This window comes from Conger conger, chromosome 8, assembly GCF_963514075.1.
Source record: "Conger conger chromosome 8, fConCon1.1, whole genome shotgun sequence".
NCBI lineage: Eukaryota > Metazoa > Chordata > Actinopteri > Anguilliformes > Congridae > Conger > Conger conger.
This window is the reverse complement of record NC_083767.1, coordinates 20104622-20176710: the sequence shown is the minus strand read 5'-3', so window position 1 is coordinate 20176710 and position 72089 is coordinate 20104622.

Genomic DNA, 72089 nt, shown 5'->3' with positions numbered 1-72089 from the left:
TATGTTTTTTTCCTCTTTCCTATTAGTTTCTGCGTCTTGTCCCCCATGTACATTAAGTACCCCTTCAACTGCCTCACCTACAAGACAGTCAAGTGCTTTCCGTTCTCATACTGCTCACCAAATGCAACTTGTGCAACATGTGTATGCGTCCTGTGTATGTGTCTTTGGAGAGGGTGTTGGTTTTTGTTACTGTTTAAATTGTACACTTCCAGTTTTATTGGTTTGTTCCACAGTTAAACTTTTCTCAATTACAATGTATATTTGAACAAAAAGTGTAAAGCGTCCATTATGTGGAGTCAGCTTTTGAGTATTGTGAAAGTTAAATCAAGAACAAGATTGTCAACAACAACTATGTGACTTATTTATTCATTTATTTTTGAAATCCCCTATGTTAGCTACAAACTGGCTTGTTTGTTTGCAACAAAAAGGGAGATCGCACATGGGGAATAAGTCACACAGAAGATTTACAAGCAAGAAAATACAGAAATGAGCATATAGGGATCACTCTCCCCAGCAGCAAGCCAATGGGTGACCGAGGCCCAGGCAGGCCTTTATTCCAGCAGCCCCCAAAATTACCAGGTGCACAGGCAACACCCCCGCCTGCCCCACTCAGCAACCAACCACCTGCAGGAGAGAGAGAGGAACAAGACACCCCAACACAGGCTGGGCCGTGACACCTAAAATAAGCCTAATTTATACCATATATTTGCATATTACTTACCTTTATGAGGCAAACGCATTACACTGTGTACAGATGCTTATTTGAACAATGTAAAGTGTACTGTATTCTGTGTAACTCTTAATCCTCTCTGTTACAATGACAAAAATTGGAATCTTTGCATCACACTTGTTTAGTCAGTTCCTTCACAGGGAGAAAATGTATATGCCCCTTTAAAAAAACAAGAGCAAGTTCAACATATTTTCTTTACACATCTCTGTTAACAATAGCATCATAATATTGATCATAATACGAATCATGATCATGAGTCATAACCGATTGCATAAATATCATGAATAATACATCATATGAATAAATGACAAGCATATGAAAAATAGCTAAATTACTAAATATTTATTTTTAATAAATATATATGGGTGTTTGTATTATGACCTTCGAATATTAGTTAATCTTAGAAAGGCTTCAAAAAGTTAAAGCTCAGTTCCAGTCATGCCGACCAAGAATCTTGAAGCCACCATTATGTGCCAATTTATTTAGCTTCAAAGAGAAAACGGAAGGCTGTCTAAATCAACACGTTTTCAAGAGAGATTTGGGAAAACTAGGACAGGAACAGCATCGCTGATGTCCCCTGGCAATGCTTTCCCGCAATCGTGGGACATACCAACCGAAAGACCCTCTCACCCTAGGGAAGTGATTTTCAAAAGCTTTGAGGATTCTGTTGAGGAAATCTCTACTTAAAATTCTGGAATTTAAATAAATAAAACTAGGCAAGTTTATTCTGTATTTACATAAACCCATCAGCTGAGGCTAGGAACATCAGTAATTTCTTTTTAAAAGTTTTGGGCTAGAGGCTTTCTGAAAATGAGTTTATGGTCAATCTGTGTTACTGTGCTTAGGATAACCTGAAGAAATTAAATAAAATATTTGTGTCTTGGCACAGAATTGCAATTGTTTAATAGAACTAAAGGCAAGCTGATGTTATTTTCAGAGGGAGAGAGAGAATGAGAAAGGGTGAGAGAAATGTATGTTTCTTAATTATTGTTCAATGTTATGTTCATTGTTACACCTAATTTATACATGACATCTACAAGCTAATGTACACTTCATGAACTTGTGAATGCTGTCTACACATGTGCAGTGTTATAACTGGTAAGTTGATTTGGTCATTTTCTAGTATATAAAATACACTAATCACATTTATTATATTTCAAAATGTCCCCTTTTATAAAATAATGACCAGAGGAGAAGGGCCATACTGGTCGAAGCTGACAGGAAGGTGACAGCAACGCAAAAATAACCATGCATTACAGCAGTGGTATACAGAACAGCAGAAAACCTGTAAGTGGATAGGCTACTGCAGCAGAAGACTTAAGTCAAAAAAATGTAATAATACCTATAATAATAATAATAATAATAATAATAATAATAATAATAATAATAATAATAATAGTAGTAATATTGACCTTATTCCCAATTAACTAATAATACTAACAAATACCTAATAAAGTGCTCACTGAGTGTCTAATGGGCCCCAGGGCTCAGAGACTTCAGATACTGGACCAGAAGCGTACATAGTCATTAACAATTAAATGGCTGTTTATTTATATTACAGAATGTTGCCCAGTTAGTATAAATATAACTCAAGTCACAATAGTTCTCTATCTATCCATATCTAAAATTAAAACGGCAGAGATACAAATGAGGCTGAATGGGAGAATGATCTAGATTTGGTTACCTGTCCTCTTTATTTGTCATAGCTGCAGATTAAATGGAATACATGTAACCCAATACATGTGGATGACACTGTTGACTCTTACACTACCCCGTGTATGCGGGAGTGGGACACATTATGCGCTGTGTTGAGGCAGCTGCAATGAGCTCATTTTACCGCACATGAAAGTCGGACACCAGGAAGTCGGAGGCGAGGAAATCCCCGCGATGCTCCGTCAGACACAGAAGGGTAAAAAATAACGGCGGGGCAAATGAACTCCTTCATCCGTTGGAACGCCAGGGATTCCCGGAGCAGGGCCGAAGACTTGGGGGTGAGGGAGCTCATTCCCTGGAATGGCCGTTGCTAAAGAGTGGTCTGTTCCTCATTACAGCCACTCAAAAAGCACAGCGCACAGGGGGTTAGAGAGCAGGAGAGGTCTCGGGCGTACATGACATTACCGTAGACCTGGCCCTTCCTGAGATCACTCTGGGGGGACGAGACATGGCTACATCCATAATGGAAGTGCCTGATGCTAATTATAGGATGGGGGCACATTTCAAGAGGATGCTGCTGCTAAGTGCTGCATTAGCTTTTGAATATAACCTAGTCCGGCACACAGGGACATTAGAAATCACATTTCCACGCACGCATTTAGCACTATGCTCTCTGTCATTTTACTTCCCTAATGCACAGTAAGGTCAGAGGGTCAATTTCTTTCCAAGGGACACTTATGAAGCTCTGCTTTGCTTCATTTGCATTACGGTGATTAGAATTTTTTATGGCCAGGATCTGTGTATATAAAGCAGATGATATGAATTTGATCGTGAAGCCCATAACATTTTAATTGACAAATAAATGCTTTTTCTTTAATTTGGGGGTAAATTATATACAGTAGTTCATAATATGTTTTCCCTGCAGGGTTCTGAAACTGTAGTACCCTCAAGTATGTGTGCATGCGCGTCGGTATACATGTGTGTGAATATGAGTATCCTCAAGGGTGCATGTGTGTATTTTCACATATTTGAATTACACACTCACTGAGCACTTTATTAGGAACATGGACAGTTGTATAACAATTAATTTATTTTTTCTACCCATTACAGGACATGTGATGGTCAATTACCATCTGTATCTTCTGAATTGACACTTCTTTGCAGATGGTTGACAAAGGATTTTGCTTTCTTGCACATTTTTATACTCTAGTGATACAGGTAGTGATGGAATGACACAATATAGTTCGACTGAGATTAACTCAATTTAAGTAAAATTGTATTGCCAGTTTCACTTTGTTTGATTTTATTTACAATATTTATATTTTATAATATTTACAATTGTTAGGGGTGGCAATGATTTGCACCTGTGGTTTTCATAATTTTTTATTACTAAATAAAAAACAATGAAACAAGAGCAAATGTATTGAAATAAAATTATATCATTTTGCCATATATTTTAAAATAAAATTTGATCATTGTCCATGTTGTTTATTACATGCATCCTTTTTTCTCCATTTTACTCCAACAATTCTGGAGCCCACTGTAAAAACCCTCAAGCTAAAGGTGCTTCATTGCTTCATTTCAAATCCAATGTGCTGGAGTACAGAGCCAAAAGAACAGAAATTGTACCACTGTCGAAATACCTATTATACTTTATATCACAAAGAAGGATTACCGAGTTTACTGAATAAATTCACCAAGTAAAGCCTGGGAAAGCTGTTTTTCAATCAGACCATGTTCCATTTTTTGAAGGATTCCGGGGTATACTTGAATTTATCCATCAGTAGTCCCGCGTTATGATACACCCTCTTGGCCATGACACCTAATGTAAGTGCCATTCACACACATTAAACAGTGAGCTCACATTAACTAAGGTCTGTTAAATACCAGTTACCAAGTACAAAGATACAGTGCCTATGGAAAGTATTCACTCCGCTAGGTATTTGTAACTAGCTGAATTGGCTTTCCCTGCAATATAAATGAATAAGATAAGCCTAGATTACACTATAAGAAAATAAAATGGCCAAGAAATAACCTCTAGCTGGCTACGTTTTTATTGTTATACACCAGAATATATTTCACCTTCCACTGTTTTGTAAGGCCATTATATGGTACCTCCAGTGGAGTTATGGTCAGCAATGCTGAATGTTGTTGCCATGTGATCAGGCTGTGTAGTTCGAGGCGTACACTTAACTTAATATTTTCATTTGTAGTTAAAATATGTGAAAGCCATAATGGCCGGAATGACACAAATCTTACTGGGGCTGACTGCATGGTTGTATGACCACGCCCCCATATACGTCATCACGGAGTGACATCATTATGTCATTTAACTTACATCATTTACATTCACGTTTCTGGACTTCTTTTCTTCTTTTTATTCAACAGCGGGAGAAAAGCTCATGATAAGCTCTTCAAATTCACAAATTATCATTGCTATAAAAAAAAAAATTGTCCACATTTCATCATACAAGTCTTCAAAATTATAATGGTTTGCGAGAAAGGAGCTAGTAGAGAATTATTATAATTATATTATTATTATTATTATTATTATTATTATTATTATTATTGTTCGCTCTCCCAACCAAACTTTCAACCAATCAACATTGTGAAATTACACTAAACAGTCAGCAGGTGGAGCTCTTTAACACCAATAAAAAAAGAGTCTGCGCACAATACAATATGATCAACACAGAAATAGGACATGATAGCGACATGTTATGATTCAACAAATTCAGGCTATTTCAAGTGACATACAGTATTGTGCAAAAGTTTTAGGCAGGTGTGAAAAAATGCTGTAAAGTAACAATGCTTTCAAAAATAGGAACGTTAATAGTTCATTTTTATCAATTAGCAAAATGCCGTTTTCTACTGTGCGGAGAAGTCTGGTCAGAAGTGGTCTTCATGTAAGAATTACGGCCAAAAAGCCATACCTCCGATGTGGAAACAAGGCCAAGCGACTCAACTATGCACAAAAACACAGGAACTGGAAGAAAAATGGCGGTAGGTTCTCTGGACTGATGTTAAAATCTGAAATATTTGGCTGTAGCAGAAGGCAGTTTGTTCGCCGAAGGGCTGGAGGTTGGTACAAGAATGAGTGTCTTCAGGCAACAGTGAAGCATGGTGAAGGGTCCTTGCAAGTTTGGGGCTGCATTTCTGCAAATAGAGTTGGGGATTTGATCAGAATGAATGGTCTCCTCAATGCTGAGAAGTGCAGGCAGATACTTATCCATCATGCGATACCATCAGGGAGGCATCTGATTGGCCCCAAATTTATTCTGCAGCAGGACAACGACCCCAAACATACAGCCAATGTCATTGAGAACTATCTTCAGCGTAAAGAAGAACAAGGAGTCCTGGAAGTGATGGTATGGCCCCCACAGAGCCCTGATCTCAACATCATCGAGTCTGAGATTACATGAAGAGACAGAAGCATTTGAGGCTGCCTAAATCCACAGAAGAACTATGGCTAATTCTCCAAGATGTTTGGAACAACCTACCTACCGAGTTCCTTCAAAAACTGTACTAGTATACCTAGAAGAATTGATGCTGTTTTGAAGACAAGGGGTGGTCACACCAAATATTGATTTGATTTAGATTTTTCTTCTTTTCATTAACTTCTGTTCATGCATTTTGTTCATTGATAAAAAATAAACTATTAACATTTTGATAGCATTCTTATTTTCCAGCATTTTTTCCACACCTGCCTAAAACTTTTGCACAGTACTGTATGCTGTTTGAAACTTTGCCTCACTGTAATGACCACAACCTCCAATTTTAAATTACGAGAAAAAAAGTAGGACCATTTTATATTAATTACAAATTAGGTAGCTAAGTTTTATAGTGCTGTTAATGACCTTGTGTTTTTGTGGCTTTGAATTTCTCCACCTGTTGATAATAAACACCTTCACTCTGAAGAAAATAGCATTGTGTATTCTTACCCCACAAAACCTTGGATGGTAAGTTTGTGAAGGTTGACGCTATTCTTGACATGCCATGCATTGCTAGCTATGAAACGGCTAACTTGTCTATTGATAGCTAGCTAGCAAGTAATGTTAGCAGCAAAACTGATCGACTTAGCTAACTACCTAAATCTTGAAAGAAATGTTAATTTGTGTTTTTGTAAAAATGAGGAGTAGTGTTATTAACGTATTCCATTATAAATAAAAAATACTGTCTCTGGCCATTAAGTTATTTTTGTGTTTAGTGATTGTGTTGAACTTGCAGTTATCTTAGTATTAGTAGTAATATGCTTTATTGCAGGACTGTTAGATTTCCAAATTTTGTGATTTCCTGATCGATGACTAGTTAGCTAGCTAAACCACTACCCTTAAAAAATGGCCTGTCGTAATCCTGTGGTAGGTTTCTTCATTTTCAAAAAATCTGGGGCGTTCCGCGTACACCAGTTTCCACTCGTTATAGGCCACAAAGTTACCGCGAGGTAACTAGGTGTGTCCGTAGGCCTGGTAGTGCCCTATGCAGCATTCAGCCTCTGTCCGAGTCTCGGAGCAGATGAGCTGAAGCGAATGGCCAAAAAGGGTGCGTTGAAAATAAGTGGGAAGAAAAGAAGAAGAGGGTCCCAAGAACATGTCTTGCTCTTATACGGGAAAGTTTATTGCTCCCGCCATTACGGGATTGGCTGAACCGAGCTAGACGTCATGCGGGGTGGACGTCGCGGAATTGTCCTGTGGGATTGTGGGAGTTGTGGATCCTACATCCCCCCTGTGGTCTCAGGATGCGGCTGAAGCCAGTGTTCCTTGAGAGCACAAAAGTCAGTTCACAGTCCACAGGTCAAGTACATTTGTTCGGTAACACAGTTCACAATTGACTGACAAATATCCAGGTATCAACAATTAACTAAACTGGTCTAAAACACATGATACAAACAATGTGAAACACTAAGGTCGAAGAGTGAAAACATTGTCACAAAACATAAGAATCCTTGGTGAAAGGGTTAGTCGTTTTGTTAGTTATTGGATGGCGTCCAGAAGGTGGAGCACCAACAGAATGACCCAGCCACAAAAATGTCGTAGGGGTCTAGGATGGAGAGGCTGTAGCCTTTGGTAGTCTTGTTCAGACCGACCAATTATACTAGTCCCTTCAGTCAGGTTGCTGACGAGGGTTGTCATCTGAAATATGTGAGGGGACATTTTCAAATTAGGACAGCTTCCAGTATCCAAGCTTAACCTTATGGCTGTGTCATCAGGAAGGAAATGGAGAGGTGGTCTTATTTCTAAATGATGAGGTAAGCTCACAGGTGGTCTTGTCTAACTTGTGAAAGAGGTGGAGTAAGGCACACTTGGGGTGTGGCAATATACTTGTAAAGATTACATTGTAGTTCCTACATGCAATACTTTACCATGGTTCGGTAGCTGTAGAAAGAAGCAATGAACGTTTACAAGTTATAACGGGTGTCGGATTTAACTTTACAGTACCTACTTACGATCTGCGTTTGCTGCTGCTACATGCCACGTTATCACTGCCTGCACATTTGCTACAAATCTAAGTGACTGCTATAAACTACCAGTTTATTTTGCCACCCACCTTTGGTAGGAAAGGTGCACAAAATAAAATTGTCAAAGCTTCAGCTGGGAGTCTGCCTGTGAGGAGACCATGGCTATCAATCAGTCTTACGCAACTTTTGACGGAGGTTGAACAAGACCAGATAGCTTTTTGGAGAGGTTACTCAAGGCATACTACTGAACAAAGGTTAGGCTTTAATTGTCCTCAGAAGAACTGAAGAAGCTCTCAGTGACTTTGGTCACTTTTGCTCTGTTTGTTTGTTTCTTTGTTCAAAAAAATAAATAAAAATAAAATAAAATAAATAAAAAATTGGCCCTCGTCCTTATCTTTGTTGTACAGGTAGCAGTTGAAATTGTACTTCCCTCTAGGGTCTTTCAGCGAACTTATCCCTGGTTATGGGTATGCACTTTGTTGTACGTCGCTCTGGATAAGAGCGTCTGTCAAATGCCAATAATGTAATGTCATGTAATGTCTTCAAACAAGGGGTTTTCCCTATCAGAGTCATGCTGGTGACTTATAGGCTTGGGCCTACCGGGTTGGTCTTCTCTCCAATTCCAGCTGGAATCAGAGTGTCCTCAGATGTGTAATCAGATCGGTTGCCCTGGGCAGATCCGAGAGACAGTAGTCAACTTCTCTCAAGTAACTCTGAATGTTAAATTCAGAGTCCTTGGGGTCAAATGTGTGGACATACTTCGCCATGGCCTCTAGCTCCTCAAAGCGAATACCATGTGAAGTTGCACTAGTCTGCCTGTTTGGGGAAGGAGAGACTGAAATCACATCGGAATGGGAACACGTTTCATGCGGAGCTCGACGTACTCGGTTTGGTTTAGGGGGCGGAGGTAATTATTATCACAATGGTTGGCAGAAGAGGAATTGTCACTGTCAGTGTACTGTACAGAGCTGTGACAAACATTGTTACAAGACCATTGCCTATCATTGAAGCTCACTGATATGTTGACTGACCCTCTGCCTGTTTATAGTCCTTAAATTTTGGTTTAAAAAACTGTTAGCTTATCCATGTTTAGCTACTGTAAGGTACAGTTGCATCGTTTTAGGTGGACTATCATATCTTAGTTATCTAGCCCGCTAGTTACGTAGCCAAGTAACTTGCTTGCTCATAATATAGTTGGTTAGCTAAAGTGAAAACTTCAAAAAGAAGAAATATAAATAGTGTTGTGTAGCACACCAAAGTAAAAATTTCATAAAGTTACCTGTTCGGCGAACATTTTCTTATGAGAACATTGCAAAAAGACAGCAGGCTCTGTTGCGTGATCTAACAAGGACTACTATTTGAATTTGCTGCCAACTGCTACACTGTAACGCTATTGTGTCAAGCATTTAATGGATTTGTCAAAGTGAGACTAAAGAAGACCTACATTGTGCCCCAGTGGTATGAAATGGCAAGTATTCACATTCATATTCTACCCCAGCCTGTCTGTGCAAATCTCCTCATGAAGGTTGCTGTGTAAAATTTACCTAGCTTAAGGAAATGGAACAGGGCCTGCACTGCAGTTTCCAACACAGAACAACAGGGGTCATACTGAGCCAAATCTAGATGGAAAAATCATATTATCATTACAGTCATAATAATAATAGTAATTTGAAGAATAATGTATCCATCACTGTGATAAAATGTGTTTTTTCTATTAGAGTTATGTACCCTACTAAGTATGTTCATGTGATTTTATATGCTTCAGTGTAACAATGTGTCCTATGCAGCATAGACTATAGCATTGCATCTGTGTAACCAACTGTTTGCCAAACTGCAAGGGATGATACTGAATTTGACCAATTCCAAGTGATGTAGAAACATTTTAAATATCCAATGTCTATTAGTGTCACACAGTGGCACTTGTTATAATTTATTTCCCAGAGCTGGATTACATACACAATTTTGATTTGGATGTTTTTTGTGGGAACATAATTAACTATTTTTAGTGGTGGGCATAGAGCAGCATGGGTGACACTGAACAACCAAATGAGACATTGCAGTATGAAGAGAAAAATGAAAAGGAGGAATGCTTGTCAGGTTTTAGCTTTCTGAGTGCATGACTTCATCGGATCCCATGAGGCCTCTCGTGTAGAAGTTTTGTTTCAACCTGGATTTTATATCTCAAAATGTTTATTTTTTAAATTGCCACACTCACTACTGAGTACTCGTATACACTGATTGTTTATATTAGGAATCTGGAGAGAACATGTGTAGGTGTAATCAAGCCATCTGTTTGGTTTTCAGAATCGGGATCGGCCAATCAGACAAACCCTTCCCACGTTATCACTGCCTGCACATTTCCTTCTCCCACACAGTTTGACCCAACCGCACTGACTTCAATGAACTTCACTGTCTATCTTTAATGTTAACTCAAGCTTAAAGGAACTGTGCCATCTCATTTGTAGCCTTGCACAAAAGACCATTCCTGGGTGTTTTGGCTTTCTAACTAGAGGGTGAAATTAATTTCATACAATGGGATGAGTTGGCGTATAATCACGGGCAATAAAAAAAGAGAAAAAAAGCGGAATAACTTTGGTACAGTAATAATCAGCAGGAACTAACTCACTTGAGACCAGTGTCAGGAGATGTAGTTGATTACCTCACAGGAATTTATCAGCTCAGATTAATTTGTCACTTGAAATTCCATTTGGAAGGATGGATGCTACTGTATGTATTTGCCATGAGCCTCTTGAATTGTGACAGAGCTTTTCAACTGCCATTCAATGTAATATAATAAAGTGATGAAGGTGGCTCAGAATAATAGATAAAATGTTCTTGTTTTCCCAAAAGGATCATGATGTATAGCATTATATTATTCTAATGTCATTTTTTTCATTTATTATTTTAACATGACTGCTATTATTTCTTATTTTCCTATACAGTGTTTTAAGATATACACCCACAACGATCTGTGCTTCACAGATGGCTGTGGGTGATTGCGGGTGGTGGTGGGTTGGGTTATTATTTTGTAATGAAAGAATCTGTTGTATCAATATGGTTCTTTTGTTTCGACGCACCATGTGAAATATTTCAACAAACTTGGATATGCCACATGCTCCATTTGACAAGTGGCAGCTGTTTCTATGCATTTGTCAACAAATTCCTGGCACACTACTCATGAGGATATTCATATCTCAACATTTATGTACTAGCTTTGATATTGGAGGAGGTAAAATGCAAACTAATGCTATTCTATTTCTATCCAAATACTTCATTATTCAGTGATTTCATGACTCTGTTTCAAACATGGAATCAACTAGTAACAGTGTGAGCTCACCATATTGAAGCAGTGCGCTGGAATCCCCAAATTGAATCCTGCCAGTGTAGAATCTGTTGTTTACTCTGTTGCATGCTGGGACACTGTAGGTCCAAGTATTTGCACACCACAAACAAATTGCACTCTTGTGATGTCTGATTTCTCTCACTCATAAGAATTGGGAGGGACTGTATTTCAGGCAGACATACAAACAAGACAGTAGAAAAAAAGAAGAAAAGAAAAAGAAATGAGTAACTCATTATTGCCGACAGTGTTTTTGCACATGGCCATGTACCGTTCTGATCTTTTTTCATTTGTGTTTTGTGAGGACACTAATGAGTCAACACATTTTTGCCTAAAGGTGTGTCAACATGATATTGTTTCACAGTTGTCATGATGGGTATGTAGCATGCCTGCCTAAATTCTGATGCCTAATGCCAAAAAGAAAAAGGAGAGAGAGAATAATGCCCAGTGCATAAAAACTGATAAGTGAGAATAAAAACAGAGAATAAGAACTGATAATATATTGTGTTAATAGTGACTCCTAACCCAACATAAAGTAACCAAAAGCTATCCATTCTTCAGAGTTTGACAGTTCAATACTGCATTAATATGTATAAATTACAGTCGGACTGAATTTCCACCCTCTAGTCTAAAACTACTGGCTGTAATCTGCACAACCACCATGTGATTCCCCATTAACATTTATCTTACTTGAATAACTGACACTGAGCTGGTAGAGGCTGGTTTCCCTCTATTTATCAGGTTCCTCTCAATATTTCCACCCATTGGGGTGCATTTTACTTGCTGACTTTTTGGAGGATCGGGCCTTTTCCATATCTTTTCCTATTGTCTTAATTTCTTATTTTTCTCTCAAGTGTGATAAAAATTAGTATCTAAGTATTATACAAATAAATTGGAACTGAATTCCAATAATAATATTCCAGCTTCTGCATAACCAGCACATCTCTTGCATGGCAGCAGGAGTTTAATTTGTTCTATCTATTTTCTACAATAGGCCTCACACAGTAATTTTTCAGCAATCTCCCTTCATATAAATAAATGTATCGTCCTGAAGTAAGGCGTGCTTCCATGCAGGACATGGTAATTTAATAAAGCATCTATAACTTAAAGGCATGATGTCTGGGTGAGGCTGTGGACTATCCAATTTATATAAGCACACTCCCTCTAGTGTTATACCTTGCCACTGTTTTTCTTTATTTTTTAATAGTTCTCTCCCAAAGGAAGGACTTTTAAAGCATTTGATGACACAGTTCAACCCTAAAGAGTGCTTTAAAGGGAAAGCTGGCTGCACCTTTGTTTTGCCTCAAAATGGCCGCTTCGCAAAGTACATTTTTCTTCTTTGGAAAATCAGTTGCTTCGGAAAACGACTGTCTCACAGCTGGGTAGCTTCAAAATGCCAATAGCGGCGGTCTTTACCATTGGCGTGGCCCTGGCAGGGGCCGTAATTGCCGAGAGGGAAGAACGGCATTCAACTCATCACCATCGATTTCTACCTGCTGCATTAAACGCCATCCATCAATGAGTAACAGCTCAAACGAGGTGACTCATTGAATTGCAAAAGCGTTTAAGGAAGTGTGTGGACGACGGGAGAGAATGACAGATGCCAGCAGCGAGAGGTTTACTTCCAAATCCCTTTCTGTTTAAGAGCATAATCTGTTTTTTATGGGAGTCAGGATGTGCTGCTGACAAGATTCAACATTTTATATCAACATTATGCTGCCACCCTTTAAAAATGATTGTCTACCCATTTTGACTACAAATTACAGTATTACTGCAGAAAATGTTTCTTTTTAATGACAATTGAAAAAAAAAGCATTGCATATTGAAGGCTGACTAAAACAAAATTATTTCTTACAATACAGGAACCCTCATGGTGATTCTTAAAGTTGTTTTTTTTTTTTTCTAATTCGGAATAGGTTTGCCTCATCACTGTAAAGCAGGGATCATCAAATCACATTCCTTAGGGGTTGGGAACTGCTGGTTTTCCATGTTTGCTTTACCTGGGAGTCAGGTGTGCAGACAGTCAGTAGCACTAACTGTTCAGTTAATTACCCTTGGTGAAATGAAAACCAGGGCTGGATTTGGATTTCAGTGCTAGATTTGATTATCCATCCTGTAAAGTGACTGCCCGCTTTAAATTCAAAGCTCTCACACTGACATACCTTCTACTAATAGAGCTGTTAATGGTTCATATCCAGACCTCTGTTTTACACCCTATCACCACCTGGCTATCTCATCTCTTCGAACACCCAGCATTTGCTCCTCATTGCCCTGACTCTTCACTGCCCTCCTTCCCCATTCAGTTAGGAAGGCAACATCACTGGCTGCTTTCTCAAACTCTCACCCTAACATTTAAAAAAGATTGGTCGCTTGCCTATCAAGTGTTCATCCGTCAATAATTTTGTCTAAAAGTGTCTCAATAAAAAGTTTTCAAAAATGGTTTTGAAACCACTGGGAGCTGGTCTGAACTGGTCATGGTTTAGCAGGTTGACTGGTTGACCAGTTCATGCCAGCTCCCAGCTTGATATGGTTGGACCAGCTCGAGCTGCTATGTTTGGAAACAGCTGGTAGCTGGTTGACCAGCTCATACTCAGGTAGACCAGCTTATGATCAGCTTGACCAGCTAAATTTTCAAGCTGGCATAGCCACAATTTACACAAGGGCTACTAACTGATTGAATTGTGTTGTATAAAATCTAGCACACATGTAACCCATTTGTCTTCCATCACCATGGAGAAAAGCAAAGAACTCACAAATGAAAACAGACAAATGGATGTTGTCATATTTAACTCAGGCAATGGGTCCAAACCAAAGAATAAATATAATGCTTGAAGTTCAAGCTCTTGAGTTCACCAAGCCAATTTAACTCTTTTGCTATGCACACCAGCAGTAGGTTTGGTGTTAAAAGACTGATGTAAAATGAGATGTATTGTTTCAATATTATAATTTGTAAATACAGTGACGTGAAAAGGAAAGTAAACTCTCTTTCTAATCTATGGCTTTACATCATTGAACTAACTGTCATTTAGTCCTCAAGTCTTGGCAATCTTATTACATTATTGGCATTTGGCAGACGCTCTTATCCAGAGCGACGTACAACAAAGTGCATACCCATAACCAGGGATAAGTGCGCTGAAAGACCCTAGAGGGAAGTACAATTTCAACTGCTACCTGTACAACAAAGATAAGGACGAGGGCCAATTATTTCTTTCTTTTTTTTTTTTTTTGAGCAAAAGTGACCAAAGTTACTTATCCAAACACTGCTTACCTAGCCAACTAAAAATACCGATACACAAAGCAAGTCACAGAGACAACAATTAAGGTTCACAGGGAGGTAGGGAGGGATGGGGAAAGGTGCTGCTTGAAGAGGTGTGTCTTCAGCTTGCGCTTGAAGGTGGGGAGAGATTCTACAGTTATGACCTCAACGGGGAGTTCGTTCCACCACCGTGGAGCCAGAACAGACAGTAGTTGTGAGCGTGAGGTGGAGGTTCGGAGAGGGGGAGGTGCCAAGCGGCCTGTGGAGGCTGAACGAAGAGGTCTGGCAGGGGTGTAGGATCTGATGATTTTTTGTAGATAAGCTGGGGAAGACCCTTTAACTGCTTGGAAGGCTAGCACCAATGTTTTGAATTTGATGCGAGCCATGACAGGCAGCCAGTGGAGGGAAGTAAGCAGGGGGGTGACGTGTGAGTATTTGGGAAGGTTGAAGACCAGACGAGCTGCTGCATTCTGGATGAGTTGGAGGGGTCTGATGGCGGACGCTGGGAGGCCAGCCAAGAGGGAATTGCAGTAGTCCAGGCGGGACAGAACCATCGCTTGGACCAGGAGCTGGGTCGAGTAGGGGGTGAGAAAGGGGCGGATTCTCCGTATGTTGTATAGGAAGAACCTGCAAGACCGGGTCACCACCGCAATGTTCTCGGAAAGGGACAGTCTGCTGTCCATCACCACGCCGAGGTTCCTTGCACTGGGTGACGGCGTGAGTGTGGTATTGCCGAGGGAAATGGAGAGATCCAGATGGATCTAACAAATCCACATAACAGTTTCACATTATTATTACTATTATTATTATTATTATTATTAATCAATAAATTTACAGTCTGATGTCTTATATGATGCAACACAAAACTGTGTTTATTCTTGGAGTGAGTGACTGGAACATATCTGTGTGTGTAGCATTAAATGAAGGAGCTTGTGAGCTGTTGAACCGGAAAATGAGAACCTTGCAAGCCAGAGTGTTTGTTAGATTAGACTTCACTCACACTAGACTGACCAGCACCTCTCTGGCATTTTGTCATGACTGGCAAGCATTTGTGGCCTTACTGAACCCACTTAAATAGAAATGCCTGCATGCTAATAGGTATAAACACTGTTCTCTGTGTCATGTATCATTCTGTCTTTTGCATGGTTACCGATCAAATTATTTTCATCAGGACTGAAATATTAAGAATGGGGTTTGAGTGATGCAGATTGTTTTTTGTAAACAGGCCTTACATCAAATCGGCTTTTTTTATTTTTGAGACAGAAATGTTTCTTGCATATGAATTATATTTTCAAAAAGCAACTGAAAAAAGATAAATATGTATATATATATATATATATATATATAGGTATACAGAACACTGCCATTATCATACCTTTTATAAGTATTGTGTGTTATATTGAATGTCAATACTATGCAAAACATCATGATAAATACATTTAAATAATGTTTAACCACAATTAATTAAGTAAAACTAGCAAACATAACACTGGAGGTAATCATATCATTGTGAGAGGAACAGTGGCATCATATCACCACCCTATAAAAGCCCATATTATATTTAGTTCAATCTTTTTGAAACAACACCACCTGGCTTTTTTCATAAACTATACAGCTCATCCAAACCCATATCACAAACTGGGCAATTTTGGAATCCTCCTTATAGAATAGATTTAGACATAGAACATCTGTGAGTGGCTCCCTCTTAATTTCAACAGCCGTTTCCAGCTAAGGGTATATAAACTTCTTCTACAGAGCATGCAGTGTCAAGCTACATTTGGGTGCCATGATGCATTGGCCATGCCAGCTGGCTCAAAAAAAATAGAAGCCAGGCTGGCACAGGCTAAAGACTCCTACGGGCCACCTTCTGTTATACCGTCTGTGTCTTCATGCTGGGGTTTAATTAACTGATGTAATACTGTACATTTGTTGTCCCCCTTGTAAAACCTACCAAACCAGCATGCCAACACTTACATAGTATTATGAAGATATGACTCCCTGACTGGCATCCTGGGTGATGGCCAATTAGAGCAACAAAATATGGCACAAGTGTTCCGTCACTTCTTCCCTTGATTAACTTTTAGTATATGAATTTTGTTAAAACAATTGAGATTGCGAAGCTAGAGATAGGAAAACACATTATTTCCAAATTATTACAATGCTCCCACCTCCAGCCTGGGAACCTCAGTTTTCTTTAAGAGCTGTAATTTGTGGTTCATTGGATATGGGTTTTAATTGCATATGCCCTTAAACTAGCTAAGTGCATTTGTTTGAATCTAGGGATATGTGTATAAAAAAAAGCTCTACACATTGCATACTGGCCTGGGCCATTCATGTACTACTGTATCCAAACCTGGTTTTGGCCATTCATGTATTACTATACTTTTATATTGAGAGCTATCAAAAAATCCAGTCTGTCTTGAGAATGTCAGCTGCTACGAGGGAATAATACTCTTGCCTCCATCCTCAGCACTTGTCTGTACAACAAAACAAAAATCGGGACTACGTGGTGCTGTGCTGGACTTTGTAATGAATGGTATGCATACTATGCAGCCACATTCATATTAACAACTGAATGTACAACACATACATGGTGGGCTACATCAATAATATTTTTTTTGTCTAACATTTTGCACCAAAGCACCCCTTTACTGAACACTGTTTTACATTGTCAAAGCACATACGATAGAGGAAAGGGCTTCATAACAATCATTGGCAAGTCTTTGGAAAAATCGATACCTTTTAAGTCTAGCATGCATGAAATGTAGTTATTTCTTGGCTCTTGTGTTTACTTTTCAGGTTATGCAACTGATCTGCATTATCAGGTTACTACAGATGTTATGTATGTGGGATGATGGAAGGAACAATACTTGTGCTCATAAATATATGTTGAAAATGGTTGTGTTCTCAAGCCAACATTTATAGCCAGAAGGCAAGGCTGAAAAAAATTGTTCAATGGTTCCCTTTAGAAAGCAAAGCAATTACTTTTAATATGTCTTTGATCAGTTCAAGCAACGGTCAACAAGGAGCTCACAAATCTTGACTGCGGAGAACATCTACTTTATTTTCACCCACATAAAATAATACAGCTTACTCTGAATTTCACTTTTTAACTACTTCACTGATTCTTATGTAATAAACCTGTTTCAGATCAACAAAGAAAGAAATGGGGTATGAAATATTACAAGTTTGTTGGCCTTGTTGGATTATGCTTGCAATGATATACTCTACTGATTAAAGAACAGCAGCATTGTTTCCATTCTGAAACAGTTTCCGCTTCTATTATCAGTTTCATGAACCCTTTCCACTTTGCCCCCCTATAGGGCAATTTCCACCTATTTCATACTAGTCCTATAAACGTCAGTCAATATCACTGCATCAGCAACTGTTTACTGCACACACATGGTTGAAGACTAAAATTAAGAGGCTTGTACCATTCAGAAATGTGAATTTATGTCAGAGCATGTACATACTGTGTACAAAAAAAGATACATTACTGTACAAAATAATTACAAAATGCCTTGTGTTTTTATAGTGTAGCACTGGATATCTCAAGGTCTGAGTCAAGGATCAACGCAGAACTACTTTATACACTTCTCACACAGTCAGTTTTACTTCAGGGATATCATTTAGGAAGCACAAGTGATTGCAAATCAATGTCACCTGCTTTGGTGAAAATGAAAGTTACTACAGGTGCAATGGACATGCAAAAACCAGACAACCCCCAAATGGTTTTGCAATAATCCTGACTGATTATTTTCTTGTTTTGTGTTCTGCTAGTGTCCTTGTCACTACTGGTAGCATGAGGTGGTACCTGCAGCCCAATCAGGTTGCACAGGTAGTCCAGCTCCTCCAGGCACATTCATACGTGCGTTCGCAAGAAGGTTTGCTGTGTCTCCCAGCACAGTCTCAAGAGCATGGAAGAGATGCCAGGAGAACGGGCATTACACAAGGAGAGCTGGACAGGGCCATAGAAGGGCATGAACCCAGCAGCAGGACTGGTATCTGCTCCTTTGTGCGAGAAGGAACAGGAGCACTGCCAGAGCCCTACAAAATGACCTCCGGCAGGCTACTGGTGTGCATGTTTCTGACCAAACTGTCAGAAACAGACTCCATGAGGGTGGCATGAGGGCCCAAGGTCCTCTAGTGGGACCTGTGCTCACAGCCCAGCACTGTGCAGCTCGATTGGCATTCGGGAGAGACCACCAGAATTGGCAGGTCTGCCATTGGCACCCTGTTCTCTTCACAGATGAGAGCAGGTTCACACTGATCACATGTGACAGGCGTGAAAGAGTCTGGAGACGCCGTTATGCTGCCTGTAACATCATACAGCATGTTTCAGGTTTGGCGGTGGGTCAGTGATGGTCTGGGGAGGCAAATCCTTGGAGGGTCGCACAGACCTCCATGTCATAGCCAACAGTACCCTGACTGGTGTTAGGTACCGGGATGAAATCCTCAGACCGATTGTCAGACCTTACACGGGTGCAGTGGGCCCTGGGTTCCTCCTGGTGCAGGACAATGCCCGGCCTCATGTTGCCAGAGTGTGTAGGCAGTTCCTGGATGAGGAAGGCATTCATGCCATTGACTGGCCCTCGCGTTCCCCTGACCTAAATCCAATTGAGCACCTATGGGTTATGTATTGGTGCATCCGACGCCGCCAAGTACCGTCACAGACTGTTCACAGGAGCTCACTGATGCCCTCCAGGTCTGGGAGGAGATCCCCCAGGACACCATCCACCGACTCATCAGGAGCATGCCCAGATGTTGTCGGGAATGCGAACAGGCACGCGGGGGCCATGCACACTACTGAGTCACATTATGAGTTGCCCTGATAAAATTCACATAAGTTGGATCAGCCTGTGATTTATATATTTTACTTAGATTTTTGGTGTGATTTTGAATCCAGCCCTCAATGGGTTGATGATTTTGGTTTCCTTTCACCGTTGTTACATCATTTTATTCTCAACAAATTATACAATGTACATCAGTAAAGATTTGTAACTTGAATAAATCATTCATCAAGATAAGATGTGTCCCTTAAATGTTCCCTTAATTTTTTTTGAGCAGTGTATTTGTGCACAAACTTGATGTCAAATTGTGTGCAAAATTTGGTAAAGATATCGATAGGCATCCAAATTCTCCAAGTTCTCCAAGAACTGCACCCAGATGTCCCCAAATCTATCCAAATACAAAACATCTGGATATATTTTTGTCCAGACAAATGAATGATCAGAAAAACTTATTTTTCTATTAAAACATGTTTAATTCTCACCCTAGTATATGAGAGAATGTTTTTATAAAGCATGCCCCAAGTGTCAAAAATGTTGCTTTCTAACCAACGCATCGCATTTAAAATTGAACTTAATTTAAAAATTAGCTTAACCAGGCCCCTTTATCCCCGTTAAGCAGTACAATTACAGGTTTATCTGTTGCAAGTCCAAATCCTGTAATTGTCTGTTACCAGCTCGTATGGTAACAGGATAGATGTGGGGTTGCATTTTAGGAGGCAAACGGACATACAACTATTTATAAAAGTACAATATCAGAATGTACACAGACCAAAAGCTGCTGTACCACCAAACTTCACCCACGCACTCGCTAAAAAAAGATTTCTGAAAAAAATTTGCCTGCAACGCAAACGCTCATTAAACACTCGTTTACACAACGCAAATGCTCATTAAACACTCGTTTACACACGTCTGCTTATTCATTCTGCTATGCCAATGCAGCAATGTTACTTTATCCCATGCAAGTAATATGTTAGTATCAAAGGTGACACTAGAAATAGCGCCGGAATGAATTAATGTAAGAACAATGTGTTTATAGCTGTTAGGGTTCTACGTGTACCTTTTACAGTACGTCATCTATTGTAATATGCTCCTATTGGTCGTTCATTAGAGGTCCATTGTCTGTGGTTGTAGCAGATGCCACATTGCATGATTTTGGCCTGAAATATCTTACCATCCCAGTCTTCTGTCGGAGGCTAAGATTAATTAAATCGGCCGTCTGTGAATATGTCACACTATGAGATCCAAGATGGCCAATTTTAGCTCACGACAAAAGATTCTTCTACAATTTACATTACATTACATTACATTATTGGCATTTGGCAGACACTCTTATCCAGAGTGACGTACAGTTGATTAGATTAAGCAGGAGACAATCCTCCCCTGGAGCAATGCAGGGTTAAGGGCCTTGCTCAAGGGCCCAACAGCTGTGCGGATCTTATTGTGGCTACACTGGGATTAGAACCACCAATCTTGCATGTCACAGTCATTTACCTTAACCACTTCGCTACAGGCCGGCCCTAGAAATTTCATCTGGCAAAAATCGGGGCAGAAATTGCAGTTTATACCCAGCTTTAGGTATAGTCCCAGCAAATAGGTTGGAGTCAGAAAACAGCCCTAACTTCATAACCAGGTGGGATATTTGTTTCCATAAATATGTCTGGATCGAATAATTCTACTAACCCAGAAATATGTTGCCCAGTCATGCAATCAAAATGTGCAAAGAAAAAAAAACAATGTGTTTATTCATGCAACTTCTGAATTGTATATATTGTTCTTATATTGGAACATGATTTTGACATAGAGAAATGCTATCAAGGATTGTTATCAAGGATGTTAGAATATGCCTTTTATTGTCTGATTCTGTGGCAAGGTGAAGGTTGTAAGCTGTGAGTGTGTCGAGGGGGATGCTGGAGTCTTTTTTCCCTGCTTCGCTAATAAATGCTGATAAGCATTTCAACTGCTCACTAGCGGAGAGTCTTTTTTAACAATCTGACATTGCCATTTTACGGTTTTATTACATTGCAGTTTTTATTATTTCAAAAATATGAACGCAACTATAATGTGGGATGTTGATGACTCAACCACAAGGGGGGAAAGTTGATAGGGTTAAAAATGTAATGGCCAGCATATAAATATGTCTAAAGGATTAAAGGATGTGCTGACTGAACTATACAAGATGCATCACAAGAGCTCATTTTGAATACAGTATTTGTAACTGGTTGTCCTGATTTGTCATGACAGCTCCTTACACAGAACAAGCTTTGTATTTTGAGAGAATTAGATGCAAAGTCATTGCAATCCTTTGCCATCTAGACCCATCATCCTCTGTCCCCATGTCCACATCCGCACACATATGAAAAACATACTGTATGATGGAATTCACACTGGGGAGTGAGCATAACATGATGTGGTTTTTGTGCGTGATGTGATGAGGATCTTGTGATCCCTCTGCCAACCCCTCAATTAGCCTGCTCCCCAAAGAGTGACAGAAGTGCTGGAACCGATGTGGTACTAGGCAACAACCCAGCATAGCTGGTTTTGGATGCAGAGGTCACAGGTTTGATTCCTAATTCCATGTCACCCCCTGAGAGCTCAATTTCCCTTCTGCAACTTAAATATAAATGTAACTTGGGTAAATTGTATAGACTGTAATTATACACATACTAATTTACCCTCTGCAAAGGGTCTCTCTCTTTAAGCAATTAATATAACCTTAAATATGTTTCTATTTTTCAGTTTAAATGTGGTTATCAGTGACCTGAAGGGGAAAAATCCTTGTTCAGAATGTAAATTTCTCACCAGTATTTTGAGAATTATCACCTAGATTTGCTAATTAGCACAATTCGTCAGCCACTAGGTAGAGCCAATTAGTGAAATCAGCTGGCTAAGTTCATGGGTGGAAGAAACACATGGCAGGACTTGCTTTCTGACACTTTCCATCTGTCAGTGAAATTATCTGCACATGTCAGGATGTGTTGATATGTAAAACTGAACATTCAAATTGCATGCTGGTTAGATTCATATATAATACACTAACTGCAAGTCAATGGGCTCATTCCAATCGCTTATTTTTCCCATCTTTTTCCTTGCTCATGACCTGGAAATCAATCCAGGTTTTAAAGACATTCCAGCAAAAGGAGCAAGGAAAAGAAAAAAGAAGAACAATAAGCGATTGGAATGAGCCAATTGTCACTCCTCTATTTATTTCTGTGCATTGTGTTGTGCTGAAATTGTAGCTCAGCCCTTCATACCCAAATCTTTTCACAGCGCATTTCCATGGTCCAACACTCAGTTAGCAAGTGGCTGCTGATGCTCCTGCATTAATTTTGCATCCATGCCAGAACATTATTACTATTTAATTCAAATCATGTCCCTGTATGTGCAGTCATTTAAGTGGGATGCACTCGCCCAACATTACTTAGTACAGAAGTCGTAACCCTATCGTAATTAAACATTAAAATAATTCATCTTAAGCATTTAGTCATAATTTATTCATGCACCTTAAATCAGTGCAGCCAGACATTACTACGAGTGTTCTTACTTATTTTATTTATAATGAATAAATTATTAGAGGCTCACGAACAGAGTTATTGAGGACATGCTTAAGCATGGGACTGGAATTTAGGTTATTTTTACACCAGGGGCACAACAAGGTCTGAAAAAAAGACGAAGCAAAAATGCATTTATTTATGAGAAAAAAAATCTACAGAAAACTTTCTATTTAGACATTTAACATATCCTCCAAAAAACAGTATTAGATCGTATTTATCTGCCAAACTACAAAATTAAACATGCCATCATGAACCGGAGTATGTACTGGCGTAGTGTTCTTTAAGGTACAAAATTCATTTTTCCATGCCATTAGCTATGATATATGCTAAGCATATGTTCTGGATTTGTTTCTGTTCCAGAGAACACCACTCACTGCATCTTTAAGTGCATATGAACGGTATATTATCTGAATTCCTGAGCTAAGTTTATACAGGTAATTATTACAGGTAAAGGTATAAAGGTTTATTCACCAAAAATTAGTGGAAGGTAAAAACTTAATCAGGGTCTGTACGACATCCCTTCACCTCCCAGTACAAGGGTACAGCATGTTGACTGAACCAATGCTGAAGACCCAACTACATCAATGGAGCCCATACCAGTCACCCTAGTCCCAACTCACTCATTTAATGAATAATGGAGCACTTAAGTGATAGATATACAGTATGTGTGGAATATAAAACATGGAAGACGAAAAAAAACACATTGGTACTCTTTAATTTATATGGACTTCAAACAGCATTGCAATGGCACACGTATTGATAATCTCATGTAATGCAACTTCGCTACCCTGAAGGCACCATAAGATAGATCATCAAAGTGCATGTGCTAACTGCACAGGCCTGGCAACACACAGATCAACAATTGTCAGTTGAGGCTGCTTTGCTGACCTTAATGTTGACTCTATACTTATAGTTCAGATTGTCTCTTGACAGTAAATGATCTATTAAAGGCCCAATCAATACTTGCACTGTGTACCAACTACACAATATGTTGAATTGTGTACACTGTACAGTGTAGCAAAATTCAGTCTGTATGTGGTAGGAAAAAAAAACAAGTAAACAAATAATGTATCAAAAAGTTGGGTTTTTTTTGTGTCTTTTGGGGCAAAAATGTGTTTATTTGTGGTTATGGTGGTTTTATTAAGAATTCAGAACCACCAGGGGAAATGATTGAGGAAGTTTTGGTTGTGGGTATGACTGTAATAAATCATAAACTGCTTTTTCTTTTTTTTAAATGTACACTTTAGTCTTGACATGAAATCAAACATTAACATCTGACTGATCAATCCTGCCCAGGGGCTACACAAATTTGGCACTCGGTAGCTTCCATTCTTCATAGCACAGTAACTGTAATTTCAAGTCCTGGTTTGTTTTCGCATGCAAAAATAGTTGTTTACATTTTAAAAAGTCAGTCACATGTGAAAATGTGAAAATTACTCTGTGACCAATTTTTTGTTTTGTTCACCAGTTCACAAGTGGTATTTTCCTTGCGAACAGACCATTTTCTATTTCCCCAGGTGAATCTAACATTGTCACATTGTCACATGAACTGAAATATTCACGTTAAATTCAATGCTAGATTCACCTGTGAAAATGTAATTTTCACATGTGAAGAGGCAGATTTACAAGAAATCATTTATTTACTGTAATAATTTTCCCCAAACTACACAAGCCTCTTCATAATCCTTTCCAGTTGGACAGGCTTGATATGAACTTTTATTTGCTCACAGAGATGTCAATATCAAACAACCTTTCGTCTTTCCCATTCATGATTGGAGAAAACTATCACAGCTCTTGAGACATTGAGCATTCTTGATTTCAACTCATAATGTACAATGCTCATAATGTATAATGTACTGGTTCTGACTGCATGGTTGTGACCACACTCATATACGTTATCACAGAGTGATGTCATGATGTCAGTTACATCATTTACTCTCCCGTTTTGGGACTGCTTTGCATTGAACAGCCCGAGAAAAACTCATGATAAGCTCTTCTTCTTCTTACAGTGCTCACTGTAATACCTAATAAAATGCTCACAGTGTTGGTCCATGGTGGAGTGGAACAGGTTGCTAACCAATGGAAACCCTGACTTTGCGCTTTTCATACAGTTAAAAAAAACTAAGTTGAATTCAACTTTGATTTATGGCTTAAAAGGAGCATAGACCATTGTTTCACAGTCTGATGGTAAGTCTACATTTTATTTTTAATACTATTTTAATATTTTGAAAAACCGTTCCTAGGTATGTATGTGAGTTTTCTTTTTTCTTTTTAAGACCACCAATGTGATAAGGGACAAATTTTTCTCTTACAAAGCAAGTGTAAGGATTTGTTGGGAGAAGAATTGAGCATATACAATAAATAAATAAATACATACATAAAGCAAGCCGCAGGATGTGCAGCAGATTCATTATAGTTTGGGGTGACACCCGTCGAGCTGTGGCAGTCAATTAAGTCTTTCTTTAGCATCCAAGGGAAAATAGCTTCTCCAGTGCACCTACCCGTGTTCCTTTTGTTCCCTCTGTTTGAGTGCCTTCGGCAATGTTCAGTACTAAGCTAGTCTCTCCTAAGAAATGTGCGTCATATAGCAATGTTGCGAGTCATCATACTGTCACATAGAATTGAATGAAGCCTGTCGCACTGATGGGAAAGCGTATGTTATTTTTAGGAGCAGTGAAACCTATTTCCTCCATTTTTAATGTATATGTTTTTATGTTTTGTATAGGCTTTTATCAATATTGCTTCACAATGTGTGCAATATCATGTACATTTTATTAATAGAGGCGTTTTGTGTGACATACTGTGAATCTAAGCAGCAATGTGAAAGGCATGCTAGATTCATACCTACCCACATACAAGATTCCAGAAGATTTCAGTTTCCTAAGATACACTCTGTATTAATAACTGTGGACATTACTCATAATCACACGTATGCACACTTAATTTGCACACAACCAATTATTTTTTTCAAAGTAAACTGACACCCAGTCTCATGCAGTGGTATCAAAAAAGATTAAATACAAAAGAACAATTACTTCAATTTGAATATACAGTACATTTGAATCATCAGCATATAACATACTATGATGAGGAAGGGATTCTGCGCACAAATATTGCCACCTTATCAGAAATTGGGGAGGCACAGAGAACATGGTTTCTTCATTGCACATATAATTTAGAAAGGCACAAACTCTGTTTGTCGCAGTATGTTTTCATTTTATTGAATTGCTGTTCATTTCTTTGTGGTTGTTTTGACATGCCTGGAAAGGAGGTTGTATGATAAGCGTTAATATTGTTGGCCGCATTTCAATGGTTTATTTAACCCATTAAGTATCACCCCCTTTTCTTGGCACAAGCTTGAAAATTACATATCCAAAATCAAATAGTTGCTATTTGTGAATCTTTTTGATTACAGGAATAATCCTGGTCTCTTCTGAAAGGTAACCCTTGGGGGGTTGTTTTCCAAGAGTCCCAATTACCAAATATTGCTCAAACAAAGTTACAGAAGCTCATACACAGTTAAAGTGTGAGCTTTTTTTCTCACTGAAAAGATTTTCTGTTTTTCACTGGATAAAGATTATTATGTCTGTGGCTAGTGCACTTAGAAACACAATGGAACACAACAACACTGGACAAATACCCTTACAAATGTGATTACAATATCACTGAAAAATAGCATTCTGTATTGTTTTTTCTGAGCTGTGTCTAGCCAGTTTTCCAAAAAGGACATTTTCAGACTCCAAAAGGACACATGGAAACTAAATGATATTATGGGTCTTATTAGGTGTAAAATACTGCATTTAGCTTGGCAAACTATACAACACTTTTTATCCTGAAAATAAGTGTTTGCAGTTCCCTGCCAATCACCCTCCCCTACCTCTCCTTCTCAACCTCTCTCTCCTTGTGCTCTCCTCAGACAGCAACAGGCTCTCCTCAGACAGCAAATCGTTTCAGAATGAATTTACATGCTCGGCAATATAAAATGGGCTTGCGTCACTGAAAATGCACTCTATTATTGAGTGAAAGGTGTTTTCACTGTGTTCCTCAGAAATATTCACTCAGATGAGAGATTTAGACGTAGGCATCACAAAATATTTTTTTAGTTGTAAAATGTCAATCTTTTAAGCAATAAAATTTGAAGAACTGGTTTTGCCAAACCGCAACAGTCTCAGCGTGCATATTGAGTGCTATGTTGCTATGTTATGTTGTTTTGAACAAGTTAACAAACTTTGTAAACGTAATGTTAACCCTTTAGGCGGCAATGGTTTTTTCCTAAAATGCTTGATTTTGACATCTAAATTTCAAAAGGCTAGAGCTTAAAAGTTATAAGAGATAGAGACTTACTGTAAATGAGAGAAATATTAAGGATGACCCAAAGTTTATGGAGGGAGTTGTTTACCCATCTAATTTGCATATGATTAGCAAAAAATTTGAGTACATTTACCCATCTAATTTGCAAATTATTTGCAAAAAAAAATAAAAAAAATAAATAAATTTGGGCCCTGGTCCTTATCTTTGTTGTAGCAATTAAAATTGTACTTCCCTCTAGGGTCTTTCAGCACACTTAGCCCTGGTTATGGGTATGCACTTTGTTGTATGTCGCTCTGGATAAGAGCATCTGCCAAATGCCAATAATGTAATGTAATGTAATGATGAATTTTGGATTATAGAATTTTCATGAAATTTTATGTTTTAATGATTAAATGCAGTAGTTTTTACTCTTTTTTTTTTCAAAATAAAATTGTGGTATATTGTACAATAATAAATGGTCAGGGAAACAGTAAATGGTAAAACAACAGTGTCAATCATTACTAATAAATTGCAGAAAAACAAATGCATGTAAGTAGTAGGCTGGTCTTTTGCCTGTGGAGGTCTAATGTATGCCTATCCATCCAGGTGACACTGTTTGTAGTTTTTCATGGTGTGGTACCTCTCATTGCAAGGTACAGCGCAAAGACCCACCCCACACTGCCTACACCTGTAATTTGTCTGACGGCGGCCTTTAATAAATAATAATAATAATGCATTTTATTTGTAGTGCACTTTACATTTGGAGACCAAATCTCAAAGTGCTACAGGGTAAAAACAGGGAATAAAACACCCAATGGCATGTATAAAATGTAAAAACTAAGAAAAAGCTTTGGTAAAGAGGTAGGTTTTTAGCCCTCTTTTAAAAGCATCAGTGGTCTGTGGTGCTCTCAGGTAGTCAGGGAGGGCATTCCACAGGCGGGGAGCAGCCGAGCAGAAGGCTCGGTCGCCCATGGTGCAGAGCTTGGTCTTGTGAGGACGGAGGCGGTTGGTGTTGGCAGAGCGAAGGTTTCGAGTGGAGGGTTCTGGGGTGAGGAGTTCTTTGAGATAGGGGGGGGCATTTCCATAGATGCACTGATGGGTCAGAAGGGATATTTTGTATTCAGTCCGGGAGGTGATGGGGAGCCAGTGAAGTGAGTGGAGGATCGGTGTGATGTGGTCGTACTTACGCACTCTCATCAGGATCCTAGCAGTGCTGTTCTGGATGTATTGGAGCCTCAGGAGGCTCTTGCTAAGGATCCCGATGAGAAGTGCGTTACAGTAATCCAGCCTGGAGGAGACAAAGGCGTGGACAAGTTTTTCTGCATCTGGGAGGGTGAGTGTGGGACGGAGTTTAGCAATGTTCCTGAGGTGGAAAAAGGAGGTTTTGCACAGGTGTTTAATGTGGGCCTCAAAGTTTAGGTGAGGGTCAATTTTCACACCCAGGTTGGTGACTATGGATGAGAGGGGAAGGACTTGACCGGAGAAAGAGATGCTGGTAATGGAGGATGAATGAACCTGATGGGGGGTGCCAATTAGGATGGCTTCGGTTTTGGAGCTGTTGAGTTGTAGGAAGTTTGATTTCATCCACGCCTTTATCTCCTCCAGGCAGGTAGTGAGTGTGGATGATGGAGATGGTGACGGCGGAGCTGCAGAGGGGGGTGAGTCAGTCTTAAGGTACAGTTGTGTGTCATCAGCATAGCAATGGAAGGAAATTCCATACTGGCTGATGACACGGCCGAGGGGGAGCAAGTAGAGGGTGAAGAGGACGGGGCCGAGGACGGATCCTTGGGGGACACCACAGGTGACAGGATGGGTCCGGGATTTTTTCCCTCCCAAAGAGACGTACTCGGTTCTGTCGGAGAGGTATGATTCGAACCAATTCAGAGCAAAGTCAGGGAGGCCGATGGAGTGTAGACGGTTAAGGAGGATGTGATGGTCAATGGTGTCAAATGCTGCGGTTAGGTCAAGCAGGATGAGGAGTGAAGGGGAGCCAGCATCGGCCTTTAGGGCGGGTCCGATCAGAACAAACTGCACAATCTGGGAAATTATCAACCTTGTTGAGAAAGTGATGTTCAGTGAGTCTCTGTGGCATTTCTCCCAATAAGGGCTTTCTCCCTTTATTGCTCTCTTTCCTGGAGTACCCTTCCAGTAAAGCAGTGATGACATCCTGCACAAAGACCTTCAAGGGCTTGCGAGGAGCAGCAGTGCAGCTGCAGTAAATTATATGAGCATTCACCATGCTTATACTTAGAATGGCATTGAAAATTCTATTATACCATTTCCTTGACCGGTGGGGAAAGAGGTAGGTCTTCATTCTCTGTGTCAACACCCCCCATGGATGAATTGTAGTCATCAACACACACAGGCCTATTTATCTCTCTATACCCACCATCAGTGTGTTTGGTCCTGATACGTTTCCGGACACATGTGTTTCCATGGAGTGTAGAGAGCATTGTGACACGCTTTGTATCATGCCACGCACAAGCCAACTTTTTTCCATTCCTCATGAAGACTGGATCATCTCCCTTGCTCAAAGGTAACTCATCTCGGGTAAGGCCCTTTGGCATCCCTTTCCTTTTGCTGCTGACAGTCCCACACAAACCAGTATCATTGTTTGCCAGCTCATCTGCTATGGCTGGTGAGGTGTAATAACTGTCCATGTACACCTCGTGCCCTTTCCCTGTGTACTGGGCCATCAACTCACGGACAATAAGGTGTGTGGCACCAAATTCAATATTCTCACTACTTTGTCCGGTGTACATGGACCACTGTAGCACATAGCCTGACTTGGCTTCACTCAGAACAAATACTTTGTAGCCATATTTGTCTGGTTTGTTGGGATTGTACTGTTTTAGGGTTGACCTTCCTTTGAATGCAATGGTCATTTCATCCAGTGACAGCTGCTTACATGGACCATACACTGCTGAAAACTATTTTGAACAGCCTATCATAGCCTGGCTGGCCCCTCCCAACATACGTCTCATTATTGGCAAAATGAAGGAAAGACAATATCATTTCAAATATATTCCTGGACATCACCCTGCCAAATCCAAATGTTGCTGTTGGCCAATATTCTGCCCAACTCTGATTTTTCAACCAAACCCATGCTCAAATGCAGAGATAGGAAAGCTTTCATTTCACTAACTGTTACATCATACATAAAAGGGGTTAAACATAATTTAACATGTAGGGAACATGTACAACAATATTAATTGTGTGATTATATTTCCAAATTATTTGATAATAAATGCAGGAAGCACTGTAATTAAACATTTTTTGTTTTTTAATATACTGATTTAGAATTGGATCAGTCCAGGGTTTGGTTAACCCTATTTAAGAGCCTAAGTTAAGTTACCCTCATTTCAGGACAGGCTGAGCATTGTCTGTGCTGAAGCCTGTGTTTGAAGGAGACAATTGGGAGATTATTGCCCTGTGTCTTATTTTGTTTATTGTAAATCGTTTTTGTTTGTTGTACAGCACCATTAAATGTCTTGTCTTTTCCACCCTAATTTGTGTCGTTGCCACCTGTTTCCACTCGCTGTCCTGTAACACATGCACATATGTATCTGAACATCATTCAAAACACCATGCTTCAAACATGTGGCATGAGGATGACTTGTGCAATTAACTGTTCCATAATATGTAAAATAATAATAGACTATGGGCCAGTTTAACACACATAGATTAAGCCTATTGCTAGACTAAATTCATTTTTGAATGGACATTTTCTGGTTTAACTTGAGTCTGCAAAAGCTGCCCTAAATGATGGAATTGTATATTTTCCATCTTAATTCACAAATTGTAAAATTGACAAATTCTATCAGCAGATAATGCATGCATTACTGTTTTTGGACACAAAGGCATTTCAAAATCTGTTGTCAACCATTTAAACAACCAATGCAGTTTCAGCTTTTCTCTGAACAATACAGTCCTACAAGAAAATTAGTGAAATAATGACACAACAAAATTATTTTTGTTTTGTCTGTGTTATGTTCCTGTGTTCTGTTAGTTTATCAGTTTATTTTTGTTATTCTTGTTATTTATTAATTTTCATATTTATATCTGGTGTTCTGTTTATAGTCATTAGTCTTTGCACTCGTCTTCCCCTGTGATGTCTGAGTCCGAATGTTTACTAGCCCAGTCACTCCCCTGTCTGTGTGCCCCACTATTTGGGTGTTTACGGTAGTTCCGGGGTTAAACCTTCCTTCAAATCTTGCATTCCTTACTTCCTGCTTTCTCTCCATTTCATGTTTGTACATAGCACTAATATACTAATCACAACTAACATAGAATTTGTACAGTACTAATTATACTAACACACTAATATGTTTGTCAAACTAACAAAGTAACATTCACTAGTTTTGGGTATTTGTAATTTAAATCACTTAACTAACTTACTAACGCATCTCCAGTTTCAATTCTGTTCTGTAACTCCGCCTCCCTATTCTATCACTGATTACTTGCTTAGTTTCAGCGAAGTATTCGTCTCTCCTCATCTCTGCATCTCCTGATTCTCTGCAATTGTCTAATCTGTAGTCCGGAGCCATTTGTATTACACATGTGTCTTTGTGAATCCAGTCCGCATTTTCGTTTCCCCCTCGTTATTGTCCTATTACCCTTTCATGTGTCTCACCTGATGTTTTTTTGTTAGACCGCCCTCACTCCCATGCCCCGCCTAGTTTGTCTCATTCCCCTGTGTATTTATACCTGTCCTTTTCAGTTGCACTCTGCTAATTCGTCTTGTCCTGTTTTTGTTCCCGAGCCCTTTATTCCTTCCCCTAGTTCTAGCCCCTTTATTCCCGAGCCCTTGTTCCAGAGTCCTTGCCCTTGTTTTTTGGATTTCCTGGTTTTGACCCCTGCCTGCTTCCCTGGACTCTTCTTTGCTTGTTGTGGATATCTGTACCTCTGCTTTGTTGGACTGACCCCCTGGTTTTTGACCCTGGCCTGTTTTTTTGACTACTCTCTGTCTGCCCCTCCATCTGCTAGTAAACCTGTCATTTTCCACGCCCATGTGTCTGCTTCTGGTTCCTCTGTCCTCCCCGCCGTGACAGTCTGAGGCGGTTGGTGTTGAAAACATCCCAGATTATTAAAACAAGACAAGGGGCAGGGTGATGATGTATATCTGTTAGGACAGACAGTGATTGACAGCAAACAATCTCTCAGTCCATCACACTTTCTTTCTGTTCAACAGTTTTGTTTTTGTTCTTCTCTATGAAAGAAAAAAAGCTATATGGTAAATATTTAGAAAAAAAGTGGCAGGAAGAGCAATGTCTCTCATGAGAGACCTACTTAAGAATAAATGTGAACTCTGAGGGAAAATGTTTTACATAAAACATGATTAAAACATAAAATAAATATCGCCTGACAGACTCTTCAAAAGGAAAGAATAAAGAAAGAGGAGGCGGATAGAGCGGGAGATATGCATGTATCCATTAATTCTCCCAAGGTTGTGAGATAAGCTGTTCAGATCTTAATTTGATTTCATTTCAGGCCCAAATCGTCACAACATTTATCTCAAAAACACATTTTATTTTGCTCTCTTTAGCACATTAAATTGAAATGTAAAAAAATTACCATATTTCATATCTATTTCACCAGATAATTATATGACAATTTACATATTCACGCTCACCATCAATCTTCGGAGGTTTGATGAGAGGCTGACATTTCATGTGAAATAAATTATTAATTTACATAATCCAGTAAAGATCATCACAATTTACATTCCACTGAAGAATCTCACATCCTACAAAGCTTCTACATTCACACTCAGCCAAACTGTGGAAAAGGATTGATATGAGATGAGTTTTCAGCTAGTAGTTTACAGACTCGTTATTTGCTACTGCAAGCCTGTCCAAGGCTAACTCCGCTGAGATGGCTGATATCGTTTTAACCCAATATGAGTGTGACTTATCATCAGAATTATTTTTCCTGAATCAAGAACTATACTTCTTAATTCATTACATTGCATCACTTCTGATCCCTCCCAGCCATTGTACTAATCATCACCAAACACTCAGGGTATTCTAGCTGCCAACTGTGGTATGCTAGGTTGGAAGTTGATTGTACTCTTCAAGGGTTCTGATTATCTGTATGTTTACACTAGGACTCAGAACTGTACTGTCCTCTCGGGTCCTCTTTGCACTTATACTTGTGTTTGATTTGTACTTCGTTGTACGTCGCTCTGGATAAGAGCGTCTGCTAAATGCCATGTAATGCAATGTAATGTAAAAACATATGGGGCCCTATTTTCCTATTTTTCATATTGCTAATTTCTGGCCTTTCACATGCAATGTGTGGATGATCAAAACCAATTAGCACTTTTTGTGGATCTTACTGTGTGATGTTCAGTTTTCTTTGATATAAGGCAACTTGAACAATCTTTTCATTACATGACAGTCATTCAAATGATAGCAACAGTAGGGCTTACTGGCACAAATCATGGATAGACTGCATTTTTAAACTCTGAAGAAAAATTTCTCAATTGGCTTCCACATGCCGCTTTCAGACAGATGCGGTTCTGGTTCCACGGAGGTTCTGGTTCCACGCTCCAGCATCAATGGAGGGCGTGGCTCAATGCACAAGGCAGGTGGAATATGACACTCCCACTAATGACATCACGGTTCGCAAGGAAAAACCATCTATTTTTTGATTCCAGCTGAGAACCAACTATGATTATTATTATTATTAACAACCACATATTACAGTACAAGATTAGATTTTCTATTGATAAGGTATGATAATATTGGAAATTTACACTGATCAATGATCACTGATTTGTAATGGCAGTTGTTTGGATAAACTGATCTTATTCTGTTTTTGTTGCCTTCATCAGTTCCTTGTCTGTTAAGATAAATACCGGTACTCATTAGTGTGGGGTTACTCAAGAGGAAAGTATTCAAAAACCTGATTACTTCACAGGTCCTTAAAAAAAGCCACAAAAACACAGACAACACATGGAATAAACTGACATAGTCGTGGTGAACTGCCAGAGTGAATCATGCCACAGGTCCTTAAAAAAGCCACAAAAACACAGACAACACATGGAATAAACTGACATAGTCGTGGTGAACTGCCAGAGTGAATCATGCCACAGGTCCTTAAAAAAGCCACAAAAACACAGACAACACATGAAATAAACTGACATAGTCGTGGTGAACTGCCAGAGTGAATCATGCCACAGGTCCTTAAAAAAGCCACAAAAACACAGACAACACATGGAATAAACTGACATAGTTGTGGTGAACTGCCAGAGTGAATCATGCCACAGGTCCTTAAAAAGCCACAAAAACACAGACAACACATGGAATAAACTGACATAGTCGTGGTAAACTGCCAGAGTGAATCATGCCACAGGGTCGCAAATAAAAAACTGGATACCCTACCATCAGGACTATCAGCGAAATATCTCTGCAGGTTGTTTGCCCTCATGTGTAATCTAATTTGAGAATTTTGAGTTTGAGAATGACACTCAGGAATTGGGAAGTTTTGTCATAAGACTTTCATATGTAGTGCAGATGCTTCACAGATGAAAGCTTCTGTCTCTATGCTTTGATTATCATGCGCGAATGTGCAAACGTTCCCCTTGGTTAATTTCACCACTGGCTCATCTTTGATGGGGGATTCATTAAATCGGCTAATGTGAGGTGTGCTTACGGTGAGCCTGTGCGGATAACGGACGGGGGTATTGCTTTGATTGGAAGGCGCTGGATTAAACGCACACTGGAACGCACCAGGGGAGGCCACAGAGGCGGCACTGTGAAGTAATTACTGTAGGGAAAGGGGGCTTCCACTGCTGTCACATCACCCAGACTGTAAGCTGTTTTTTATGGCTGCGATAATGAAAAACAAAAGCAAGGCCCTGTGGAATCTGGAGCCGAGGAGGAAAAAGGATGAAACTTCACACTCCAGAAATAAGGAAACATTTTGGGCTATTCTGAACACATGCAGTGCTGTCCAGAGTCCAGAGGCTCAGGGGACACACATACACACACAAACACACACAGACACACACATATACACATTAAATAATGTTCTGTGGTGCATAGGACAATGAAAGAGAAACTAGCCATCATCTCACATAGTCTACGCATCTTATGGGTCTTGGGATGGGTTAGGGGGGTCACAAGGCACATAAATAAGGTAACTCATGATACACTAGTCACATACTAGCCATACACTGCACCAGTTGCTTGTACAGCACTAGTTACTGATCAGCACTATATATTCCACACTGTGCTCCACACTCAACCTTAATTTCTACCTTTGGTAACTGGTTTTGTATGTGTTATAGCAGTGTGTGCTCCTTACATGGACTGGTTTCTGTAATGACTCCAGGTATCGGGCCTGATTCTGTTACAGTCCTCTGGCATGGATGTGGGAAAGGCCGTCGATCCCTTGGCCCCTGCTTCCCAGAAATATACAACTGAAGTTAGAAGATGAGTTCCTTGTGTGTTTATGTGTAATACCCAACAGTGCAATACACCACATATGACTCTTAAGAAACAAGGCATTGTGAAATTTGGTATTACAGATGATGCTTTGTTATGTGTCAGCATGCATTCCTGCTTGCGGTTACAGCACAGCAAGCAATTTTCAGAAGTGCTATTGATTTTAAAAAATTAATTGCTTCTGAGGCCAGTAAGTAGAGGTGACGACACATCAAGTAATATGAAATATAGAAAAACATCTGAGAAAATGATAATTGTGCATTTCAGAAGCAACTCATTGATTAAAATCATGGATGGCTGATTTGTATCCTACCTATCCACTGCGCATTGCGACTTGCATTCTAACCGCTTAGCTGCTTCTGTGATTTTTGGCTTATTTCTGTTTCAATTGCCTTTTCTTTCTGCATGCAGGTGGTATCATCAACCAGGTGTCCACAGTTTCAGCATTTAAGTCTCCTGTGCGATTGCCGCTATCAATCAGCCAATCGAGCGAATACAACTGTTTTCTAAAGGAACAGCCGCGGGGCCCGTCACATTCGTTACCTGGGCACTGATCCGATTGATTTGCAGGTCTTTGAATAAACATTCAACACATGCATACATAATATGGCCTTGGAGGGTAGTTCATTGAAGATACCTAATTCAAACAGGAGATCAATTGGCAGGTTTCTCTTGGGGAATTGCATTTGGTTTGCAATGAAACCCCAGCACATGCAGTAGATACCCAGGACTCCTGATTACCAGCATTTAAATAGAAACCATAGTATAGGCAACAAAGAGAAGGACATAAAGAACTGAAACTCAAAATTTACATCTGATCTGAATATGCCAAGCAAGACTGATTAATTATTTTGGGCAACTTCTTAATTAACCTTTCCTTAAAGGCCAACATATACCTGACCTGAGACAAATTGTAGTCTTTATTCTCATGAATTTAAAACCGAATGCACCTGCAAGTAAGAAAAAAGAAAAGCTTCCCATTCACCAGTATAGTGGCAGGCAGCTTGCACTGCACCAGAAAGGAGGAAAAATAGGATATGTGACACAACCCTATAATAGTAACATACAGAAAAGTTTTCTGATTGGCTAGTCACATATTGCCAAAGCCTTCAGCTTATTGCTCGAATCCTTCTCCAAACTCCCCGCTGACTCTGCATCTGCCACCCTCCTTTCATCTCTCTCCTCCGCCTTTGACTCTCTCTGTCCCCCTGTCTCAAAGCCACCTCGCACATCCCCTCCCAGTCCTTGGATATCTGACACCCTCCGTACCTCCAGGGCCAGCCTCCGCGCAGCGGAGAGGAAGTGGGGGAAATCCAGAGACGCTTCCGACCTCATGACTTACCGGTCTCTCCTGGCGGCATTCTCTTCCGATGTCACTGCCGCCAAAGCAAAATACTATCAAACGCAAATTCAGAACTCTGAATTTCTAACCCCCGGAAACTTTTCTCCATTTTCTCCTCTCTCCTCAACGCACCGCCTCCTCCTCCTCAGTCCTCCTTCGCTGCTGATGACTTTGCTGATTTCTTCGATGAGAAGGTCGCAGTCATCCGCAGATCCATTACAACCGCCGCCCCCCTCACTGTGCCCTTCCCCCCCTCTAGGCCCATCCCTTCCTTTTCCACTTTCTCCCCCCTTACGGACTCTGATGTTTCTCAACTCCTGCTCTGCCACCGCCCTACAACCTGTGCCCTTGACCCTATCTCCTCTTCTCTTCTCCAAACTATCACACCTGACATTCTCCCATTTGTCACCTCCCTTGTCAACTCCTCCCTGTCTTCCGGCTGTTTTCCGGCATCCTCCAAGAGGGCCCACATCACTCCGCTGCTAAAAAAGCCTACCCTGGATCCCTCCATCATCCAGAACTACCGCCCGGTATCTCTTCTTCCTTTCCTTTCTAAAACTATAGAACGAGCCGCTTCTACTCAACTTTCTTCCTTCTTTTCTAACAACAACCTGCTAGACCCCCATCAGTCTGGCTTCAGATCGGGCCACTCGACAGAGACGGCGCTCCTCTCTGTCAGTGAGTCACTCCATGCCGCACGAGCAGCCTCCCTCTCCTCTGTCCTCATTCTTCTAGATCTCTCCGCTGCCTTCGACACTGTGGATCACTCCATCCTCCTGTCTGCCCTGTCAGCAACGGGCATCTGTGGCACAGCCCTGGACTGGATTGAGTCCTACCTCTCTGGTCGCTCCTTCCAGGTTGCCTGGGCTGGTTCGGTATCGACACCTCGGCCCCTCGCCACAGGAGTTCCCCAGGGCTCAGTCCTTGGCCTGCTTCTTTTTTCTCTCTACACTCGCTCCCTTGGCCCTGTGATCACTGCACATGGGCTATCCTACCACTGCTATGCGGACGATACCCAACTCTTCGTCTCGTTCCCGCCGTCTGATACGCAGGTTTCAGCCCGTATCTCTGCTTGCCTGAGGGACATCCAGAGCTGGATGGACAACCACCATCTAAAGCTCAACCCAGGTAAAACTGAAATGATATTCATCCCTGCTAATACCTCTCCCCATCTGGATCTCTCCATTTCCCTCGGGGATACCACACTCACGCCGTCACCCAGTGCAAGGAACCTCAGCGTGGTGATGGACAGCAGACTGTCCCTTTCCGAGAACATTGCGGCGGTGACCCGGTCTTGCAGGTTCTTCCTATACAACATACGGAGAATCCGCCCCTTTCTCACCCCCTACTCGACCCAGCTCCTGGTCCAAGCGATGGTTCTGTCCCGCCTGGACTACTGCAATTCCCTCTTGGCTGGCCTCCCAGCGTCCGCCATCAGACCCCTCCAACTCATCCAGAATGCAGCAGCTCGTCTGGTCTTCAACCTTCCCAAATACTCACATGTCACCCCCCTGCTTACTTCCCTCCACTGGCTGCCTGTCATGGCTCGCATCAAATTCAAAACATTGGTGCTAGCCTTCCAAGCAGTTAAAGGGTCTTCCCCAGCTTATCTGCAAAAAATCATCAGACCCTACACCCCTGCCAGACCTCTTCGTTCAGCCTCCACAGGCCGCTTGGCACCTCCCCCTCTCAGAACCTCCACCTCACGCTCACGACTACTGTCTGTTCTGGCTCCACGGTGGTGGAACGAACTCCCCGTTGAGGTCAGAACTATAGAATCTCTCCCCACCTTCAAGCGCAAGCTGAAGACACACCTCTTCAAACAGCACCTCTCCCCATCCCTCCCTACCTCCCTGTGAACCTTAATTGTTGTCTCTGTGACTTGTGTATCGGTATTTTAGTTGGCTAGGTAAGCAGTGTTTGGATAGTTAACTTTGGTGACTTTTGCTCTGTTTGTTTGTTTGTTCAAAAAAAAAAAAAAAAAAAAAAAAAAAAAAATGGCCCTTGTCCTTATCTTTGTTGTACAGGTAGCAGTTGAAATTGTACTTACCTCTAGGGTCTTTCAGCGAACTTATCCCTGGTTATGGGTATGCACTTTGTTGTACGTCGCTCTGGATAAGAGCGTCTGCCAAATGCCAATAATGTAATGTAATGTAATTGCATGTGTTACCCATTTACCTACATCTTGCATTATGTGTGTTCGTGTCACTACAATACAAATATCAATTCAAATCCAGCCTTATTAATCTGTCTTTTAAATAGCAGTGTTTGGCTTGTTAAGGGGTTTGTTCATATATTTGCGTGTTGCAGTATTATTACCAGAAAATCTAATAGGCCCTGGTCCTTATCTTTGTTGTGCAGGTAGCAGTTGAAATTGTACTTCCCTCTAGGGTCTTCCAGCACACTTATCGCTGGCTATGGGTATGCACTTTGCACTTTGTTATACATTGCTCTGAATAAGAGCGTCTGCCAAATGCCATTAATGTAATGTCATGTAAAAATAAGTCTGAAAGGTGCAGAGGCTTGAAAATTCATTTGAGGCCACTCAGTTTTCAATAATCAAAGCTTGGCTGAAAAGTTCTAATTTCTCTGATTTTGATTGTAATTGGTTGACATTTATATAGCGCCTTTATCCAAAGCACTGAACAATTGATGTTTCTCATTTACCCATTCACACACACGCTCACACACCAGCGGTGATTGGCTGCCATGCAAGGCACCTACCAATTTGTCAGGAGCATTTTACTGCTCTTACCACCTGAGCATTTGACCAATCCTACTTACTTAGAAGCAATGGGCAGCCACCGTGCAGCACCCGGGGAGCAATGTGGGGTTAAAGGTCTTGCTCAAGGGCCCAACAGCTGTGCGGATCATATCATGGCTACACCAGGGCTTGAACCATCACCCTTCCAGGCAGTGGTTAAATTGGGCCGGAACGATCCGGAGCTCAGCTCTGCCACCTATGATCAAAATCAGACCCAGCTCAGCTCCAACACCTTTGCCCACTCAATCAGAAAACTAAAATCACGAACAGTGTACATAACACCTTTGCGGATTCTTCCCAGCCAAACACTCATGGAGCAAGAAATACTGATTCTTCAATACGCAATTTACATATGGCATGTGCACTTTATTAACGGTCAGTTCAACAAACATATCTGCTTCATGGTTACTCACTTTTTAAACTTTATAGCCTCTGAGCATGTCAAACTTATGTAGAAAATGTAATTAAAAAGATTTTTCATGTAATTATGTATGGTAGTATGTATGGCAGTAACATTAAGCCTATTTTCTGATATGCAAAGAAATATGCCTGCATGTCCTCAAGTGGTGATGCATAACACTTTCAACAGTCGGATGTGTTGTGTATGCATTGGCAAGCTATAGGCCAGGCTAGTTTGTATGTTGTATGTTTGATATTTTCAAGTTTCATCTTTTTTGCTGTCTGTTGGCTAGATGAATGAACTGAGCTTAAAAGTCAATATCAAGGCTCTTCAGCATTGTAATTCGAAAATGAGACCTAATAAATTAATGCTATTTATTTATGCTTCTCTTTTCTTGATCGCCATTTTTCAGGTTTAATAGCTTTCCATTAGAGCAGTGAAATAACCCAAAGTGTGATGTGTGCTTTCATTAATATCAGTGCTGTGCCCACCCTACCAGTCAGTGTCAGTACCAACCTCCTCCAACTCGGGACCCCCCACCTCAGAAATCCCAATTTAACCAGTCATGACCTGTCTATATGATTAAGTTATAACTTATCCATTTATGACTGTCATCAAAACGCCCAAGCAAGCTGGGACAGGACTCTGTCCTCCTGAATGTTTGGTACCCCTCAAATCTGTCCCAATTACTGTGAAAGCAAATGCAAAGATATCATCTTATATTCTGTGTTGTGAAATTGCTGCAAACCGGTTTTGACAACTTGATATATTTCATCATTGGTGACTTTTTGTGAAGATATCTTTTTGACAACTATGAAAAAAAGAAAAGCCTGGCAATTTGCACAGGGACGTTAGCAAACTCAGTGGATTCTTCCATTTCAAATGATCTGACAGTGCACATGCACCAATCAATTGAGGAAAGGGGAAATATTGACAAAGTCAATATTTCAGTTTTCTCTGACTTTAAGCTGTGCTTGAGAGTCTCTAAAGCCTGGCTTTTAAATCAGTTCCAATGAATTTCAAATTGCAGGAAAACATAAGCCAGGCCAAATATATATTTTGACATTCATGTGATCATAGAGATGGCTTCTGCCTGTCTTTTCCTTACATTCATTCATTCATTATCCTAACCCGCTTATCCTGAACAGGGTCACAGGGGGGCTGGGGGGCTGGGGCCTATCCCAGCAAACATTGGGCGAAAGGCAGGAATACACCCTGGACAGGTCGCCAGTCCATCGCAGGGCACACACCATTCACTCACACACTCATACCTATGGAAATTTAGACTCTCCAATCAACCTAACCTGCATGTCTTTGGACTGTGGGAGGAAACTGGAATACCCGGAGGAAACCCACGCAGACACGGGGAGACACGGGGAGAACATGCAAACTCCACACAGAGAGGCCCCGGTTGACGGGGATTCGCACCCAGGACCTCCTTGCTGTGAGGCAGCAGTGCTACCCACTGCACCATCCATGCCGCTCCTTTTCCTTACATCCTTTTTGTAATAATAATACAAAAGAATCATAGATAAGGGTTCATCACAGGAATGTGTATCAACATTTACTGCAGACATTCAGCAGGTGAGAACTGGCTTAAAGCAGGATGTACAGTACATAATTTCATATCTTGTTGAATTAATTGTAAAGACTATGCGGTTTGAGTTCCAGGCACAGTGCATTAGGTTATTCTACAGTTTCACAGAGTATCCTTATTTCATTTATTTCTCGTACAGATTGTCTGAAAATCTAAAGCAGTGGTTCCCAACACTGTTCCTAGTGATCTACCATCTGGTAGGTTTTCACTCCAACCCGAACAAAGAATACCTCATTCAGCAGCTAGAGATCTCATTGAGTTGCTCATGAATAGAATCTGGTGTAAATAGGGTGAAAATAGATCTCCAGGGGCATGGTTTGGGACTGGATGATTAAGGACAGGATGTTTCTTAATATCTGTTCTTATTTGTTATTGTGTTCTCTTGTTTCACATAATCTTTCACAACCCCAAGTATGGTTCCCATAATCAAGGACGCAAGCTGCCAAGAACAGATAAAATGCCCAGATGTGCTGTTCTTCAGCCCCTTTTATCAAGGATGCAACCGATTTATCCTTTCCCAAGGAGAACAGAGCTAATATCTCACCATTCATTGTGTGATGGCAGAGGTGACGTGTCAGCCTGGCTTACAACTTTCAGTTCCAGTTTCACCATTTCTGCAATAAATATTGATTAAATCTTTCTAGGAATAAAGATGTTGCAAGAAATACTGTATGTGTTATAATAGCCAATCTGAGATAATTTTAAGCATAGGCTATAATGTAGCTTGCAACTAAAACATTTATATGCTTTGGCTCGGCTATCTCATAGTCAACATTACACGAGCCGAGTTGGCTAACTTGTAAGCGGCAGGTCGATTTTTGTGGGTAACATTATGTGAATGAAGCAACCTAAATGCAAAAGCAAGCAAAAGAACAGCGGATGGAAGGGACATTTTGTTTGTTCATTTTCATGTTTTAAGTAGGTTAGTTTTTGGAATGAAATTATACCCCATAGTAAAGCAACTTGACAAATAAATTAGATACACAAGGTGGAGAGTGGATATTGTCAAGAAAGGCCTCTCCTGCCTGTTTTTGTCAGGGTTTTTTTTTCATTTAATTTTCCTTTTACCTTTTTTTTTGGCTCACGTGTGCAGATTGCTGCCTTGGTTAATTGGTATCCAGGTGCAGTCTAATTACCAAACCAATTATCTGTTATTGGTAGGTGGGCTCTACTCTATTTAAGGCTCATTGTCCCTCCGTTCTCTGCTTGAGTGTTGTGACAGTCAGTTAGAGGTAGCCTGAATTTATTTCTATTTTAAAGGCTTCGGGTAACAGTATCGGGTTTCATTTATATTCTCTCACCTCTTTCTAATGCCCTCCAGTTTGTGAGGAGCTAGATTTCTATAATTACTTGGGGTTATCTTCAGTCAATTGGAAGAATCCTGCTCCATGATTCTGTAGATACTCTTCCGTGTTCGGGAATACCTCTTAAGGCTAAATAGACTGTTCTACCAGGTTTTCGGTACTGTTTTAGTTGCCGTTTCGCCAAGGAGTTTTCTGTCCTGTTTTCTGTTTACCTTTTCTCCTCTAGTGGTTCTCCTAGATTATATTAGGAAGACCCCTCAATTTATATTAGTGTTTAGCACACTAATATACCCTGTGGATAAATGTGATTCCCTTTTTGGTCGTGTCTGGTCCTCTGTCCCCGCTCCCTTGCAGTTTTGTAGCGCATGTCACAAGCACACATTACACCTCAAATGCATATAACCGTGTTCTCTGTCCTTGTGTTCTTGCAAGAACGTTCTGGTCAAGGACACATGGCAAAAAGTTATCCCCAAGAACAGAAGTATGATTTTGCATTCTTGGTATTGAGAAACAGATTGTAGGTTTCTCAATACCACAATTTTTTTTTTTCATTTAATTACAAGATGGAAATTGAAAACGGGTGCTCTGAACGTGGTGTGGAAGTTCATTGAATATTTTTATTTAATTGGAATCTCAGCTTGCTGACATTTGTTTAAAAAGGGTGGGCAGGCATTTTTTTATTTAAATTTAATGTAATTTTTTTCTTGCTACAATTTTCTATTGTATCTATGAAACTGGGGTGGGTATTGGTGCATATTTGGCAGACGCGTCAGTGGCTAAGACTGCTAAACTTGCATGTTTCACCAGGAACAGTGGTTGAGCCAATGTATCAATAAATGTCTGAGGGGAAAGACTTTCTCAACTGTGTCTGCTTGAAAGTGAATACTCCTTGACTGTAATGTCCAAGGCACGATGCTAGGCAAAAACTGATGTACAGCTCTGAAACTGTCTGCACATATCAATCTATGACATTGGCAGCCAAAGCAAAATCCCTCTCCTCTGTCCTCATCTTCCTCGACCTGTCAGCCGCCTTCGATACAGTCAACCATGAGATTCTGCTCTCATCGCTGTCTGGGATCGGTGTCACAGGTTCTGCACTCGCTTGGTTTTCCTCCTACCTCTCTGGTCGCTCCTACCAGGTGACTTGGAGGGGCGCACTCTCCGACCCTCAACCCCTACGAACTGGAGTCCCGCAGGGCTCGGTTCTTGGGCCTCTCCTCTTCTCGCTATACACCATGTCCCTTGGTTCTGTTATCTCTTCCCACGGCTTCTCTTATCACTCCTACGCTGATGACACCCAACTCTTCATTTCCTTCCCCCCCGACACCCAAATCACCACACAGATCTCTGCCTGCTTGGCTGATATCTCTGCGTGGATGACTTCCCATCACCTGAAGCTCAACCTTGCCAAAACTGAGCTTCTCTACATCCCTGCTAAGTCCTCTCCGTTAATCGACCTCTCACTGACTGTGGAGGACTTTGTAGTTTCCTCCTCCCGTACGGCAAAGAATCTTGGGGTGACTCTTGATAACTGCCTCTTCCTGGCTCCACAAGTATCCTCCACTGCCAGAACCTGCAGGTTCTTTCTGTATAATATACGCCGCATCCGTCATCTCCTGACGGAGAAAGCCACCCAGCTCCTAGTCCAGGCGCTCGTCATTTCCCGCCTGGATTACTGCAACTCCCTCCTAGCCGGTCTCCCAGCGTGCGCCATCAAGCCCCTCCAGCTGGTCCAGAATGCTGCAGCCCGCTTGATCACCAGTCAGCCCAGGTCGGCTCATGTCACCCCGCTTCTCATTGGCCTCCACTGGCTTCCTATTGCCGCACGCATCCGATTCAAGGCCCTAGTGTTGCCATTTCAGGCTGCTAAGGGGACTGCCCCACATTACATACAATCCCTGATCACTCCCTACTCCCCAGCTAGACCACTCCGGTCTGCCAGCTCTGGTCGCCTTACGGTTCCCTCTCTACGGGCACCTGGCGGTCGAGCTGCACGTTCACGCCTGTTTTCCCGTTCTGGTTCCTCAGTGGTGGAATGACTTGCCTACCACTGTCAGGACAGCAGAATCCCTCCCCCTATTTCGACGCAGACTCAAAACACACCTCTTCAAACTCTACCTTAGTCCTCCCTCCTGATTTACCCCGCCCCCCCCTTCTGATACCCCTATCCCTGTCTAACCCCACACCAAAAAAAAAAAAAAAAAAAAAAAAAAAAAAAAATTGCACTTATGATGACGACAATATGTTTAGAACAGCAGTCCAGGTGTATTTTCCTAGTTCTGGATGTGATGCTTTGACTTGTGGTAGAACCTATGCACTTGTAAGTCGCTTTGGATTAAAAGCGTCTGCCAAATGACTAAAATGTAAATGTAATAGTATAGAGTCTGAACTTTGATCCTATGGCTTGTTTTCATCTCTGCCTTTTGCCTGTAGCCTGTAGGCAGTATTCATGGAGCTGATCTCTATGGGAGTAAGAACTCTACTGAAATAAATTGCTGTTTGATTACAAGGCTTGTGGGATCTCCAATGTTTTTAATAGGGAAAACAAATATTTTGAAGCTGGTTTTCTGGTTACCGTAGGTATGTGTTAGGCTCAATGAAATGGACGTCATTTACATCCCTGAGAATCTTAGTGGTATAAAATGATATTTATTTGGGGTCTCTGCCCAGGCTTTGTTTTAGATGGAGACTGAGTTGGGTTAAATGGTTAGACAACCACAGAATGATCAGTACAACTACATCCATTATTTCCATTTGGAAACCACATGCTTTTTAACTGGTTTTATTTTTCAATAAAACCCATGACACATTCTCACGACCCATTGAGACCGAAAGACGATTATTCTATGTATGAAAACGTCTGTGCAGTTCTTTCTGAATAAAAAAAACCTTTTAAGCGCTTCAATTAAAAACCCTACATAATATGACAAGTGGTCATGTCTTTTAGATGTTTTAAAAGGTGATCTGTCATCTACACTACATCTACAAAATCTCATATTGGCCATAAAGAGGGTATGTGGAGTCAGACCCTTCCCTTGTAGCATGTTCTTTCTTTGTGCCTGAAATGTTTCAGCATTCTCAGGTAATTTATTGCTTACTAGAACTACTTTTTCAAGCATGGTTTTGTTTGCACTGATGAGGTTTACATTGTCTTAAGCAATTACATTTTATTCTATTTATTTACTGTTGTCTATATTATCTTCTAATTGTAAACTCAGCACACTTGCAAAAGAGGGTGCTTGTCTCTCAATGTGTCTGGGTGCGTGTGTGTGTGTGTGTGTGTGTGTGTGTGTGTGTGTGTGTGAAAAGCTGAATTAATTTATGTGGCCGTCTGGAGAAGCTTAGTTAATATTGAGGGAAAACGAAATGTTTTGTGGACAGTCTCTTGTAAAAAATATTCTTTACCAATGCAATTTCATTCAATGGTCGATTGATCTACTAATTGTCATAACACATCCATTTTTCAATATACCGTAATGCAAACCTGTAGTTGCCTAATAAATAGCACCCTGACTGGAAAATAGGATTGACACAGACTTTAAAGATCAATAAAATGCTCAATAACTATACCAGACATGAAAGGGAGTATGTAATATCTCAAATGTATATCAATTGGCAACATGCAGAACCCTTATAAGTATGCACAGGAAATGCTGTAAACTAAGAAATAATAGTTATTGACATGTTTTATTTTCCAACATGTGTAAAGCTGTGTGCTTTATTAATGATTCAATTCAACACAAAAAAGAATTACACAAATGAACTTTGGCCGATTGTGTTTTAAGTCATCGATGTGCCAAATTGTTGTTGCATTCCTATTTATAGAACACCAAAAACCGTGACGTAAAAAAAAAGGGAATACGGCAATGCCAGATTGTTAAAAAGACCGACTAGCAAGAACAGCAGTTCAGATGCTTATCAGCCTCTTATTTGCAAAGCAGGGCAATAAAACTCCAGCCTCCCCCTTGCCATGCTTACCATTAACAACCCTCACCTCGCCACAGATTAAGGAATATTCTAAAAATCATTGATAGCATTTCTCTTTGTCTAGCCAACATATTTGGTAAATGGTTGGCATTTATATAGCGCCTTTATCCAAAGCGCTGTACAATTGATGCTTCTCATTCACCCATTCATACACACACTCACACACCAACGGTGATTGGCTGCCATGCAAGGCACCAACTAGCTCGTCAGGAGCATTTAGGGGTTAGGTGTCTTGTTCATGGACACTTCGACACAGCCCGGGTGGGGGATCGAACCAACAACCCTCTGACTGCCAGACGAATGCTCTTACTGCCTGAGCCATGTCGCCCCATAATGTAACCAAATGTAACCAAATGTCCCACCTGGTTATGAAGCCACTGCTGATTAACAATGAGGTTTATTTTGTAGCTGTTTGTTGTGTGGCTTTGTGTGTTGGAAGCCTTGTCAGTGCATGGGTCAAGATAATGTTTTTGGTGCTTCTGTGAATTTCCCATTTTTCAGCTTTTGCCAATCATTATCTTTTCTTTAAAACATAGTTTTTGGGTTGAATAATATTATATCCGGGTTTTTAATGTATTGGTAGTCTTATTTTTATTTATTTTGACCTTTATTTTGATTTATCAATTAGTTATCGACAAATTCTGCATGTGAAGCATGTTCCGTTTAGCCGTGGCAAAACCAAAATCCATTTATGTGTGAGAGAACAGAAGTTCTCCTCCTACTCCTCCTACTATTTCCCCGTCTTCTGTCACAGGCATTTGGATCAAACAAAATCAATTAAGCAATGATTTGGAAGATCAATATTAATGATTTAATTTCCCTCTGGAGCCTATGTTTTCCTCCTTTCATTCCATTCATTCACCTTATCATTGGACTCAAATAAGTTCAGATAACATTACACTGGTGTCGAGCTGTTTATTTCCAGTTGCGAGACAAACCATAGAGTTTAACACAACAACAACAACACCTGCTTCTACAAGTTTTACTGCAGACTCTGTGTTAAATATTTAGTTATAATGCAAGTTATGTTCAGAGTGAGCATATGTGCATTGATAAGCGGGGGTCTGAGTTCAGGAATAACACCACAGATTGTAAAGACGAACCAGATGGTCAGCTCTTATATTCTTCCCATCCTCCCTTTCTCTTAACTACAGGATACACCAGTTGGTAGATATCTTCTAGGAAAAGGCAAGCATTGCTGGGCTGAATTAACTGTTCTCATCATTATGTTATGTTATTGTTACTTTCACCATGATACATCAATTTAGAATTTAGAAAAATGATTCAGCAACAATGGATGTCAGACAGTACTTTTATTTACTTTTTGCTTGTTGGATCCATAGCTATGATCTTTGTAAATGTTTGTTAACATTTTGTGAAGCACGTGATTAGATTATGGTAAGATTTAAGTTAGATTAAAGACAGACCACCTCTCTATGGTTTTATGGAATATGTACTGCTGCATCTGGTTTCTGAACTCTTGCAATTATTAGAAAATGTTTACCTTTTTAATTTGATATGTACTTTCTGCACACTGAGATGTCTGTATAATTAAGACTGATGTCCACTGCTGTCATTACTGTCCATGAGAAATATGCAGCCAAAAATCAGGCCCAGTCACGTGACAAAACTAGTGAGTAAAGAAATTAAAAGGAAAACATTTTGTGAAAGTACTGGGACTTCAGTGTTTATTAAGTTGTGCATTCAGGTGGACATAATTGTGACACAAAATCACTATCCTAGCAAATGTTTATATGATCTGCAGTCAATTCTGCATTAAAACATATTTTAATCTTTGATGATATCAAATGTCCAGTGGTATTTTAAATCAGAGGTGGTATTTACAAAGTTTATTCTACAAATAAAACTTTTATAAAAAGTAAAAAATATTATCCGAAGGGGCATAGAAAATAGAAAAGGATTCATATTTTAAAGTGACTGAACTGTTTTGTGGAAGAGTACTAACAGGTTGGAGGTTTCCTATATGTGAAAAACACGTGACTAAATTCCATTTGAGCCAGCAGTGTTGCTTTTGTAGACTGAGAAATAAATTACTAATTTAAATCTCAAAACACACTCTGTATGCATCCTGTACAATATTACCATATCTGTAGATGTACAGGGCAGTCTAAGTATTTCTTCTTAACAGGTGCCAAAATTATTGGCAACCCTAACAATTACTGTAAATCAAATGAAACAAAATGAAATTGGCAATACAATTTTACTTTAATTTAGTTAATCTCAGTCTAAATGAACTATATTGTGTCAATCCATCACTTCCTGATTCACTAGAGTATAAATACGAGTTAACAACTGTTCCCTTTGTCAAACATCAGCTTGGGAAAGCCAAAAAACTATCAATTCAGACGACACAGATAATTGAAGTCAGATAATGGGTACAAATACGTAAATGGTTAAACAATGTATGTGCAATAATAAAAAAAAGAGTAAAGCATATTATCCCCATGGACGGTAAGGAAGATGGTTAGGGAGGTGATAAGTAACCCCAGGGTTACACTTTAAGAATGGCAGAGATTGGTTGTGTTTTGGGGTCACCAAACAATCATAAAAAAGTCATGAAATGGCACCTCCATATCAGTATTGGAAGTATGACTGGAAGAGAGTGCTATGGTCACATTGAATGTTGTTTGGCGGCAAATTGGAAGGCATTCAAGGAGAAGCACGTCATACCTACTGTCAAATATGGTGGTGGGTCATTGATGTTCCGGAGATTTTTCTGCAAGTGGTCCAGGGGCACCATTTAAGATCAATGGCGCAATTAATTAAACAAAGTACCAGGAAATCTTGGCAGAAGCTGAGTCTTGGTCATAGGTAGATTGTCCAGCAAGTAAAAACATTAACCATGTTCTGCAATGGCCATCTCATTCCCCAGACTTAAATCCCATGAAAAACGTGATAATTCTGAAAAGTTGTAAGAAGGGTCAAAAATTGCATGGATGAATGGTCAATAATCCCTCCAAATGTGTTCTATCCTGAACACAAATTATTGAAAAAGTCTTCTTTGCACAAATAATTAAACCAGGGGTGCCAATAATTATGGAATCTGTTCTTCGGGGAAATATTTTATTTGAAAAATGAAAGATTTGATTCCATGGAATCAATAATAAAACATACTACTTTACGCAAGTTTGAAAATAAAGCTTATGTCAATAACTATTATTTTTTTAAACTGCCAATAATTATGGAGCCAATTATAAGAAGCAAGAACTTGCACCACTGACCAAATAATTAGACTGCACGGTACCTCTTAATATGGTATTTAGGCTCAAGTGGCAGGGTATCACAGGAAGATGGGGAACAAGGCATCTGCTCAAGCTCTATACAAACAAACAGGAGCACATCCATGACAAATGCAGGACTCTGTCATGCGAGTCACTTTTATTTAGTGATCCACGTCTAAGCTTTTCCCTGCTTGTCACTCTGAGGTTGCAGTCAATGCCTCAAACCACAAAAGCTGTGACATCAAACAAGAGCTGTTTTCAGGAGGGAACGCCAGATTAGGAAACAAAGGACTGGATGGACCTGTGTGTGTTGTGGTTGTTTTCAAAGAGCATAGCTAGTCTAAAAATAAAGAATGAAAAATTAAACAAGTCAATAATTTCACAAATGCAGTATCCAATTGTAGGCAGGGATGAGTGTGTTCTCATTAACAGTTGGTCACAAGAGCAGATGCAAGCAGATGGTCAGCTTTGCTTGGGGATGTGAGTTCTGGATGCAATTATTGCAGTATTGCTGGCTTCTGTGCAGTTCAGTATATTCTCATCACATTGTCAAATGGTGGCTCATAGTCCCTGGCATTTGTTTGATTCCTGTTTTCATGCATAAGTCTCTGACTTTGCAGGAATGTATATCATAAAATATATCAGCTGTGTGGAAGGGCTCTAAAGGGAAGGTTAAAACTGACACATGCACACAAATACACATTTTACTGTATATTGTCGGTATTCTGTACAGTAATGCAATATCTTGAGGCTAATAAATGAAGTTTTGCAGATGCTGGTAATGACATTTAGGAATAGTGTAAAAACCGTTTGACCATGTCAATCAATTTTTGTGGGCCTGGTCAATAGGTGGCACTATCTCTGTCTCCAACAGGGTTTTTAGAGATCAAAAGAGATCTTGAAAAACATGGCTGCCAATCAGATATCAGCAGCCATTTCATAGGCTTAGCAATGTCCAATCATCATGAAACACAATGTCCAATCATCATGTATATGTCTTGACTTGACACCGCCCTGTAAAATTAGATATCAGTCGACCATTAGGGGCGCTATAGCAGCAATAGCAAATATGTAGGACTTCAAAGAGTATCTTTGGCTATGGTTAATGTAAAAGCTTGTAAATTACATAAGTAGATCCTACTCCTTCAGATGAACAACTTTGCTTGAAGAAATAATTTTGGCAACCATTTTCATTTATGTTTTGAATGTTTTCTAAAATGTTTTGCTTCTTCTACAAAGTTCATTTCATCTTCACCTGATTTGACACAGAGCATGCTGGGAGTAACCCCAATAAGAATTATTGCTTTTTTGATGCTACAAGCCATTTGTCCATGACATGTCAATCAATTATTGTTGGCCTGGCCATAGACCAGGCCGGCAAGACACCAAAGCCCCTTCCAGGGAGTAATTATAACATTGCGGGAATAGGATATTTTACCTAAATTACCTATGTCTTGACAACAAAATCTGATTTTTTTTTAAATTATATGTTCTACAAGCTGAAAGTATCTTGAGCATTTCTGTACTTTTGCTGGAGCAGTTGATGTATTTATTGAAATCTGTAAGAAAAATATGGTCTATCTTTTCATGGTCCTTAAAAAAGAGAGAAGAACCCCATCAACCACTTAAATGGCAATTGCAATGGCATGTACCGACTGCATTTTCATTTTTGAGGCCGAGGGTTTCTAGTTTGATCCGTGATCTGATCAGGATTTAGACACGTGACTGAGTTCTATAGAATTTGCTTGTTTCACACAGACTAAAAATAGATGGTAGCATTCAAGCACTAGAAAAGTTAACTTCATGGAACTTTAAGGACATGCCTTGTAATGTTCCAAACACAGTAAACGGTTTGCGTGTTTGTTTGCATGTTTTCATACCTCAGGCAGTTCCATTCATTACTTTTATTTTTGAAGCAAAGCTATATTAAACCACCCCTTTTGTGAAGCAGGAGTGTAGATGCTGAAGACTTTTTTTTTTTTTTTTTTTTTTTTTTTGTCTGTGTCTGTGGAAAGCCATGGGAAAGGACTTTCATCAAAAGCAAAAGCATTCTGCTTCTTGTTGTAGATGAATTCCTACCCCCGGTGGTTGCAATAAAATATTCATTTGGCTGAGCCTTTTAAGATTTCTTCGAGTTAAGTATCAATTTAAGGGCCTTTAGATCTCCTTTCTGAGCATTTCACAGCTTTGCCTGGTGGAATTCAGGGTGGGGGAGATGGAAAAGAAAGGGGAAAAAGGTATAGCTGGGGATCACGCATTGTGAATGGAATAATTCTACAGTAACACAGGAGTCAGATGGGAAAAAGATGGTAAGGGGACGCATAACGTTTCTATACAGTGTTAAGTTAACAGTGAAGGGCATACTTTCCCTTCAGGGCTTGCATTTTTATTATTGTATTTTTTGCGCCAGCTATAACAGATAAAATATGATAAAACATCCCGGAGAGCCTTCTTTTGAAGCAACCATTACTTTGCAAACTAATAAAATGCATGGCAGAGCAATAACTACAGTTGTCAGTCATTCAACCATGAAAGGATGCTTTTCAGACGACACTGTGCTTTGAGCATGTCGTGATGCTTTTCTCCAGTGATCTCTGATCATTCAACTCTAATTGGTCCGGATGCTTTATGCAGCTAACGTGAGTCGGTCTGAGAAGGGTGCTTCCCATCAAATCATCACAATGATGTTGTTGATCACTGCAAGGTGGTCAGTGAATTAAGTGTTCCCTTACTCTCTTGTGTCATTTGTAAAACTGATATCAATTATTATTTTCTATTTATCAAATTGAGAAAAAAGGCTAGAGACATCAAACCTGCCAGTGCTACAAACAGAATACGTGGCGTGAACTAAATTGAAGAGGATTTATACAGTAAATGCACAGAGGAAGCTCACTTGATTGAGCTGTTGATAATATTTTTCAAAACAACGGACAAGGCTACATATGAAATGTTAAGTTCTAATTATGTGTTACGACAAAAATAAGTGTGGCTAGTGTGTTCATAAATCCCTCCAGGAGATTGTACTTGTTACCTTGACTTTGATAAGAGGACAGAGACTCACCATTAAGGGAAGATTGTAGAAAGTATTCAATTATGTATGTGTGTTTTATAGCTTGCAAACCAGTGATAATGACCTGCCAGGCACGTGCCAGTGATATGATTGATGGGCTTCATCTGTGTACTGAAAATTAATACCAGCACATAAATAAGAATATGTACTGAATACAATACCCTATGCTGTTTAGCATGTCACTTATGAGCCCTTATTTTTCAATATGTCTTTAGCCTGCTAATACTGTAATGCCTGGGTTTTCAACAGGGGTTTGTAGACACTACTCCCTATGATGAGAAAGGCAGGGATTAATACATAAATGAATAAAGGATGGAAGTGTATAGCTGCCAACTAAAATCTGTTTATACAAGATAGTAAGTCATTTTTACGAGTTCTTAGTATATCTCGTATATGAGAACTAACTCATAAAAAGAACTTACTATCTTGTTTCTATGACTGAGTAGGCCAAGTGCTTTGTAGGCTATGGATTTATCTTGTACATATTGAGTGCAATGTTTGTTATTTCAAGTTTCTGCACGATGAAAGTTTATTTTAGATTCCTAGATTGTGTACTTCCTGTGTCGGGACCATGGACCACTTGTCTGCCTTGTTAACTTAATTCTGTTTTGGATGATTGATGCATGAATCGTGGAGCTAATATTAGTTGGTAACTAGTGGTCATGTTTATTTTCAGTCATATTCATAATCTTTGTAAAATGTGTTAGCTAATATATCGGTAGTAAGAGAGGTGTGCTTATTCTGGCCAGGGGAGTGCATTATGGTTATGTGAATAGTGGTTAGTCAGATTCATTTGTGCCGTGTCAAAAATGAGATGATGGCAGATCTGGAATCTTTAAATACTCATTCAGCAATAAATCCAATACACGTCAAATGTCAAAATATAGTCGAGTCGAGTCCGGTCACTTTTCCTGTGGGTCTTCCACATTCGTCCTTGTTGGTAGAACGGCCGTAGTCTACGCAAATGAATGCAAATTAAGCGGTGACAATGTCATTATTGTCACAGCCCTTTTGACTTGCTACAATCACTCCATAGAAAGGCCAAATTCAATTTTGTTCTCCACAAATGTATTGGGCTTGCATCTACACCTGACCATCAACAACATGCAGATAAAATGTGACTATCTAAAATTAGCCTAAAGAGTTCATAGCTAATAGATCCGCTATGAGCTAGACAAGTGCGGTATGGTTTGAAGCTAGCTAGCTATGCACTACAAAAGTATAAGTGCTACTAAAAGATAATGTTCTCATGTTCACTTATCTGCATCAGTCCATATGTTCTGCTCTTCTATGCCCAGTCTCCACCCACTGGACCAGCTAGACTAATTTACCAGACTACCAACTTGATAATAATCGTTCGGTTTCACGTTTAACATCATTACATTACATTAATGGCATTTGGCAGATGCTCTTATCCAGAGCGACATACAGTTGATTAGACCAAGCAGGAGACAATCCTCCCCTGGAGCAATGCAGGGTTAAGGGCCTTGCTCAAGGGCCCATCAGCTGTGCGGATCTTATTGTGGCTATACCAGGGATTGAACCACTGACCTTGTGGGTCCCAGTCACGTTACATAACATTACATTATTGGCATTTGGCAGACGCTCTTATCCCGAGCGACGTACAACAAAGTGCATACCCATAACCAGGGATAAGTTTGCTGAAAGACCCTAGAGGGAAGTACAATTTCAACTGCTACCTGTACAACAAAGATAAGGACAAGGGCCATTTTTTTTTTTTTTTTTTTTTTGAACAAACAAACAAACAAACAGAGCAAAAGTGACCAAAGTTAACTATCCAAACACTGCTTATCTAGCCAACTAAAAATACCGATACACAAAGCAAGTCACAGAGACAACAATTAAGGTTCACAGGGAGGTAGGGAGGGATGGGGAGAGGTGCTGCTTGAAGAGGTGTGTCTTCAGCTTGCGCTTGAAGGTGGGGAGAGATTCTATAGTTCTGACCTCAACGGGGAGTTCGTTCCACCACCGTGGAGCCAGAACAGACAGTAGTCGTGAGCGTGAGGTGGAGGTTCTGAGAGGGGGAGGTGCCAAGCGGCCTGTGGAGGCTGAACGAAGAGGTCTGGCAGGGGTGTAGGGTCTGATGATTTTTTGCAGATAAGCTGGGGAAGACCCTTTAACTGCTTGGAAGGCTAGCACCAATGTTTTGAATTTGATGCGAGCCATGACCGGCAGCCAGTGGAGGGAAGTAAGCAGGGGGGTGACATGTGAGTATTTGGGAAGGTTGAAGACCAGACGAGCTGCTGCATTCTGGATGAGTTGGAGGGGTCTGATGGCGGACGCTGGGAGGCCAGCCAAGAGGGAATTGCAGTAGTCCAGGCGGGACAGAACCATCGCTTGGACCAGGAGCTGGGTCGAGTAGGGGGTGAGAAAGGGGCGGATTCTCCGTATGTTGTATAGGAAGAACCTGCAAGACCGGGTCACCGCTGCAATGTTCTCGGAAAGGGACAGTCTGCTGTCCATCACCACGCCGAGGTTCCTTGCACTGGGTGACGGCGTGAGTGTGGTATCCCCGAGGGAAATGGAGAGATCCAGATGGGGAGAGGTATTAGCAGGGATGAATATCATTTCAGTTTTACCTGGGTTGAGCTTTAGATGGTGGTTGTCCATCCAGCTCTGGATGTCCCTCAGGCAAGCAGAGATACGGGCTGAAACCTGCGTATCAGACGGCGGGAACGAGACGAAGAGTTGCAGTGGTAGGATAGCCCATGTGCAGTGATCACAGGGCCAAGGGAGCGAGTGTAAAGAGAAAAAAGAAGCGGGCCAAGGACTGAGCCCTGGGGAACTCCTGTGGCGAGGAACCAGATACCGAACCAGCCCAGGCAACCTGGAAGGAGCGACCAGAGAGGTAGGACTCAATCCAGTCCAGGGCTGTGCCACAGATGCCCGTTGCTGACAGGGCAGACAGGAGGATGGAGTGATCCACAGTGTCGAAGGCAGCAGAGAGATCTAGAAGAATGAGGACAGAGGAGAGGGAGGCTGCTCGTGCGGCATGGAGTGACTCACTGACGGAGAGGAGCGCAGTCTCTGTCGAGTGGCCCGATCTGAAGCCAGACTGATGGGGGTCTAGCAGGTTGTTGTTAGAAAAGAAGGAAGAAAGTTGAGTAGAAGCGGCTCGTTCTATAGTTTTAGAAAGCAAAGGAAGAAGAGATACCGTGCGGTAGTTTTGGATGATGGAGGGATCCAGGGTAGGCTTTTTTAGCAGCGGAGTGATGTGGGCCCTCTTGGAGGATGCCGGAAAACAGCCGGAAGACAGGGAGGAGTTGACAAGGGAGGTGACAAATGGGAGAATGTCAGGTGTGATAGTTTGGAGAAGAGAAGAGGAGATAGGGTCAAGGGCACAGGTTGTAGGGCGGTGGCAGAGCAGGAGTTGAGAAACATCAGAGTCTGTAAGGGGGGAGAAAGTGGAAAAGGAAGGGATGGGCCTAGAGGGGGGGAAGGGCACAGTGAGGGGGGCGGTGGTTGTAAAGGATCTGCGGATGACTGTGACCTTCTCATCGAAGAAATCAGCAAAGTCATCGGCAGCGAAGGAGGACTGAGGAGGAGGAGGCGGTGCGTTGAGGAGAGAGGAGAAAATGGAGAAAAGTTTCCGGGGGTTAGAAGCGGAGTTCTGAATTTGTGTTTGATAGTATTTTGCTTTGGCGGCAGTGACATCGGAAGAGAATGCCGCCAGGAGAGACTGGTAAGTCATGAGGTCTGAAGCGTCTCTGGATTTCCCCCACTTCCTCTCCGCTGTGCGGAGGCTGGCCCTGGAGGTACGGAGGGTGTCAGATATCCAAGGACTGGGAGGGGATGTGCGAGGTGGCTTTGAGACAGGGGGACAGAGAGAGTCAAAGGCGGAGGAGAGAGATGAAAGGAGGGTGGCAGATGCAGAGTCAGCGGGGAGTTTGGAGAAGGATTCGAGAGGGGGGAGTGAGGCGGTGACAGTGCTGGCAAAGGAAGAGGGTGAGAGGGAGTGGAGGTTACGGCGGGCTGAGGAAGTGTGGGTGGGAGGAGGGGGAGGAGGATGGGGAGGAAGAGGGAGGGAGAATGAGATGAAGTGGTGATCAGATGTATGCAGAGGGGTAACCGTGAAATCGGAGCATGAGCAGTTCCTCACAAAGACAAGGTCTAGGACATTGCCCGCCTTGTGGGTTGGAGGAGAGTGTTGCAGGGAGAGGCCGAAGGAGTGGATTAGCGGTAGGAAGGCAGCAGACTGGGAGGCTTCTAGGTGGATGTTGAAGTCTCCAAGGAGAATCAGTGGGGTGCCATCCTCAGGGAAGGAGCTGAGAAGGGTGTCTAGCTCATCAAGGAAGTTTCCCAGGGGCCCTGGAGGACGGTACATAACTGCAATGAAAAGGTTAGTAGGGTAGGATACTGCAACAGAATGGAATTCAAAAGTGGATATGGACAGGTCAGAGAGGGGGAGAACAGAGAATTTCCATGAGGGGGAAATTAAAAGACCAGTACCACCGCCACGGCCGGAAGGCCGGGGAGTGTGCGAGAAGGAGAAGGAGGATGAGAGGGCAGCGGGAGTGGCGGTGTTGTCAGGTGTGATCCAGGTCTCTGTGTGGGCAAGGAATTGTAGGGACTGGAGGGAAGCATACGCAGGGATGAAGTCAGCCTTCCGAGTGGCAGACTGGCAGTTCCATAGTCCCCCTGTGACAGCAAAGTCCCTTAACCACTACAATGAAATAAGTACAAATCTGGGTCTTAAACCAGTTTTCTGTGCGGTAAGCCACGCGGCGGTTTTCTGGTGGTTTTCGAAAATCACTATGATTTTATTATACGTATGACTACATTTTGCGCTCATTTAAAGACTGTAATTGACAGCTTGGTTTATTTCCTGTCGAAACAGGAAATACCCTACCCGATCGAAACAATATCCGATTTTAATTTGGATTAGTTTTGGATGATTGATGCATGAATCGTGGAGCTAATATTAGTTGGTAACTAGTGGTCATGTTTATTTTCAGTCATATTCATAATCTTTGTAAAATGTAAATCTTTACAAGGTTAGCTAATATATCGGTAGTAAGAGAGGTGTGCTTATTCCGGCCAGGGGAGTGCATTATGGTTATGTGAATAGTGGTTAGTCAGATTCATTTGTGCAGGTTCCAGGGGACTGTGGAATCACTATGATTTTATTATACGTATGACTACATTTTGCGCTCATTTAAAGACTGTAATTGACAGCTTGGTTTATTTCCTGTCGAAACAGGAAATACCCTACCCGATCGAAACAATATCCGATTTTAATTATATTTTTGTCCCGATGAAGATTGCTTTCAGAAAGTTGTATTTGTGAGCTGGGTAAAACCCGCAAGAAGCTGACTGTAGCCTACACAAGAAAAACAGCCACTCTTTTACAACATCATCAGCCTGGCTGCTATTCAAACAATGTCTTAGCAAGTCAGAGAGTAGGGGAGACTATCATGGACCTGGCGTGTGAGCTGCATGAAATTTACATTACACATTACGTGTTCAGTCCCATCTTCCATGCAAACCATGAAAGTTGTTCGTTCTGTGTAGAGAAGACAGACAAAAAGAGTGCACTCGAAATAGCGGAGTTTTGTACCATTTGTCTCAATGTGCCTGTAATATGCCTCAATGCATTCATCATTAGCATAACAAAACAGAAACACTTTTTATACTTTGAACTGGGGGGAGCTACCATATAAAATATACATTTTGTGACCTTGGAATTATAAAGTTCTATCTGCATTCTGAGTGGTTTTGAGATACTGAGCCAAAGATAAAGATTATAAAGTGAATGGGCTCAAAGCAGATGTAACCTAACTTTTAGTCAGTACTTTTGTGTAAGACGTCACACACATGCACTATTTAGTGCCCTACAAACAACATATTTATTTTTGTCAAAAATGTCAAGGTCTCGATTTTCTCAAATCAGACTTTATTCGTTTTGGGAAAAAATCTGAAAAGCTTGAGTGGTCCAGGCATGAATCTTTTCTACTCTCCTTGCGTGTCATGGTGAACTCTGTATCCATATATGTTAAAAAACATTGTTTACTGTTCCCCTAACAGCCTCCCTCTTGCGCAAAGCAGTGATGCATCACTGTCACTGACAACACACTTTTTGAAGTCAAAACAACTTAAAAGGCACATTTCTTTGGGGGGCGGACGAGTGTAAAGATCTAAAAACCTGTCTCAGTGATGTTAGGGAAATGGAGGCCCTTGAAAGGGGAAATAGTTATATGCCATCATCGTCTGTTTCTGACAGAAGTGACAGTTTGTGGAAGCCTAGCTGTTGCCTGCCATGAGGCTTCACAGTGTATCTCCATCACGCTACAGAAAGTTTACCTGAAGGGACTCCACTTCCCTTTAATGAGGAACTCAAAAGAAAGTTCAAATAGATGTAGAAACCACTGGCGGGAGAAACAAGCATGTACTGTACCGGTCTGCCTTTTCCCTTGGTAAAATGGAAGTACTTACTTTTGTTGCCACTGTTTTTGTATGATACTACTGAGCACTGAATGTTGTGGTAAGGAAGGTCTTAACAGGGCTTTTCTGTGATCTGAAATTACAGCAGAGACCACTGATTATGCCTTGTAGTTTGGAGACTCTTGAAATCTGGCCTCGTCCTAATTTATTTTAAAGCCCTTATTAAAAGCTCATCACAAAACTGACATGCAGTTTCTCATTAAGTTCAATAATGCATTTAACATCTTCAAGCACATTCTTGAAATGTTGTTTCATGTAATCTTTTTGGTTAGTTCTGAAAGCTTCTGATCTCAAAATATATAAAAATAAAAAGACAGTGGTTGGAGTTCCCACCTTATACGGGAGAATACTTTGAGAAATAGATCTTCATCTATTCAAAATTTGCTTCTCAGAAGACACAGCACAAGGTGGTTAGGTGGGCCATAGTCAGAATTCAGGTGCAAAAATAGTCAAAGGAAAAAATTAAAAAAGGAAAAATGTCAGTGGTTTCCTTTGGGAATGGCAAAATGGCTGGAAAGAATGATGATGCTCATGATTAATACATATTTTTAGTAATAGGATTTGTAGGATACTAAGCCCAGATGAAGAAGTTGACTGCCTATTCCTTCTCTGTTCAGTTGAGGAGAAAAAACTCTGGAGCCAGCTGTGGAGACAAAGTAACGGTATTAAATAACTCCTGACTATAGGCACTTGACCCCCACATCCCCTGTGGCTGCAAGTACTGTATTGGACTTCAAAGGAGCCCTTTGTGGTTTATTATAGTGCCGACAATGTATCTGCAGTGAAATATATATATATTTTTTTAAATAAAGCTGATGTAATGTCGCTGGTTAGGGAAGTTTAAGGAGCAAGATTTACATTCTGGTTACAGCTTAGGGCGCGAGGATGTCCGCTGCAAGTCTGCCGCAGGTGTCAGATCTGTCCGAGCTTTGTCGTCGCTTCCAAAGAGCGCTCCTCGATGAAATTTATCACGTCTCCCATCTCGGGGCTGATTAACTGGACTGACCTGTGTCAGCGCTGGCCGGGGTAGTTATTTAACACTCCTCATCAGCGTAGAGATCTATCTGTAATTACTCACGGACAGAGCCGCAGAGGGGAGACGAAATGACTTTTGTTACCGTGCTGAAGTTGAGGCCTGTATCTCCCAGCTGTTCTTCTGGAGTCTGCAGGAAACATAATTTGTCTTAAAAACAGACATGAATCAACTGGGGTGGCCAGGAATGAAGGAGCAGTGGGAACGAATGGGGGTGACCTAGCAGGCATCCCACAAAAAAAATATATTTTGGGGGTGGCCCCCACAGAAGTACTGTCAAGGCAAACAAACTGAGAGATGTCGGAGGGTGGAGGTCTAGCTGTAATCCATTTTATGTTTGTCCAAAGTTGAAAGGAGTTGAATTTTGGTAGACCACAGTATACTGTATGTGTTAATCGATTAACAGTGGCTCATTCAATTACAAGTCAATCCTTGCTACATCAAACCTATTGTTGAGCCTGAATACCTTTTAGCAGTATATTTGGCTAAATGCATGTAATGTGAGTATTCTAGCTACTGTGTTGTACATTGTCAAATAAGGAATATAATCACTGAAACCACTGCGGGCAGAACAAGTAGCTTGCTAGCCATTTGTGCAATTTCAGACTGGCAATGTGTAATGTATGGCATTGTGGCAAGAGCCAATGAACCAATACACAATGTTTGTTTTTTGAAATGGTAATATTCATGATCAGATGCTAAAGAAATGTCATAATGGAGTTGATTAAAAAACAAGTAGGTTATGCCTGCTATCTTGTGACAATGGTGGTATACATGTGCGACACACTGCTCTTACTAGTACAGTAATATGTGCCATTTGGTCTGAGCTGATTGGTCAGGGGGCAGTGTCTTTTTGGGGGGTTGAACATAGCCATGGATGAACATGGATCACTGGAGAAGTTATGTCATTGTTATGATGGTCTTTATTTGACGTCATCAGCAATATCATTTTGCAATATGTGTTGTCAATTCGATCAATGTGTTTTCCGAATTTGCAGCACGTTTCTTGCATATGTGGCGTGAAATTGGTGAATGTGTTTTATCTTCGCAGCCCATTGGGGTCTCTCAGGCAGCTCAACTGAAATAAATAAAATATGCAATATCCTACAAACAGCATTTGATGTTTTCTATCTACCCAGTTCAAGAGACGACACAGACATGGAGTAGTTATCACTCTTGTGGAAGTTCTGAAGGCAGGCTTGCTATTCCTAGCACCGTTTACACTAAATGAAGGTCTGAAGATCTGCCGTCATTCAGTGTTCTTTCCCTACACTGCGACTGCAGCAGATTGTGGAAGCTGGGTCAGGATAGGGGGGTGAGCTGACACAAAAACAAATGAGAAATGACTCACTGTTTTTGGTTCAGCCTCCAAAAAGAGAGGGAGAAGGAGAGAGCTCATTTATTTTTGTATTGGGGGGGTGGGTGCTAAGCATATGGAGGCCAACTGTGGGCGAAATCCCCAAATTCTGGCAGAGAGAGGGAGAGATAGGACTTACAATACCCACATGGCTCCCCTGCCCTTCAGTTCATGCTAAATAGGGATGGCGAAATCTGCTCTCCATCGAGGAGCAAAGCTCTAGCTGCAGGAGCTGGTCAACCACGGTCAGGGTGTGCAGACCCGTTGGGAGACCGGATCAGAAAGGTCACATCTGCCAGGCCAAATTCCTGCAGAGGGGAGGGTAGAGGGCACGTGCCCCAGAGGAAATGCGATTCAACTGGGGAGGCCGACCGATTTGGCCCACCAAGCCTCTTTGGGTCACCCTGGTAACATGGGTCTGTTTATGCATTTAAGTAGAGCTACAGAAGGCCAGCTAATCCCATGGAGTCTCAATATCCTTTGCGTTTTCATCCACTTTTATTTTTTGGTCCTGCTGTTCCCATCAAGTAAACCCTTATGCATACACAGCTATTGCTATTTTTAACAGCCAGAAATCTCAACCAATGTCTAATTTGTCTGCATTTCCAAACCATAATAAATTAAGCATGACCTTGTATCACAATTTGAGATACATTTCTAATTAAATAAATCCAGCGAGTTGCATTAATTGGTGATTACTACTGTTGCTATTGGCAGCAGAGTAGAACCCTGGCAAATGCTGTGGCCAATGATATTAACTGAGAATGCGTTTGTGTAAAACGATTAACGGTGAACATTTTGATTATTTTTCACGGGAAGATTCTGATATTCTGAAAGACTGCGTGAGCGGGACCCATAACCAAACAGTTCTATTTTCATCTAATCTGACAGTTGCCAGTTGCCAAGTCGAGGCACTTAGATTTGTTGATTGCCTTTATTTATTAATTCATTTGATTTCAGAATTGATTCCCTCAAATTTCTAATTTGACTGGGCAAATAGGATGAATGAGTAAACCTGATAGAGAGAGATGGGCATGGTCACCCTGTCATTTGTGATCTTTTGATAGCAAAACAAAAAGAAGAGCAAATTATCTGTTGCAACCCCTCATGTCACCATGAAGTCAATCTAAAACCTCTCTGGCAATAAAGCAGAACTGCCTGCCAACTGGTTTGTTGTTGCTAGTGTCCTTTTGTGCAATATGAACTGCTGTTCTTGGAAAGAAGATACTTTTCTGCATGTGATGTGTTGGGAAAGTGATACTAGTTGGTCATGGAGGAGTTGCTTAATGTGTCCTGAGTGTTGAATACTATGCTGTTAATTAATCTCTCTCTCTGCCAATGCCAATCTGTGAAATATCTGTAATAATTCAGAGCAGGGTAAATGCAGGTATTATCTTGTGCTCTCTCTCTCTCTCTCTCTCTCTCTCTCTCTCTCTCTCTCTCTCTCTCTCTCTCTCTCTCTCTCTCTCTCTCTCTCTCTCTCTCTCTCTCTCTCTCTCTCTCTCTCTCTCTCTCTCTCTCTCTCTCTCTCTCTCTCTCTCTCTCTCTCTCTCTCTCTCTCTCTCTCTCTCTCTCTCTCTCTCTCTCTCTCTCTCTCTCTCTCTCTCGTAGAGCTTGACAACAGGTCTAACTTCATTTGCAGTGATCTTTGACCCAGAAGCCTCACCCTTTCCTCTGTACTGCTCCCGAACAGATGGTCTTAAACACATTGGTATCAATACTTCTCTGACATTTCCCTTGACATGGTGCTAGGATGTGATCTTACTTCAAAATCAGAGATCATTTACATGTCAGAAACCTAGTATGGTGCAGTATTGATCACCTAGAACTGCATATTGTATTGAGTGCCGATGTGCAGATGGCTAGATGAATATACTACACTGAATGTTCAAATGTCAATACAACATATTATATATATATATATATATATATATATATATATATATATATATATATATATATATATATATATATATATATATATATGCATATTAAATAATTCTACTAGTGGCTTTGTAAAAACCACCTAGCAATGAAATGCTAATATATACAGTATATATAAAATGTTTTGTCCAAGAAAAATAAACATTAATACTGCCTTGTCTTCTGTAGTTTCACAGCCATTAAAACTAAAATTCCATCCTAAAGCATAAATTATACCAAGGTACAAACAACCTCTTTACTCTGGGCTTACGGCCCTGAAGAATGCTTTCCAAGCACTGTTTCCAAGCATGTACATGCATAGAATCTAAGAAGGGAGACTACAAGCACAGCTGCACTCAATGGAATGATACATATTAAATATTATTAGATTCGTATTTTAAGTTCTGTGCCGGTGACTGACACTTTTTTCTAGGTCCGTCATGTCATTTGGTTTATGGAGGTTAGATTTGTGTAAAGGGAAACATACCAGTAGTTACCCTGAGGTGTCTGAAAACTGTCAGGCTATTTATGAGACGGGTGCGTGGGGGTTGGACCAAAAATGCACGACTCAGAAACAATGGGTAGATAAAGGCTTTATTCGGGACGAATCCCGGGAGAGTGGTCAAAACAAGCAAAGTCCATACACGAAAATCCAGCCAAACAAATAGTAAACAAACAAAAAGCACGGTGCCGAGGGAAGAGGCGAACTCGTAGTCGGTAGACGTGCAGGGAGGTCCGGTAGCAGGAGAGCTGTCAGCGAGGCAGAAGTACAGGCGGACGGCAGGCAGAGGCGTAGTCGAAGGCGAAGCAGAAGTCGAAACCATAAAACAAACAGCGAGGCAAAGGTACAAAATCGGTAGGCGAGGACGTGGTAAAAAACAAACAATGGTCAGCAAAACAGAAATCAATAATCGGTGGTCGGTAAACAGGCTTGGATCGTAACGTGTAATCAATAAAGGTAAATGCTCAAGCGTTGCGTAGATAAACTAGAGGCAGACAATTTCGCGAAGAGCAGTAGTGCGACTGGGCTATAAATGCGGGTGTAGACAGGTGTAGACAATTAGTTAGAGAGCAGCAAGGAAATGAAAAACAGGTGCGATAGATGACAAGTTTAACAAGGTAATTAGTAATCGTTAGTAATAAACCTATCCTGCCCTAGCATTAGTAAATTAGTAAATGACATGTACAAGAAACGTAAGGTAACATGAACACATGATTAGTTTGTTAGTTCTACCCAATCCTGATCTAGCGTTAGTAGTTTTAGTTAATAGACAAATGGAAATAATTAGGGTGTGAATGACAGAAAGAGAGAGAGAGAAAAGGCGGAACGCAAGTTTTGCGGAAAGACATGTAAAAGTGTATGTTTAAATGGTAACCAGTCTACGTAACAATAAACATAAATCAAAACATAACACAAAACGAAACTAAGAAGATAACCACTCAACATAACAAGGTAATATAATCGTAACGAAACATAACTAGACATGACGAGAAAATAAATCGTAACAAGAAATAAACTAAACAACATGACGACCGACTCCTGGCGGTCCTTTGAATTTGTCAGGGTGGTCGCGATGGAAGTCCTTGATCAATGTCTTATCTAGGATGAGACTGGGAGCTACCCAGGAACGCTCCTCAGGACTATAGCCCTCCCAGTCAACCAGATATTGTGCACCACGGCCCCTTTTACGAATGTTCAACAGTTTTTTCACAGTAAATGCAGGGTGGTTATCAATGATGCGAGGGGGAGGGGGTGGGGGATCGGGGGGACAAAGGGGGTGAGAGGATACAGGCTTAATACATGATACGTGGAATGTGGGATGAATTTTAAGTGAAGCAGGGAGTGACAGTTTAACAGAGGATGGATTGATAATGGTGTGGACCAATGAAGCGGGGTTGTAGTTTGTGAGATGTGGCTTGGAGGGGAATGTCCTTAGTGGACAACCAAACGGAGTCACCTGGTTTGTAAGCTGGAGCTGGTGTGCGCTGGCGATCAGCGAAACGCCGATTACGATCTGCCATGTGTAAAAGCGCGGCCCTGGCATCTCTCCAGATCTTGGCGCAACGCTTCATGTGGGTGGCGAGGGAGGGAACAGCGATCTCAGCTTCCTGGTCTGGAAACAGTGGAGGTTGGTAGCCTATAGAAATCTCGAAGGGAGATTTTCCGGTGGCGGCGCAGGGTAGGGTGTTGTGCGCATACTCAACCCAGGTAAGCATCTTGCTCCATGAAGCCGGATTCTGGTTGGAAACACAACGAAGTGCGGCTCCCAAATCCTGGTTGGCCCTCTCGGTCTGCCCATTGGACTGGGGGTGATAGCCGGATGAGAGGCTGGCCGTGGCACCAAGGGCCAGGCAGAAAGCCCTCCACACTTGGGAAATGAATTGTGGGCCCCGGTCGGACACAATGTCAGCGGGGATTCCGTGAATGCGGAACACTTCTCTAATTAATACATCAGCAGTCTCTTGGGAGGTAGGTAATCCAGGTAGGGGGATGAAGTGGGCTGCTTTACTGAAGCGATCCACTACGGTGAGGATGGTGGTGTTACCTTCGGAAGGTGGAAGTCCGGTGACAAAGTCCACCCCAATGTGGCTCCAGGGTCGGCTGGGCACGGGCAGAGGTTGGAGCAGACCAGCAGGGGCTTGGTGGGAGGCCTTGCTTCTGGCGCAGGTAGTGCACACCTTGATGAAGTGCCTGGTGTCCGGGATCATGGAGCTCCACCAAAACTTACGTTTAAGCACCGCCAAGGTGCGGGTAAAGCCGGGATGGCAAGACAAGAGGGACGAGTGAGCCCATTGAATCACCGATGTCCGGGCAGCAGATGGGACGTAGAGACGTGTTCCCGGGTTGGATCTGGGATCGGGTTCCTCCCGTAGAGCCCTCTGGGTCACCGCCTCAATCTTCCAGGTTACGGAACCAACGATGCAGGAACCCGGGAGGATGTTCACAGGCGCCTCACGCTCAGGACAGGTGTCGAATTGTCGGGACAGGGCATCTGGCTTGACATTCTTAGACCCCGGGCGATACGTGTGTGTGAAGTTCAACCTTCCGAAGAACAGCGCCCATCTAGCCTGGCGTGAGTTTAGTCTCTTGGCCGTCTGGAGGTATGCTAAGTTCTTATGATCGGTCCAGACGATGAAAGGCTTCTCGGATCCCTCCAGCCAGTGCCTCCACTCCTCCAGAGCCAATTTGACTGCGAGAAGTTCTCGGTTCCCCACGTCGTAATTCCTCTCCGCTGGTGAGAGCTTCTTGGAGAGAAAGGCGCAAGGATGCAGCCGATTGTCAGAGGACGAAACTTGCGAAAGCACGGCTCCCACCCCAGTGTTGGATGCGTCAGTCTCCACCACAAACTGGCGAGTGGGATCAGGATGCACCAGGATAGGAGTGGAGGAGAAGAGTCTCTTAATCTTGGCAAATGCCCCCTCAGCTTCGGAACCCCAACGGAATGGAAAGGAGTAGACGTCAGTTTGGTAACGGGGGAGACCACCTGGCTGTAGGATCTAATAAATCTGCGGTAAAAGTTGGCGAATCCCAAGAAGCGTTGAAGTTGTTTACGAGTGGAAGGCGTAGGCCAGTCAGTGACCGCCTGGATCTTCTTGGGATCCGCCCTGATCTGTCCCTTCTCCAGACTGGAGCCCAGGAACTCGACCGTGTCTGTATGGAAAACACATTTCTCCGCCATGATGAACAGTTTGTTCTCCAACAGTCTCTGGAGAACCTTCCTGATGTGAGTTTCATGTTCCTTGGCATTGGTGGAGTAAATAAGGATGTCGTCCAGGTACACAAATACGAATCGGCCCAGTAAGTCCCGAAGAACATCATTCACTAAAGCCTGGAACACGGCAGGTGCATTGGTGAGGCCGAATGGCATGACCAGGTACTCAAAGTGTCCGAGGGAGGTATTGAAGGCGTTCTTCCACTCATCACCCTCTCGGATACGAACCAGGTGGTAGGCATTGCGTAGGTCCAACTTGGTGAAGATGGTGGCATCATGTAGGGGGTGAAAGGCGGAGTCCATCAAAGGCAGAGGGTATTTGTTCTTTACTGTAATGTTGTTTAGCTCTCTGTAGTCAATGCAGGGACGCAAAGAGCCATCCTTCTTCTGTACGAAGAAGAATCCGGCGCCCACAGGTGAGGAGGATGGACAAATCAGTCCATTGGCTAGGCAGTCCCGGATGTATTTCTCCATGGACTCCCTTTCAGGTCTGGAGACATTGTAAAGACGGATTGAGGGGAGTGTGGCACCGGGTAGCAGATCGTAAGCAGGACTGATGACACTCACGACTCCAGGCTTGAATCTAGCAGGAACTCCAGTCAATGGTGGGGTTGTGTCTCTGGAGCCAGGGTAATCCCAAGATGTGCTGATCATTAGGAGACCGGATGACGCGGAACTGAATCATTTCATGATGGTTCCCAGAAATGATCAGTTGGATCGGTTTGGTGATGTGCGTCATGCAGCGAAACGTCTTTCAATCCAATGACCGAGTATTCTCGGGATGGGGTAGTGGGAGGGTGGGGATGTCCAGTTCCATGGCCATTCTTTCGTCGATGAGGTTGCCGTCGGCTCCGGAGTCCACCAACGTATTAACCTGGGGAGAATCAACATGGCAGTAAGTGTGGGATGATGGTCGTTCCTGGCAGAACCTTCATGTCTGTCGAGCGCTCTCACCTCGACAGATCTCTTGGGCCGGAAGGTGCACTGAGCTTGGGTGTGGCCCAGTTGCCCACAATAGAAACAGGAGCCGGTAGCCCTCCAACGTGCCCGTTCCTCAGAAGAAATCTTCATCTCGGCACGGGACAGGTCCATGGGTTCGAGTCCCTCGGTTAGATTCTCCTCAGGTCGGGGACTGGGAACTCGCCTGGAGTACGGCAGGCCGGGTGGAACCAGTCTCTCAATCTGGCATTGTCTGGAGCGGTTGTCCAAACGGATGGTGGCCTGGACGAGTGGGTCGAACTGAGTAATGAGTTCGATACGTGCCAACCCGTCCTGGAGCGTCTCACTCAGGCTGGCCAGGAACAGGTTAGCCAAAGCTGCATCATTCCAGTTGGTGGCGGCCGCGAGGGTGCGGAACTCGATAGAATGATCCGCCGCAGTCTTCCTGCCTTGGCGAAGGGCGATCAGGCGTTGAGATGGCTCTTGGTCACTGGAGGCGTGCTGAAATACCTTGCGGATCTCTTCCCCTTAAGTAACCCCATCACGTAGCCGATCCGGCGGTCATCGCTGTTGTAGGTCTGAGGTTGCTGCCGGAACACAAAGTCGCACTGGAGCAGGAAAGCCTTGCATCTCTCCGGTTCTCCGTCGAACCTCTCCGGGGGGGGTTGGTGTGGCTCCCGGAATTGCCAGGTTCCCATGGGGTTGGAAGGTGGGGGTGTCGGTGGTTTGGCAGGTTCTTCCAGTGCTTGTGGCTGAACCGCGATGGCGAGTCTCCTCATCTCCGCACACAGCTCCCGAATCTCCAGGCGAAGTTCGGAGATTCCTTGGGAGTGTTGCTGGACAATGGCGCCTTGTTCCTGGAGTGCGAAGAACATGGCGGTTGAGTCAGCAGGGTCCATCTTGGCGAAATTGTTCTGAGACGGGTGCATGGGGGTTGGACCCAAAATGCACGACTCAGAAACAATGGGTAGATAAAGTCCCGTCAGGGCTTTATTCGGCATGAATCCCGGGAGAGTGGTCAAAACAAGCAAAGTCCATACACGAAAATCCAGCCAAACAAATAGTAAACAAACAAAAAGCACGGTGCCGAGGGAAGAGGCGAACTCGTAGTCGGTAGACGTGCAGGGAGGTCCGGTGTCAGCGAGGCAGAAGTACAGTCGGACGGCAGGCAGAGGCGTAGTCGAAGGCGAAGCAGAAGTCGAAACCATAAAACAAACACTGTCAGGCTATTTATGAGACGGGTGCGTGGGGGTTGGACCAAAAATGCACGACTCAGAAACAATGGGTAGATAAAGGCTTTATTCGGGACGAATCCCGGGAGAGTGGTCAAAACAAGCAAAGTCCATACACGAAAATCCAGCCAAACAAATAGTAAACAAACAAAAAGCACGGTGCCGAGGGAAGAGGCGAACTCGTAGTCGATAGACGTGCAGGGAGATCCGGTAGCAGGAGAGCTGTCAGCGAGGCAGAAGTACAGGCGGACGGCAGGCAGAGGCGTAGTCGAAGGCGAAGCAGAAGTCGAAACCATAAAACAAACAGCGAGGCAAAGGTACAAAATCGGTAGGCGAGGACGTGGTAAAAAACAAACAATGGTCAGCAAAACAGAAATCAATAATCGGTGGTCGGTAAACAGGCTTGGATCGTAACGTGTAATCAATAAAGGTAAATGCTCAAGCGTTGCGTAGATAAACTAGAGGCAGACAATTTCGCGAAGAGCAGTAGTGCGACTGGGCTATAAATGCGGGAGTAGACAGGTGTAGACAATTAGTTCGAGAGCAGCAAGGAAATGAAAAACAGGTGCGATAGATGACAAGTTTAACAAGGTAATTAGTAATCGTTAGTAATAAACCTATCCTGCCCTAGCATTAGTAAATTAGTAAATGACATGCACGAGAAACGTAAGGTAACATGAACACATGATTAGTTTGTTAGTTCTACCCAATCCTGATCTAGCGTTAGTAGTTTTAGTAAATAGACAAATGGAAACAATTAGGGTGTGAATGACAGAAAGAGAAAAGGCGGAACGCAAGTTTTGCGGAAAGACATGTAAAAGTGTATGTTTAAACGGTAACCAGTCTACGTAACAATAAACATGAATCAAAACATAACACAAAACGAAACTAAGACGATAACCACTCAACATAACAAGGTAATATAATCGTAACGAAACATAACTAGACATGACGAGAAAATAAATTGTAACAAGAAATAAACTAAACAACATGACGAACCTAGACTAACATAATACATGATAAGACAACACGTGACTAAGACAAAATTAATAATAATAATAATAATAATAATAATAATAATAGATTTTATTTGTGGGCGCCTTTCAGAGCACTCAAGGACACCTTACAAGACACAGTAAAAACATCATATAAAAACTAATCAATCAATAGCACCAACATGTTCTATGTTATATAGGTATGATGTAAACCAGACAAGAGAATAAACATAAAACATGGCAAGACAGACCTGAAACGTGACAATTTAGCTGCTTTGATGACAGATTAAGTAGCTATTTCACCAGAGCCTTCAATACATCTTAATCTACCCATAGCTGCTGTATAGAAGCACTGGTAAGTTGTTGGGTACACAATGTTTCACAGCAGTTGATTAGCAAGCCATGGATGCATGCACACTTCCATATACTCCAGTTTAGAATATACATAGAGCAGTATTTCAATTGCATGTATGCTATTATCACAATTAACCACTCCAGAAACCACTACCTGTAATGATATTTCTATGTAATGAATTCCTTTTGTGAATTTATTTTATTTTATTCATCTCACCACAGGAGTGCACCTCTGCTAGCATTGCACAAGGATGGTCGGTGTTCATCATCACTATGATGATGAATGGCTGTCTAAAGCACTGCATAAGTCCATGAGGACTCTCTAAATTACCTGCTTCAGGTTAAAACATCAGGGGCCTTCACATCCAATGGCTATGAAATAAATACTGTCAGCAGATATCACTAGTTATACTTGAATCGCCATGGTGTCATTGAAAAGAATCATTTGTAAATGCAGCAGGGGGGGAAAGTTTAAATAAGGTCAAATAGTCAATTTGATGTTTTCATGCTTGGTGAACTGCTTCATTTTATTGCATATGGAGATGGAGAGTTTTATACTCAAACAGAGGAAGTCAGTTATTGCTGGCATTACCATTTAGAAAGGTAACGGCTGCAGGAATTCACTCTGATGGAAAGTGAATGGGTAAATGGTGTCTACCCAAAGTGGGATTCTCACAGAATTGGTCATTGGAAATAATAACTGCGAACTGAAGCCTACAGTTGGATTCTGAAAGTCAAGCATGACCACAGACCCAGATCAAGCATCACTGGTAAAACTGCATCTTTGTGCAACTAGACTGCACAAAATGTCTGGAACTGTGTGCTTTTCATTGAAACAGATGGTGCATGGTGTAAGTCAA